The following is a 72,089-nucleotide window of genomic DNA, read 5'->3' as shown; positions in this document are numbered from 1 at the left end:
GGAGGAGCGATGCTCTACCAATTTGTTATGGCGAGAGATGCACTCGGTTACACTGATAGGTTTTGCACCAAAGACCAAATAGGTTAGTGTAGATAATCTGAATCACAAGTTTGAGACTTACAAACCTGAGCCAAGTGGCGTGATGTCTGGTGAGCATTCGATTTCAATAGTTCTCAAGCAAGGTTTGAGGCGTTTAGGTGAGGCTCGAGGGCTACATGGTCCTTTAGTCTCCTAAGGAGAGCTTTGATGTTGTTCGGAAGAGCAATGTTTCTCGGGAAGGTAAGGAATTGAGGTGCCCATGTGGTGTTTGAGGGTGAGCCTACCGCTAATGCTCCAAGCTATGTGGATGGCTTCCAAGCTTTTTGCCTAGTGGGGGTTCATCATTATTGTGCACCTCTTTGTTATTTATTCACCATTGGGCTCTTGTTTAGGATGTGGATTGTTTGAACTTGCTTCTGGTTAAGATCAGCAAGTAAAGTACATTCTCGCTTATTCACCGATTGGGATTCGTATGCAATCTTGAAGAGTTTCGTGGGAAAGACCTTCACATATTAAATCGATTAGTACAAATAAATTTAGGTAGTAAGTAAAGAGGCTACCCCAAGCCATTTGGATTTCTGCTGCATTAGGTAGAGAATGGTTGCCGATGAGAGTGTTTGGCGAAGAGCATTGTTCACGTATCTTCTTGACTCAATTGTTCATCGTTATGTTTTGTTTGAGTTACTGTGTGTAGTCTTGCTGCTTGCTTTTTGTTGCCTGTAACAATCTTCTTTTTCTCACATCGCCCGACATATGATTCCTACTAGCCTTGCTCTGAGTATGTGCTGATCATAAATCATGGTGGGCCTGTTGTCCGCGCAGCGTCCTATACATTGCCCTCAGTTTCCTGTCTATTGTTTTCTTGTTTCTGTCTGTTGCCTCGTTTTTTGCCCGCCATGATGTTTTGCTTTGACCATGTTGGTGCTAAATCCACTCTTCATTTCCTCGATAAATCACTTTGATGCTATGCTCTTATGCAAAACCATCCACAAGTTAAGCTATTTGGCTACAAGTGATACAGTGTGCATGGCGTCCAAAGAGCCATGCATGTGGCAACGAAGCCGTTAATCCAAAGATGGTGGCTGTTTATGTTGAACATGCACAATCATGCACATGGGAAAAGTAGGTTATGTGTGCGAGGTAGACAAAGTGAGGGCTTGATGGTAGGAAATGGTGGTGCCACCACGAGGGCGAGCTTAAAGCATTTGTATGAGCAAAGTCAATGCGACGAGCAAAGGTGTTGTGTCGAGGTGCTTCCATACTGTAACCCTTTTGGGTTGCATTGGTTTGACGATCAACCATCTCAAGTATAAAGTCTGTCACTTTGTGTAGGATAGGGCTTGGAGTGTGACGCCACGGGGGCGAGCTTAAAGCTTCTATGTCGTTTGGCGAGCAAAGGGGCGAATGTTAGTGTCGAGCAAGCATTGGTGAGGAGCTTCCATGGTGTGAAACGTTGGTAAGGTTGTCAAGAAGCTTTTGTGACATCAAATGTTGGTGAGGGTGGTGAGGAGCTTCCATAGTGTGAAACGTTGGTAAGGTTGTCAAGGAGCTTTTGTGACATCAAATGTTGGTGAGGGTGGTGAGGAGCTTCCGTAGCCTAAAACATTGGTGGCAAGCAGCTCGTTGCCCTCCACAAGGTTGGCGAGCAGCTCGTTGCCCTCCATAAGGGTGGCGGGCTACAAAGAATGCTGATGAGCATGGTGATGGCCGTTAGTGGCTCCTCGAGGTCATGGTTGGTCTGAGCTTTGCAACAAGAGGGGACTTGCAACGGTGGAGAGGTGTTGTTGTAGGGGCTCATCATGGTGCCATGTAACGAAGGACTCCACAGTGGCCGCCAAAAATGCCAATGGTCCAAATGTCGTGCCTACCATCCACCTTGCGATGCCATGGGGGTGTGTACTGCCGGGCTGAGCTTCATGGGCATGTTGTGGCGTTGGTTTCAAGCAGCTTATGTGCAAGCTTTGGTGATGGTGGCTAGGGATGGTAGCGAGTAAAGCCTCTGTGGTTAAGGACCACCTTCCCGACAATAGAAAGATGTCGCCAATTCAGGTGGTAGCTAGTGACGGCCACGAGTGCCTGACTTGTGGGTCTCTAGGGTGCACGATAATGTGCACCTTCCGCATGCACTATGCACGACTTGCACAACACACCAAGGTGATGAGGAACTTGCGGAAGGCACCGTCGTACCCATCTGGACGTCCAGTAAGGTAATCGGCCTTTACTTGTGCCGTGCAAACAAAGGAGGTGGCAGGCCCTCATGCCCGCCAATGTGAGCAACTAGGTGCACAGAGATGTGCACCCATCACGCCCATTGTGCATGGCATGCACAGTGCGTGCCTTACGTGCATGGGTCTTCACCTCATGTATATAGTGCACGTCCCACATGCACACCATGTATCCCTTTTTTTTATTGTAACAATGTTATAAAAAATAATGATAAATGAAAATTTTGGAGGAATTTTATCTACTCCCTCGAAGATGACTTCAGAAGTTGGGGGAATCATCATTCTCCCACTTTCGATGTAGAGAATAAATCGATCCCACAGAGGTGATTCAGGCCACGATGATGTAATCGAAAAGCCCGCAATGGTGGTTTGGATGTCAATACGGTGCTCGAATGTTCATCCTTGGGAATAAATAATAAATATATATAATATAAATAAAGAGGGAGACATCCGGATTTACGTAATTCAGTTTAAAAGCCTATGTCCATGGGTCATTTGGGGGCAAAATCTGGTATGATGGTGATTTTACAGTCTCCCATGGTCTCATATATCTCTCAATACAATTAAGGAAATTAGAAAATATGGAGGTTGATTGAGATACCCTCCCTTGAGGAAAAGGAATTTTTCGAGTCATTGTGCATGGTGGAGCACTCCTTAAATCTGAGGAGATCTCTTCTCTTTATAGAGATCTCTTTCATTCCTTGGAGTAATTGAGTCGTACTCGTCTTATGAAGTCCTTTTATTGTACGTGTCTAAGTTAATTTGCATTGTCTCTTCTTGGTCTTATCTCTAGACTTAATTCTTGGTCTTATCTCTGGGATTGGTTCTCAGTTGTTGATTTTATACCTAACAATTAAACTATGTGGGCTAGATCCTAAAACCCTAACACGATTCATATAAATAGCGGGTGACTCGACACGATCTACTTAACTCGTTTAATAATTGGCTTAACCTAATCGCAACCTATTTAATCCATTTCAATCTGTTTTGTATAAATCGGCTTAGCTAACCCATATGATTTCATCTATAATTCATGAATAACTATACAAATCATTCACAATTATAACTGGACTTGTGATAAAATATTTTATGATCAATATCTAAACCAATATTATATAAGAAAATTAATATATCCATAAAATATAATTAAATATTAATTAAAAAAATTTAATAGTTTGAGATATTAAATAGTCAAATACTAATATTTATATTACATCCAAATAACAATAAAGGAATATAAAAATAAATATTTAAAAATTTTAAAAATTATAATTTATTGGTTGCAGTTTTCGCATTGACTTGCAATTGATCAATTTATTAATCGTGTCTCATCGAATCAACCAATTTTAGCCAAACCCATTTATATCAAATTCAAAGCCCGCTTATTTCGTGTTATATTTGTGTTGAGTTTAGAACCGTGTCATATATTGTTATCCTCTAATTGCTTGTGTAAAACATGAGCTGAGCTTTCTTTCAAGTTGTCACAAGTAATGTTTGGAAGGTTGAGTTATTTCCATAAGGCTATTAATGAAACGAAATCATAACTCATAAGTGGTGTTTTGAAATTATAGGAGCAGGGATATTATTTCTGATTATTATTTTCTTATCATATCAAATCCCAAATCAATTTATTTTTCTGGTATACAGCCTGTAGAAATTGAGTGGCTTTTATTTTGGTAGTCTTTCCTTCTCACCTGTATGAGAGTGAAAATGGGCCGTTTCCACGATAGTTTGGGCCAATTCTTTATGCTGGCTTGGAAACGTAAATCCAATTCACAAGTTGAGATGTTCATGGAAGATTTTCTTGCAGCGGTGAGAGAATCTTAAACGAAAACGAGATGGAAAATGTTAGTCTGCCTCTTTAGTGTGTCCTTTGGGTTTGACTTTTAGTGTATTTTATTGTATTTGATTTTTAAAATATTTTAAAAAGTTACTACTACTAAATTTGTATATTTTAACAAAAATTAAAAATATTTAAAAAAAATACATAATGAATTAGCAGTTACGCCCAACAGTAAGAACTTGAAGATATGGTAGCACGACCCAAATGAGATATAAGTGTCTCGTCCAACCTATATATATTATTTGTTATAACAACATATACATATATATATATAAATTATAATATATAACATAAACATATAATTCAATGGCAATTGAAAAATATAAAAATTATACATTATAAATTATATAATATACAGCTAACATGTAATTCATATAAAACTATCTTACATATATAATGCAGATACTATGAGCCCTAGAATTAGCTCAAACAAAACAAACTTATACGAATTTTATTCACCAACCTAAATCAAGTAGTCGTACTTATATGAATTTGGCTATTCTATATTCGAACCATGTTAGTGCTCGTGTGTGTGTATATATATATATATATATATATATATATATATATATATATATATATATGTCGGTCCAAGTTGTTCATAAACAATTCTCATTAAGATATAATTATGATACACGGATCTAATCATAAGATCCATTTTCCTTTAATTACCATATAATGACCGACTTTGATCCAAGTAATAATTCAGCAGCTGAAAGGAAAGTGCACCTAACAAAGACTGAATAGAATACAGCTGCTAATTCTCTATTGTACAGCTAATATGAATTGGTCAGAACTACAGCTATATGGCTATAATATTATATATATATATATATATATATATATATCTATATATCTTTTAACTTAAAATGGCTATAAACGTGAACAGTAATAAACAGTGCTACAATAATAAACAATACTAAACAGTGCTACAGTGATGAACATGCTACAGTATGAACAGTGCTGAATGAACAGTGTGAACAGTGCTACTTGTATCCATGTCCCTCTCTATATTCTTCTAGTAAAATCACTACACAAATCACCACATAAATCACAAAATCACTACGCACAGAGAGAAACTCATGCGTGTAGAGGAAGAGAGGGCTACGGGCTTCGGCCTGTTGTGCGGGGAGAGAGAGAGGTTTGTCGGGACGAGATCGACGTGGGGAAGGTCGCCGATGACTGCGCTTGGTGGTGGCGCGGTAGCGGCGGCCTGTGGCGTTGGGAGGAGCCGAGGAGAAGAGAGATCGAGAGGGAGAGGGGTGTGCGGCTGGAGGGAGGCAGGAGAGAGAGGGAGGAGGGGAAAATAAGGAGAAAAGTTAGGATTTGGGATTTTAAATCTCAACCCTTCATCTTCAATTTCCAAATTTGATCCTACAATAGAAGTTAAACTAACTTAAAATAGATAATTAAAATATAAATTCAACTTTAATTTATAAAATACTAATCTTTTATCATTAAATAAATGATAGATTTTTGTTAAATATTTTTAAGAGAATAAAATCATATAAATAATTAGAGTTTTTAATATAATTTAAATCTCATAATATTCTTAATTAATTAAAATCATTTAGATAAAATGATTTTCTATCATTATAATATTTTTGGAATTTCCAAAATAGAAGAGACTTACTTTAATGATGCAAAAATGTGAGAGCAATATAGAAATAAAAGATTCTGTATTTTTTCTGTGCTCCGTTGGTCATTGAGTATTGTGGTTGAATTCTACACAATTCATATATTTTGCTAAGAAAATTATAGTTAAAATATCTAAAATCTTTTAATTTTCATATTACTGTAACGTTTTGTTATCATTATGATGCTTGTTAAAATTTATTTTCCTGCTCTATATATTAAATTATTAACTAATTAATTTTCTTTAAAAAAACATATTATTTTTATACATCAAATTATTTTTTTAGACACATCATTTTCAATTAGATAAATGGACAAACGTGCAAAGCACGTTATATAACTGCAAGTTATATATATATATATATATATATATATGTCAGCTAATTCAAGCTGAAAGCACTTTGCTTAGGTTGGCCTAATATTCAAAAGCAGACAAAAAATATTGAATGGAACAAATCCAAAGTTTTTTAGATGTGGATGTTTCACCAATACATGTATTGAATAAGTCTAAGCATAATTAACCATCATATCTCATTTTATTTCATCTAATTATTACAATTTTTTTAAACTCTCAAATAAAATATAATAAATAATTTAATTTTTTTAAATCATAAAACAAAAATAATATTAAAAAAAATTATTCTAATAAAATTTTATTCAACTCTCATCTCATCGCATCTGTATAACCAAACGAGGCGTAAGCCACAGCTTTAGATAACTCCTAATTGCCCATTTCACTGAATAAAGCAATCACTTTTAACAACTTATCTTGTAAGCTAATTATAATCTTCTCTTTATGTTTCTTAAATTACTTACCACTTATTTGTGATCTCTCAACTTAGATCATGTTTTGTATACAGAGAGAGACATATTTTGTCCTCTTGGTTGAAATTTGAATTTTTACAAAAGAGAGATACCTGCTCTCACATGGACTTTTGATTATGAATAAAAGAAGATAATTTAGAGTTTTTTCTCTAAATTTGGTTGGAGGAAACTTCTTCTAACCCATTTAAAATAGAAAAAAGATATTTACAACCTTAAATTGTACAACCACCACATAAGCGTTTTGAAAAAAATTAATAAAATATAGGACTTACATGAAAAAAATTAATTTTTTAATAGTGGATCTCACTTTTTTTCAAATTAATTACACGACGTTTTCACACTTTACAGTTGTGTATAGAATTATTCTTTAAAATATCGACATGTACCCCTTCAACATGTGAAAATTAGATGTTTTTTTAATAAAGGAACACGCGACAATTTTTTAAGTTAACTTTGAAAAAAATATGTTCTAATCGCTTGCTTAATGGGCATTTATCATATTTATAAATAGGTTAGAAGAAAACTCATATGTTTTGAATTTGATTTGTAATATTTAAATTTTAAAATTTATTTTTTAAATTAAATTATGTAAGTAAATATTTTTAAATAAAATTATTATTATTTTTTTACATACCTCTAATCAATCAAGAGTATTTTCCACGTGTGCGACAGGTGAGACCAATAAGCGCAACAACTTCAAAACTGCTACGGCCTAACCCCAACCATCTTCACTCTTAAAACAGTACGTAATGTCTAATACCAAAAAACAAATGCTAATTAAAAACCGCCCCTAGGCTTAGCTTCTTGAGATTTCCAAAAAATAATCCGTATTGCTAAGAAATGTTGACCGTAACGCGTCGTAATTGTGAGAAAGGGATAGTTTTTTTTACATTATTGATGCCACGTGTTCTGCAATACTCAATCGGTTGGTGAGACTTGGGTATCGTTTGGATTTGAAGATGAGTTGAGATGGACTGTGAATAGTAGTGAGATGAGTTATGAATAGTAGTGAGATTTATGAGTTAAAGTTGATGAATAATAATGAATAGTAGTGAGATGAGTTGAAATGAGTTGAGATAATTTACGAATACAAACCGGGCCTTAATAGTAAGAGATTGCCAGCTGCATGCTTCCTAGGGCAGTACAAAGCAATTTTTTTAAGTTTGATTGATGGCGGAGCAGTGCCACGTATGGTCAACTACTGTTTAAATGTCATGCAATTATTTAAAAAAATTAAAAAATTTATTATTAAAAAAATATTATTTTTCATATAAATTTTATATTTACTCATTTTTTATAAAAAGATTATGTAATGTTTATAAATTTTATGACTGTAAATATCATTTCTCTTGATAACGTATCAGCTACTAGCATTTTTTTAAACAAATACTTTTATTTAATATTTGAATGTGATTAGTTCAAATTCAAATTCAATTTGTGTGTTAGGTTTAAGATAAATGAGTTAGGTTGAATAAAATATTTTTTTAATATTATTATTGTTTTAGTATTTAAAAAAGTTGAATTGTTTATTATATTTTGTGTGTAAATTTAAAAAAATTATAATGATGAGATAAGATGAAATGAAACATTTTCACTATCCAAATAGACTTTAACGTAATTTTGTATTACAATGTTTCATGGTAAGTATGTAATTTCAAAAATGATACAGACATAATTATTAATATATTTGATACAATTTTTTAATAAAATAGAATTTAAAAATTGTATAAAAATTAAAAAAATAATTATGAGTTTATGATTTTTCCAATCTAATTTTACATGGACAAAGATATTTGCGAAGGAAAAATAATTTATACATAATATTTTTTATAATATTTTATATAACTATATTTTAAATGAGTGATGTTTTTATAAAATATCTTATAAAAATTATATTATTTTATAAAAATATATTTATTTTATAATATTATTATATAATATATTATGTATATATCATTATTTTTTGTGAAGATCCTTCCCAAAAGGATAGTTTCAATATTTCACGTGAACCCGATGAAGTGTAGTCGAATTTAGAAAGATGATCCAATCTTCAAGACACTCTGCAAGCATGCTCCTCGTCTTATACAAAAGCAATCAACATTTTCACATGATATGCGTTGTGGTCGATCATCTCTGACACAAAAATCTTACTAAATTCGGAAACTGGAGATTAAGATCTTTGCAAACCTGACAAAGTTTATTTTTTTTATACACGTGTCATGCAACTTTACATGACAATTGTGTTTTCTTTATCACATGACTGGAATGAATCTATTGGCTTTTAAGTCATTAGGACTTGGACCACATCTTAAAAAAATATAAATACATATTATATAAAAATAAATTCGTGAATTAATGAAATTCGTTATATATAATTTATAATAAAAATAATTTTACAGTCTAGTATATCATGTTAAGTCATATCAATTTATAAATTTATTTTTATAATTAAAATATTTTCTTGAAATAAAAAGCGATTATATTAGCAACTATGAGGTTTAAGAACTTGTGGCGGATAGAATATGCAATTGATAAATTGAGGAGTTAATTAGTAAATTGAGGAGTTAGTTGTAAAATCAATTTCTATATTTTAATGTATTTGTAAAAGTTACTTGGGTTTTAAGAGTTTGCAAACTATATGTAATTTTTAAAATCTCTCAATTATATGATATTATTTTTTTATGGGAGAATTCTCATGTGTCAGATAATCAATAGTTGACACATATATCTATACCGCATCAAACGTCTCATTTAATATATATATATATATATATTGAAATAATGTTAAAAAATAAAATTGAAGAAAGGTTTATTTTTAAAAAAGCTATTTTATATTTTTATTCTTTTATAAATGGGAGGCAAAAATAAATAAGACTTTGCGGAGATAGAACATATTCATTACAAGATTGTTTGGAAGTCTCTCGACTCATTTTATTTTATTTAATTATTATAATTTTTTTAAATTTTTACACAAAATATAATAAATAATTTAATTTTTTCAAAATTTAAAATAAAAATAATACTAAAAAATAATATTTTTATAATATTTTATTTAATTTTTAACTTTTATCTTATTTCATCTCATCTCACTATTCAAACTATCCTAAAGTTATGGTGGTATTACCGAGACCACTTTTGATAAAAATGTGAAACTTTAGATTTGAAACGTGGCCACGCTAGTTACTTATACGTGCAAAAATAAACCACATTTCACAATGACCATCCAAACACTCTTTCAAGAAAAATGGAAAATTTTACTCTGTTTGAAACGTGGCTCACTTACACTTTGTTTGTTTTCACAATTCCTCTCATCTCATCTAATTATTATAACTTTTTTAAAGATAAGATGAGATGAGAATATGTAAATAATAATAATAAAAAGAAACGAACCATAGACTTGAGCCCCTTTTTCGAGGTGACTAGCCATAAAGACGATTTGTGATGATTCAACAAGTGGGTTTGGAAGGGGCTTAATCCTCTTTTAAGGGCTTGCTGGGTATTATCATGTGCTTGGGCTATGGCATGGTCCAGTAAGCTAGTGAATACAAGGTCTAACCCCTTACGAGCCAAATCTGAATGGAGTTAGACCACTAACTAAATGTTTGAGTATTTCGGGATGAAATGGTGATCGACTCATTTGGAGATAAGATAAGCCCTAATATCCCTAATACTTGAATTTCAAATAACAGGCGGGACGGTTATCGAATATTATCCAAAGAAGTCACAAAGCTCTATTTATAGGATTCAGGTACAATTACGATTTCATATGAATATTTGGTTGGAGAAATCATATTATTCTTTACTGATTTAGGCATCGAAGGTGTCCCATCGAACCCTCAAGCCCCTTTACTCTTTGGTTGCAGGTGATCGTGTGTGAGAAGTTGTGAAACACATCCTTAATGGGGGAGAAATACTATGTATCAACTACTATTCACTCCTCCACCTATAACTTTTTTATAAGGTGTGAGAGTCATAGGATGTAAAGTGGTGAATAGTGACGGACGAGAATAATTTTTCTTTATAGAATAACTTCACTTTTATTATTTACATATTCTCATTTAAGGTAAGTGAATGAAGCTATTAAAACGGTGTTTGGAAAGAGTACCAAGAGAAGGAAGAAGAAATCGAAAGAATATATTGAAATAGCTAGAGATAAAAATCCTTAATAGTTGGAAGCGTCCAATGAGCACCACCTACTATACCAATGTGTGGAGCCCATGCATTAGTGAAAATGTATTGGGGTTTGACACATGCATGGGCTAGTCGTCAAAGCTGTTGAATAGTGGTGGCATGTGAGGCTCACACGCAATTTGGGCAATGTGTGAGCCAAACGTGCGAGGTCAGATGATAGTATTTCTTGGTCGGAAAAATCTAATTGTAAGCGATTTTGCGTACTAATACGCGCACACATTCAATATGATTGGTTATAAAGTAGATTTTATTGAACACAGTGCTAATTTGAATTTAGAATACGAAGACAACAAAATTAATACGCAGATTGGTACGCAAATTTGCTTGTACATAATAAAACTCTTCTTAATCTATATTATAGATCAATGTCGAGAAAGTGTGGTCGTATGGCACCTATATAGATTTGATAATTGAAAAGCATTAGATTGGATATTTTCAACTCAGTACACAGAAAGGAAAAAAACACTAGAAAGAAAAATCTATATAAGATGGTGGGAGAAGGAGAGAAGATGGAGAATAATAGGAGGGAGGAGCAACTCCGCTCCTTCTTTGACCAGAAAAAAGAAAAAAGGCGAGGATCTCTTGGAGTTTAGAGAGAAGGAAGAAATAGTAATGCTACATACAGTTGTAGAGTGCGTAAGCACTATATAATCATTTTGAAAAAAAAGTGGTCTCTACTGTTAAAAAATTAATTTTTTTTTATATAGATCTTATATTTACTCATTTTTTTTAAAGAAATTGTACAATACTTGTGCATCCATGATTGCAAATATCGTTTCTCAAAAAAAAAAAAAAAATCTTATTCATGCATTTACATATTGATCGTAGTAGCCTATTTATATATGAAAATATCTTATCTCTTAGAAGTAATGTTATAGGCTATATCCAATAATTTATACATAGAGTTCACAATTGTCAATTTCTAAATGCTTTGTCGTGATGTTTGAATTTTTGCTAAAATTTTCTTCTTCATGTGTTCTAATTTTTTTTCTAACGTTATAGATCACCTAGTTTGTGATATGTATTACATTTAGTCATTTATTTGTTTGACATTAATCTCGAAAATCCCGTTGATTTTCGATCGAACCAGAACCTTGAAGGTTGCCATTGCGTGGCTTGTTTGAGTGTATCTTCCCATGTTAATGTATATTTCTTTTTGTATGCATGAAGCCTCCTCAAGCTGGTTGATATTACGTGCACCATGTTCCTTCCACGACCTTTATTAATAGGTTGTTTTGTCCTCTAATATTATTTTGTGTATGCAGAGGATGCTCTCGTACATAGTACTACTACTACATCAAACGTGAGTGAGACGTGATCTTTGCCTTGTCAAGATAAGCAGGCTTGTCTTAGGTTGCTCTACTGTTTTATTCCTTCACCTCGTTTCATCGAGTTAAGTCTAGATCTTGCTAGATAACTATTATTGGGTGTCACTTCTTAAATTATTTTAATCTTCTTTCATCATAACTAAAAAAAAAAAAAAAAATGAAATATTAATGCCAATGATTCCGTCATATTTGTTGGATATAAAATTAATTAGCATCCAGCCGATTGCCAAGAATAAAAGATAAAGATAAAATTAAAAAAGTTTGACTAACATATGAAAGTGATATAAAGTAAATAGGATCTACCCACTTAAAGATTAGGTTCAGTTTGGATTGAGAGTTGAAATGAGATGAGATGAGATGAGTTGAGATAAAAGTCGAAAATTGAATAAAATATTGTTAAAATATTATTTTTTAATATTATTATTATTATTTTAAGATTTAAAAAAAATTGAATTATTTATTATATTTTATGTGAAAATTAAAAAAAATTATAATAATAAGATGAGTTGAGATCACCACTAAATCTAAACGGGGCTAATTGAGGAAACCTCTATAAAATGAAATAATTTCTACAATAGTGGCAATTCTACTCTCTCTCTCTCTCTCTAAATCTTTACAAGGAAAACATTTCCTTTAACCACTTTAACTCGCATTTTCTCTAATGTCTTTAGAGGTTATGAGCAACTCTATCACCTCCCCACAACTTTTTCTAGGATTATGGATCAATTGGTTTTACGTTTTTGGTTAAAATACTATTTAATATGGAGTAATGCTATATATTATAGTTTCATTCTATTATGTAAGATGTGATATATTTATTATTATTAGATGATAAAAAATAATCGAAGAAAAGATTAATAAATTATGATAAATATGTCACATCTTATACATCTATGTACTAATGTCTTTGAGGAATTTTTTTTTAAATAAAAATATCGAAAAAGTTGAAAATAATATATTTTATGCTTATATATATTTTTGGAAAGAATATTTTATATTTATACTTGAATTAAGTCTTAAAAAACAATGATTCTAATTTAAAAAAGAGACGTGCTGCCGGGGTGTAGCACCATAATGGCTACCGACAAGACCATTTGACTTTTTTTATTTTTTAAAATTTCTTTTGATTTATTTATTTTCATATTTTAAAACATTTTTCTTTTAAATTCACAATATTATTAAAAAAAATTTCTTAATTACTAATTAAAAAAAATGTTAAAAACCTAACCATTGATTCAAAAGTCCTGGAGCTGTTAGATACTAATTTGGTTAAACTTTTAACCCTTAGTATCATAAAATTTTACCATACTTTCAAATCCGACGTTCACAATGACTCACTCTATCGACACTAATTCAGTAGTAGTCCTTTCTCTTTTCGTAGTTTTACTCAATTATCAATATTCAATGACTTAACACTATATCCATACATAATACCAAATTATTTTAATCCAACCAAAACGGCATCCCTCTGTGACTTAAATTCGTGACGTGATTTCTGTTTTGATACCAATTATTAAAGACCTAACTATTGATCCAAAAATTTTAAGACTGTTAGATACTAATTTAGTTAAACCTTTAATCCTCAAGATTATAACAAAAAATTAAAAAAAAAAACTCTTTAAATTCTATACTTCTATTGTAATTCGCATCCTCTACGTATATAAAATAATAAAAAATTAACTTTATACATAAAAAAAAAGTGTTGATAGACTGCCACTCAGTAGTGATCTTACCGCCTAGATAAAATTTATCTTTTTTATTTTTAACATTTTTTAATATCTTTTAATATTTTTTTACTAATAATTAGAGGTATAAATCTAAACTGAAAAATCGGTCTGAACCGAAACCGATCTCAGATCAGTTTCTAGAATGTGAAAACTGGCCGGTTCCAATTTTAGAATTTTCCAAACCGGACTGGACTGGACCAGTTGATAAAAAATATATATATATATAAAATTATTTGTATTATTGTATATATAAGTTTTATTCAAAATATTATATATATATATATTAATATATATAAGTTTTATATATTATGTATAATTATAAATTTTTATGTTAAATTTTTATATATAGTATATATAATTATATATATTCATATATGAAATAATTTTTTATTATAATTTATAAATTATTATATAAAATGTTAATACTAAATCACTAAAAATTTATAACTAATACTAATAGTCTAATATTGACTAATGACTATAGTTATACGTATAATTAATACTACAAGTTTTTACTAAAAGTTTATAACTAATACTAATTAAATATATAGTTTATAACTAATACTGATATATAATTTATTTATACCAATAGTCTAATATTAATACTATTATATAGTTTAATATATTAATAAAAGTATAAACAGATTTTTTTAAATTAGTTTTTTTTATAAACAAATTTTTAATGATAAATTGTGAAACTTACATTTTAAAAAAATAAGAAAATCGGACCGAACTAGAAGCCAGTAAAGCTGAAAGTAACGGTTTAGGAGGGTAACCGGTACGTAATCAGTTTTAAAAAATACAAAACTAACACATATCAGTTTGATCTTAAATTTTATCTAAAACCAAACAAGACCGAATCAATTACGCCCTTAGTAATAATCAATAGTCATTTTCTTAAACAGGAAAAAATAAAAAATAACTAAAAAGAGAAGCGTTCAAAATATGAGGTGATACAAACATTATTACAAAAAAAAAAAAAAAAAAAAAAACTGGCCATGAAAAAAACATAAAAAAACAGACAAAATAAACGACGCGCACGAAGTGATGTGTCCGAGACGCCAGATCAAATGTCGTTTAACGAAGACGTGTGCGCACTGCCATGTAGGACACATAATCAACGGAGACGCGCCTGAACATTTTGACCCATTTTGTTTTGTTTTTTCTACACAGAACAGCTACAAACATGCACGGCACTTAGCGCGTGTGGTTGTGTGTGAAACAGATGACGTTGCACTGTTACACTCGAAGCCAAAATGGACAATCGTCACATGCAGAACTCCCTCCCCTTTACCTCCCCACCTTAAAACGCGGCGTTTTACTCTCCGTTTCCTTCGTCTGTCGAGTCTCTCTCTCTCTCTCGGGGTGTTGGTGATTCAGCTCATGATCGCTCGTCTGGAATTCAAGGTTTGTCCGAGTCATTTTCAATCTGTGTTTTTGTAAAGGAACGAGAACCAGAGCAAGGTCCTAGTTATGAGATTTAATTTTCCTTTTTTGGTAAAAAAGTGTGTGATATTTGGAGGGGTTAAAATGCTAAGCATTCAATCTACATGCTAAGCATTCTTATTAGCATACCATTATTTCGAGGGTTAGTTTCTATATTAAACTTGTTTTTTCTGTGTAATAAATCAGGATCAAGAAAAGTGTCACTCATTAGATCTAATGGAAATGGTCAAAAACTCCTTTTTTTCTACTGTCTCTGGTAGTAAGGCAGAACTCCATTTTCCAGGGTGATTTTCTCCATGTTTGATGTATTTTGCATTTTTCCGGTGAAGAAATTGCTGAAAAATCCTGATCCAGGGGGGCTATACGTCATTTTGTATGCCGGATTGGTTTTCTTGGATGATATTTGTATCGGGAATGTTTTGAAGTGGATTCTTTGTAGTTACCTTCTTTTGGTTTCGTTGGATAGTCGATGCAATCGTGAAGCTTTGATTTGGATTGCGGGTGCGATGTCTCAAGCGTATCTCTGTTATCCTTTAGAGGGTTCTGCGTAGGTTATGCATTTTTCAGTTGTCAGATTAACAGAGAAGCTCTCATCTACATTCACATGTGCGCTCGCGCGCACACACACATTCATTTTACGCATGTATAATATAAGAGGTTAACATGTGAGGAATAATTCGACAAGTTTTTGTTTTCCTGTTACGGTAGAGTTTGCAGGGTCGCGTGTGGCTTCTGAGAGAACCTAAGCTAGAGACGTAATATTTTGAACATAAGTTCTTGTTTTTTGTTATTAACCAGAAATACTTTTTGATACATGTGAAATATGGGAATTTACTTGGGTAATTATTGTTTATTATGATCACTTCTGATATTAGTCTCTGCTCTATAGGTTTTGATTACAGTCTGTTATGAGAACTAAATAGAGGCCTTCGTAGTCTATGAAACCATTAAAATCATGGAGATGGCTGATGAGGAAACGGAATGTCTTTTCTGATGGGGTATGGTCTCTCTCTCTCTCTCTCTGTTCACACCTTATAATTATAGTTGATAATAGTTTCGGAGATATTAACATAGTACCTGTATCATATTCTAGAATTGATATTTTTAGAGCTTAAATTATATGATGCTGGTGTAGGGAAAATGTGGATTAAAGATGAGACAGCTTCCGTTTATGGGAGTCGTGTGTACAGTTGCATTCTTCTTTGTGTATAGGATCACAAATTATCAGCATCGGCAGACAGAGGTACAATCACCCTATCAATTCTTCAAATCTTGTTTGTCATCTTTTAAGAGGACCAATCCGGTAAACAGAATGTCTTTTTGCTGTCCTTCTGCTCAAATTCAAATTCAACTTGTTTGATACTTTTCCACCTCAGGAATTTCCATAATGACATTCCTGCAATGTGTTGGTTGATTAGAAGAATGCTTAATGGTTCTGAGGAACATAAATAAATCAAACTTATGTAGTTATTCATTTGGGTTCACGATTAGTCAGTCCAGAATCTCCAGTTTTCAATTCATGGTAGTGTTTAGATATCTTCAGTTGCTAGTTTGCCATCTGTAATATCTTCTCAGTGAATCACCTCAAGGCTTTATACACAGCTTATACTTATATTTGATGTGTGTCCAGCTCTTTTTACTCTTATGTTTCTTTAGCTAACCTTTTATTATTGTTGTGGTAATTTTTCCCATTACCAGATGGATGGAGAATTGCATCGCTTCAACACCGTAAAGGTAAGTACTGTAGTCTCCATTTATCTTGTCAAGGTTAGCACGTCATTGCTTCGCTTTATTTGCTCATAAACCTTGTAAATAGCTACCTTGTAGAGTGGTAGTTGTTGTTAACTCCATTTAATCTATGGCTTATAAATTATTGAAACTCAGGCTGATTCAGTCACATGGTTTGGATGATTCATGTGGAATATGTATGTTCTATATCTTCATTATCAGTCTAAGGATTCTATATTCTCTTAATAGGAGTATCATTTGGAATCTAGATATTTGCATGGTTTGCCTCATGGTATAATACAAGCCAGTTCAGATTTGGAGCTAAGGCCTTTATGGTCAAGAAGTAGTTCACGGTCAAAGGTTAGATTCTGATTCTATAGTATTTGGTTTCTAAACTTATCTTTAAAACTTGCTCTTACTTTTCTGGCCGTGAAAAACTGTTCGATGATTTTTAAAAATGTTGGTAGACTTGGCCTTTCGAAACTTTCTGTTGCAGGATTTTTGTTATGTAAAGAATTGTATCATTATTTCTTGTGACATGTGGTGGCTACTGAATTACAGGTCAATGGTTTTAGCAATCATAATTTGCTGGCAATGCCAGTTGGTATTAAGCAAAAGCATAATGTGGATGTTGTTGTGCAAAAGGTAATACATTTTTTCTTTTTTCTTTTTAATACATTTTTTCTTATTGGTAATACATTTTTTCTTTTTAATACTTTTTTTCTTATTGGTAATACATTTATCTAATTTCATTGAATTCAGTTTCTTCCAGAGAATTTTACAATTATTCTATTCCATTACGATGGCAATATGGATGGGTGGTGGGATCTTGACTGGAGTAACAAGGCCATACACATAGTTGCTCAGAACCAAACAAAGTGGTAAGATTAACCACCAGTAATTGGAGTTTTTTTTATAGGTACTTGGAATTTTAACGTATAGGGTAGATTGATGGTGATAGTTGGGGATTGATATGTTTTGTTGGAGGTGCTTTCGTAGCATATGAATTTAATTGTATATCTTCTGATGAGCTTAATATTTTTTTAAAATTATAGTACCTGGGACTTGAAACAATGAGCCTCTTAGGTTATGGGAGTAATGCAGGAGTTTAACAAAAGGTTTTGTACTGTTGTCTTTCTACATAATGCCACCCTCAGTCTCCAAATCTGGGGTCAGCTCTGAAAAAAAGGCATTAGGCAACCAAATTGGTTTTGTTTTTAATTTTTTCAAATTATATTCTTTATTCCATACCTTAGTTAATGGGTGTCTAAGTTCTGGGGGTCAGACTATGACTTAAATCGTCATATGGTATGAAATGAATTCGGTTCCTTCATGAAGTTTTTAAACTGCAAATCCTACCCTCACTGTTGCACAAATACATGTTAACCTTATTCATGCTGTATTTGTTGGTTTTTCTTATTTGTCCTCTTCTCAGGTGGTTTGCAAAGCGCTTTCTACATCCAGATGTGGTGTCCATTTATGATTACATATTTATTTGGGATGAAGATTTAGGTGTTGAGCATTTTAACCCAGGAAGGTACACTTGACATGCTCTTGGGAGATCTTTTGACTGTGATATTTGTAATTCTGTTGAGTGTCAAGGTTATAGTCATGTTAGTTCTGGACCTTAATACAAATTCTTCAAGACTGAAGTAAAGATCTTGGTGGTATAGAGCTTTCTAGTTCTTTCCATGAAAATTAGAAGAGTTTGGGAAATCTGGATCACATTGTTCCTGTATCTTGACTATTTGCAACAGTAGTTGATCAGATGGATTTATATAGTTAAAGTAATTGCTCAGTATTGTCTTGGCTATATTTTGATCTATTAACTTCCAATTTCTTGTCATATTTATGTTACCTGTGATATATATATATATATATATTTTAAATCCTGTTTCAATCGCTGTCCAGCTCATTTTCTTTAACTCTGTAGACTCCTAGGAAGGAAATCAACTGTCTTGCTCAGTGCAGCTACTCCTGAAACCATTCAACCTTGAACAGTATATTGGGACAGTTTATTTGTTTCAGGATGTTGGTCAGTATTTGGATAGTGGCAGGGGGGGTTATTTGTGCAATCATGGTTTCGTATCGTGGTCTTGGGGCTTTATCTATTACTTATTGGGAGGCTCATATTCTCTCCATAGAGAACAAGTTAATTTCAGATTTTGTTTTTCCAGGTACCTGGATATTGTGAAATCAGAAGGACTTGAGATATCTCAACCAGCTTTGGACCCAAATTCAACTGATATACATCATAGAATTACTATTCGTGCTAGAACGAAGAAGTTTCATAGGTGAATAATGATGTGGTCTTATGAGAACCATCTGTGGGAATAAATCTGTATTGCTTATATATAGAATTCTCCTCTCTGTACAGGAGAGTCTATGACCGCAGAGGTAGCGTGAAGTGTTCAGATTCCAGTGAGGGGCCACCATGCACTGGGTAAGTTATCATACCGTTCACTTGGAATTGGACATTATCTTTTCTTTGATTTGCTTATCTGGAACCTTTTGAGTTTTCTTTCACTTTTCCTTTCCGTAACCAAAGAAGAATGAACGGTTACATAAGTATACCTATAAAGTTCCATAAAATTGGGCTGTAAACGAAATGAAATAATTAATTGATTTGACTACTTGTTAAACGAATAGGACCTGTTCAGATCTGAACTCCTTAACCCATAAAACCTAATTTATGATTGCTCTATTGCATGAAAAATTAGAGGCTATGAAGACAGTATCAAGGTTTTTGCAACAGACCAGCGGTTCCTACATGTAAGGTTCTCAGTGTTGACAAACACACCCAACATCTGCATGATGACTGAGACCAGTGTCATTGTTGTCAATATGTTACTCTCAATGTACTATCCATATAAGAAAATAAAGATAGAGGGGGTGACAGGCGCGTGTGAGGGGGTTTGTTGTTGGGGGGGGGGGGGGGGGGGGGGGGGGGGGGGGGGGGGGTGGGGGGGCACTTTTGTTTTTGGCTTCTCTGACTTTGAATTTAAGAAGAATATGTACAGGCACGTTGTTCGTGTTTTGAGTTGAGAGATACAGTGCTCTGCTATTCGCTTTTCCAGATCCCTTGAAAGTTAGGAGAATATAGAGTGCCAAATGACATCCCCTGAAACCTCATTTCCTTAATGTTGTTTAACAGAAGTATTCTGCCATGTCAATCTCATCTTTGTAGTTCCCAGGTCTTTTGAAATGAATAAATTTTTGGTAATGTCTTTTAAGTTTTAACTACTTAAATAGTTAAAGTTCATCTCCCAAAAATATCAAGAAAGAGCAGTTTTAATCTTTTGAGCTAACCTATTTTTGGGTAAACCTCTTTTAATAATATTGATCCAACTTATGGTTATCTTCTGTTCAATTTAATAGGGGAGTAATTTTATTTTGACTTTTTTATAAGTAAGATTTTATTTTGATTGCCTGTATTTACTTGTAGATTTGTTGAAGGCATGGCTCCGGTGTTTTCAAGATCTGCTTGGCATTGCACATGGCATCTTATACAGGTAAGGATATACATGTGATTTATCCATAAATACTATAACTTATGCTACCATCTTTGAAAAATCATTCAAGCAAATACGGCTCGTGTTTCTGCATTGTTGTCATGTACTGATAATGACCCTCTTCATTTTACATTTAAACTAAAATCTTAGTCCTGAGTTAAAACTCCACCAAGAACTTTTACCAGCAAAACCAGCTAGCATCTTTCAGTATGTACAAACAGTTTTACTTGTATAAAGGAAAAGTATGTATACGCAGTTTAGTCTGATAATGACATGATAACAAAATTTATTTGGGGATTGGAATTTTTATTTGGGGGATATATCATTTTGCCATTCATAAAGATTTTGCCGCAATATTTAAATGCCTACCTTTAGCGCATGTTACTTGGTGGATCCAAGATGTTAGAGATTCAAAGCTTCAGATTAAATTGCAAGTTTTTTGTGCCATGTGCTATATCAGGTTGATTTTCCTTACTGTTGTATGCCATATACTTGTATCACAAGTCCATGAAACCAGATACTTGTTTAATATATCTTTTGTTTGATGAGTAATAAATTCCATTGAAAAGCACCAGAAAGGTGCAACCCTAGCACACAAGATGTATAGAAGGGAAACACCCATCTAGAAGTAGAAAAAAAGATGCAAGAAAAGCATGCAAGTTAAGCCTATTAAAGTTTACAGCAGTTCCCCAGGGGAAGATAGTATTTAAAAAGAAAATGTTGAGCTCCTCTGACATCCATTCTCTGTTTTTAAGATTCCTGTCATTCCATTCCCTCCAAATACTCCATGTAAGGCAAGTAGGGATTATCTTCCATACTGCTGCAATTTGTGGACTGCCATTTAACCCCAAGCACCTAAGACAAACCCACCCAACTGAAGAATTCATTCCATAGATCCCTAGCAATCTCACAATAGAGTAAAAGGTGATCAATATACTCTCCACTCTTCTTGCACATGCAACACCAACCAATCACAACGATGTTTCTTTTCCTTGGGTGTTATCTGTTATGAAAATCTTATAAAAAAAAAAAAACTGTTGCGAGAATCTTTCCTATAGGCTATGCAAGCAAAAATGCAGCTCTCGTAGCCAAATCGTCTTCCAAAGAAAGGGGTTATTATCATGAGGAAAGCACAGATGGATCAATCCTCTCTTGGAAGGGTTTGAAAGAAGCTTGCCTTCCTCTCCACTTCTCAACCTGAAGGCATATAACAGATTAAAGAATGCAGCAAAAGTTTCTTCTTCCCAATCATGAGCAGCTCTGATGAAACTTACATTCCAGTAAGGGAAGCCACTAGATATCTCCAAATGGTCTGCCACATAAGCATCCTTAAAGACCAACCCTAAAAACATTTGGGAAAGCTTCCTTGAGAGCCCTGTCTCCACACACAAATCATGCTAGTTTCTAATCCTAGAGTAATATCTCACCTCAAAATCTAAGATATTTGGAAAATGCCCCCCACTTTGTTTTATGTTTTTCCATAAACCTACTCCCTGGGATCCTGGAATCTCATTAGAACACTATCCACCCATTGGCATCCATATTTAGAATATACTGCATCCCTCCACAATGCCTCTTTGTCATTCTGATAGCACCAAATCCACTTCTTTAAGAGCGCTTGATTAAACAAGAGAAAGTCCCGTATTCCCAATCCCTCAGAGATTGGAAAACCTAGTTGGACCAACATATGAGGTGGAATTACTTACTTCTTCTAACTCACCCCAGGCAAGGTTCTGTTTTGTAGCTTCTCTAGACAGGTAGCCACACTACTAGGAATCGGACAAAGACACTTACCATGTGAGTAGATTACAAAGAGTGCTCTTAGTCAAGGTAATCCTGCCACATTTTAATAAATACAAAATCTTCCAACCAGCCAGCTGATGCTCAACCTTCTTGATAATCCCATACCAAATAGCCTTGGTCTTGAAAGTGTCTCCCAAAGGAAGACCCAAATACTTCATAGGAAAAGAAGACATCATACACCCTAGAATACTAGCAAGACTGTCTATATTAGTTACTTGACCTACAAGGACCAACTCAGAGTCTTAGATTTAGTGAGATTAATCTTCAACCCCCCGAAACTGCTTCAAAGCATAAGAATAATGCATGCAAACAGAACCCAAGGCAGCAGACATACTCGTTGCTTTCTTTTTGCTGAAATTAGTGATTATGCCATCTCAAATGGCGATGGAGATCAAAGGAAGATAAGCAGTTATCTTAATAGCCTTAGCGAACAGTTGACTATAATTAGTGAAAAGTTATGATTTATTAGGACAGGTGGACGTGGGCTCGGCTTTAGTGGACAAGCTTCTAAGCTTACCAAGCAGGGCAGGTTCCCGCCAATTCACAATGGGTTCTTCTCTCATCAAAGGCTTATTTTCGTGTGCAAAAATCTAAACCATTGGTCAGTTAAAAAAGATTGGCCCATTGGAAGTGGATCTGGTCTGCAACAATAAAAAGGGGAAGGAGCCAACATAATGGTCTGACTCATGGAATTTAGGTCTGGCCCATGAACAAAAGACAAAGGCTAGCAGTCCCTTATTTTAGATTGAATGAAGCCCGGTATACTGTTTTCGACCCAGCAATAAAGAGGAAGAAAAAGGAAAGGGCAAGCAGGCCATTATTATTATTTTTTTGATAAGTAAAAAGAAATTTTATTCAACAAATGCAATAGGCGAAGCCCATGTATATAGGAAGTATACAAAAGAAAACGCCTAGTTATATTCTAAGAAGGGGAAAAAGAAAACAGAAAATCGTGAGCTGAAGCTCCATCAAACCCTAAAGCAGAAAAGCATTGCAATAAAGAAAATACAGAGAATTTCCAGATTTCTTCCATAGTGCGCTCATTATTAAAGCAACGCTCATTCCTTTCCCACCAAATATACCACATGAGACACAAAGGAACCATCTACCACACTGTAGCCACTTGTTTAGAACTATGAAGCCCCATCCAGCACGCAAGCAAATCCTCTACTTACATCGGCATCACCCAAACCAGCCTAACTCTACTGAACACTCCATCCCACAATGCCTTAGCCACCTCACAGTGCAGAAGTAAATGATCCACAGATTCTCCATGTTTTTTACACATGAAGCTCCACTCCATAATAACAAAACCCCGCTTTCTTAAATTATCGATCGTCAAAATGTTTCCAAGTTATGCTGTCCATATGAAAAACGCTACTTTGGAAGGCACATGAGACCTCCAAATACGCTTCCATGGAAAAGGAGAACAATGCTGAACAGTCAATACCTTGTAATAAGACTGTACCGAGAACTTTTTACTACCTGTATGCTTCCATGTCAATTTATCCCTCTCACTACCCTAACCCGCAGGGAATATAGGAAGCTGAAAAAATCAGACACCTCATCAAGTTCCCAGTCCTGTACAGCTCTAGTAAAACCAACATCCCACTGCAACATTCCATTAGAATGGACTAACACATCAGAAACTGAAGCATACCGATGGGCTGCTATACGAAAGATAACCAGAAACACACTGAAAAGAGCCCGATCAACACACCAAGCATCAAACCAAAAACGGATCCTTAAATCCTCACCAACAACAAAGTTCGTATGTTTAACAAATTTCTCCCGCCCCTTTCTAATAAATTTCCAAAGACTCACACCATAAGACCCCTAACCTCCTTAGAACCCCCCCCCCCCCCCCCCCCCCCCCCCCAAAAAAAAAAAAAAATTCAATCCATATTTCCGATCTATAATCTCCCTCCACACGACTTCCATTCCAATTGATACCTCCACAACCATTTCCCCAAAAAGGCCTTGTTAAAAATACTCAAATTTCAGAACCCCAAACCACCATTTGAAATAGGAGAGAACAAACTCTATTTCAACTAACAAGATGTATTTTAGTCTCCTCACCCATTCCTGCCCACAAAAATATGCGAAATACTTTTTCAATTCAATTTCCCACCTCTGCAGGCATAGGAAATAAAGAAAGGTAATAAGTTGGGAGATTCGAAAGAGTACTTTTGATAAGAGTGATTCTACCCCCTTTTGATGAGTATAACCTCCTCCAACCCGCCAACCTTTTCTCAATCTTCTCAACTACCCCATCCCAAATAGACTTATCCTTGAAAGATGCCCCCAGTGGAAGGCCAAGATATTTAATATGTAGAGCAGCAACTTTACACCCCAAATTTACCTTAAGGCCTGATACAGCTTCAAAACATAGTAAAATTGCCCTCAAGGCTTGAATCTGTTCACGATCAACATCACAAAAAATAATAGTATCATCTGCAAAAAGAAGATGAGAAAGTGTGATAAAGCCGTTGTTAACATTTCCCACCGTAAATCCAAAAAGAAAACCCCCCTTACAGCAACCTCCACTCATTCGACTCAAAGCTTCCATGATAATGACTAAGAGGAGAGGTGATAATGAATCCCCCCATCTCAATCAACGAGAGCTATGGAAAAAACCACAAGGATTTTCCATTAACTAACACTAAAAATCAAGCAGTAGAGACGCAATGTCTAATCCACGCACACCACCTCTCCCCAAAACCACATCTCCCAAGCATATAGAAAAGAAAATCCCAATTCACATGATCATACGTCTTCTCCATATCCAGCTTACAAATGACACCCGGTGCACCCTCCCTCATTCGGTTATCTAAACATTCATTAGCAATCAACACAGAATCAAGTATTTGCCTACCTCGAACAAAAGCATTTTGGGGTTTAGAAATAATTTTTTCCATCACTGTACTTGTGCGATTGGCAAGCACCTTAGAAATTATCTTATAAACCCCACTTACTAGGCTATTGGAGCGAATATCCGGAAAACCCACAACACATCCCAACGAACTTGAGAAAAACCCATGGAAAAACCATCCAGACCAGGGGCTTTATCTTTGACCATTCCACAAACCACCTGATAAACCTCATTCTCCTCAAACGGTCTCTCCAACCAACTTGCAGACAAAGAATCCAATGAATCAAAAACCAAATCATCAAGATTAGGTCTCCAATCAGCCGTCTCGGTTAGTAGAACTTCATAAAACTGCACAATATGATCTTGAATCTCGGAAGGGGATGAAAGCACATTATTATCAGAATAAAGCATCTCAATGGCATTACTACGCCTATGTGAATTAGCTGTTTTGTATTTTTTATTTTTTGCAAGCAGGCCATTATTTCAAATGGCTTGAGCCAGCCCGTTAAGGAATATGTTGCTAAATGGGTTCCTTCAAGTATTAGGGCATCTAGATCCTTTGTGTTTGTTGCCGAAGCAAGTTTGATGATTCTTGGAGCATTGATAATGAAGATGATTGCCGGAGCAGGGGGGAAGACAAAATTAAGCTATGGTGGATTTCTCGGACTTCATTTTAGAGTTAGATTTGATGGATATACCTCTAATGGGAAGTGATTATACTTGGTCTAATTATCAAGCTTGGTCAAGACTAGACAAATTCCTCATTTCTCCCTCGTGGGAGCTACAATATCCTGACTTAAGCCAGAAAAGGCTCCCGAGGATATGTTCGGATCATTTCCTTGCCTTGTTAGATTGTGGTGGCATTCAAGGGGGTAGAAGGCCGTTCAAGTTTGAGAATATGTGGTTAAAAACGGAGGGGTTTGTGGATTTGATTAGACTATGGTGGAATTCATACTGCTTTGAGGGTAATCCGAGCATTGTATTGGCTGGAAAGTTGGAATAAGGATTTGAAGACATGGAATGAACAGGTATTTGGTGATGTAACTATACAGAAGAAGAGCTTATTTCAAGAATTACAAAGCTTGGAGGGTGTATGAGATGAGAACTACCGAAAGATTAAGTAGTTTCTGAACTTGAACGTCTAACTCTAATGGAGGAGATCTCGTGGAGGCAAAAGTCAAGGGCATTGTGGCTTCGGGAGGGGGATAAATGCACAAAGTTTTTTCATCGAGTTGCTAATGCACAAAGGAGGTTCGATTCCATTGAGTCCCTGAACATAGATGGTGGTGCATCCTCAGATCAGGTTGTGATAAAGGAGCATGTGGCTGGCCATTTCGAACATCTGTTGTCAGAACCTCAGACCTGGAGGCCTATTGTAGATGGTTTAGCCTTTGAGGTCATTGATCAAAATAGTTTGGCCTGGTTGAAAAGACCTTTTGAAGAGGAAGAGGTACAACAAGTAATCAAGAAAATGAATAAAGATAAAGCTCCAGGTCTGGATGGTTTCACTATGGCTTTTTTCCAATCTTGTTGGGAAGTGGTGAAGGAGGATGTAATGTTGGTTTTTCAGGAATTCTTCACTTATGGTAAATTTGAGAAAAGCTTAAATGCTACTTTTATTGCTCTAGTTTCTAAGAAGGTTGGTGCAATAGAGGTACAAGATTATAGGCCGATTAGTCTTGTGGGTAGTGTCTATAAGATACTTTCAAAAGTCCTTGCTAATAGGATGAGTTCGGTCATGACGAAGATCATTTCTAAGTCACAAAATGCCTTTATGAAAGGGAGACAAATTTTGGACTCGGTCCTTATAGCTAATGAATGTTTGGACATTAGGATCAAGTTGGGAGTTCCAGGTATTATGTGCAAATTAGATATGGAAAAGGCCTGTGATCATGTTAATTGGGATTTCCTGATTTATATGTTGGGGAGATGTGGTTTTGGGAAAAGATGGAGGAAATGGATGAGGCATTGTGTGTCAACGGCTTGCTTCTCAGTCTTGGTAAATGGGGACCCCGTGGGGTTTTTCATAGTTCGTGAGGACTATGTCAAGGTGATCCATTGTCACCCCTCTTGTTTGTTCTAGTTATGGAGGCGCTAAGTAGAATGGTGTCGGCTGTAGTAGAGGGAGGTTTTTTCTCTGGCTTCTCAGTAGGAGATATCCACGGCTCTACCATTATTTCTCACCTTTTGTTTGCAGATGACACCTTGCTATTTTGTGAGGCAAATGTAGGGTATATTCAATCTTTGAAGGCCATTCTACTTTGTTTCGAAGCGGTATCCGGGTTGAAGATTAATCTTGCTAAGACGGAGATGGTTGCGGTTGGTGATGTAAATAATATTAGAGGGTTGGCTGACATATTAGGTTGTGTGGTTTCTTTGTTGCCAATGAAGTACCTTGGACTTCCGTTGGAGGCTTCCTTCAAAGCTAAGACAATTTGGGAGGTGGTGCTGGAAAAATTTGAGCGGAGGCTGGCCGGGTGGAAAAGATTGTATTTATCTAAAGGGGGGCGTATCACTCTTATCAAAAGTACTTTATCCAACCTTCCCACATACTACTTATCTTTATTTCCTCTTCCTGTAAGCATTGCAACTAGAATGGAGAAAATTCAACGGAACTTTTTATGGAGTGGAATAGGAGATGAATTTAAATTCCACTTGGTGGGGTGGGACAAGGTATGTTCTCCTTTGAGGGATGGTGGCTTGGGAGTTAGGAATGTGAGGGATTTTAATAAGGCTTTGTTAGGTAAATGGTTGTGGCGTTATAACAATGAGGGGGGAGCCTTATGGAAAGGGGTGATTGACATGAAGTATGGTTGTGAACGGGGGGATTGGGTTTCTAAAGAAGGTAGGGGGTCTTATGGAGTGGGGCTATGGAAGTATATACGGAAAGGTTGGTGCTCCTTTGCTAGTAATACTCGGTTGTGTTTGGGGGATGGGAGGAGGATCAGCTTTTGGAAGGATGTGTGGGTGGGAGACACGGCCTTGAAGGATGCTTATCCCACGATTTTCAGTATTGCAAGGGAGAAGGAAGCTATGGTGGCTGATTTGCAGGTAATTAACCAAGGTTCACAGGAGTGGAATATTAGCCTTACTCGGGATGCGCATGATTGGGAAGTGACTAGTTTGGTGGAGTTTCTGAACTTGCTGTACAGCACTCCTATTGTGGCCACAACTGAAGATTCGCTGGAATGGAGACCCTTTAGGAAAGGGAAGTTCTCGGTACGCTCCTTCTATGACTCTATTACTATGCAACAAAGGTATAATTTTCCATAGAAGACCATATGGAGGTGTAAAGCACCAACCAAGGCCGCATTCTTTGTTTGGACAGCAGCTCTAGGGAAGATTATGATCATAGATAATCTTAGACGTCGTGGCCTTATCATCACGGACTGGTGCTGTTTGTGCAGAAATAGTGGTGAAACGACGGACCATCTACTCTTACATTGTGATTTTACTTGAGATATTTGGAGTTATTTCTTCAGCAAAATGGGAATAGCTTGGGTAATGCCGGGTAGGGTGGTGGAACTGTTAGCAAGCTGGAGAGGGATCATTGGAACACCACAGATCAAGGCTGTATGGAAGATGACTCCCATTTGTATGTTTTGGTGTGAAAGAAACGAGAAGCGTTTTGAGGATTGGAAGAGTTTAGGAATTTTTTCTGGAAGACTTTGTTTTTGTGGGCCATTGCTTTAGATTTGAATGGCCTCAGCTTCCATAATTTCCTTGTAACTGTTTCTAGTTCTTAAATAGGTGTATTCACATGTATACTTCCAGTATACCTGGGCTATGCCTATTTTCTTTATCAATGAAATAATTTATTACTTATAAAAAAAAAAAATATTATTCACTGATAAACGTAATATAAAAAAATGAAGGGCCTAAGCAAAAGTCAGTAACTGTCTCGGGCAAGTCTCAGCTCTCGGAGTGGTCACAGTTGACTAGAGAGGGGAAATGTATTCCTTTGGGAACTGATAAGTGATTGGGCAGTGGAGCTGGGCAATGTTGGAGTGGTGAGGAATCAGTTCATGAGGAAGCTATTTGTTTGCACTCCATTGGAAATTTGTCTGCCGCGTGGGTTTGGGAATTTTAGTGATAGTGCGTCATGCCTGTTTTGTGTCCCATTGAATTTGTTAATGTTGATACCTACAGCACAGTGCAATGACTTTGAGCTGAGGAGAATGTGAATTATCCCATTGCTTTCATCCACTTGAGAGAAGATGGTCTTTTATATAATTGGTGGTTTTGGTTAATACTAAATTGTCTGACATTTTGTGCTTCCGTGGTTTGTTTTGTTTTGTTGGTTTTTAGTTTTGTTTGAATTTAGGTTTCAGCTAATATTAGATAAGATAAATCTTTGTTTTTTTTTTTTTTTTACCAATTTTTTGCATTTATTTTCTGTTTTTGTAGTAGTTATCTTTCTATAATGCGTGAGTGGAACAATTACAGTAAGTGCCAGTTTTTAATTATAACTTAATTAATTTACTAAGTTTCTTTCCTTTTGTTCAGAATGATCTTGTCCATGGATGGGGAATGGATATGAAACTTGGGTATTGTGCACAGGTGAGATTGATATTTTCTGGGCATAGTTTAAGACCTCTGATGTTAAGAGATTTTCTCAACTTTCTTCCTTGATTTCTAACTATAATCAATTACTTGTGTTATGCAAACCAAATATTAAAGCTCGACCTGTCAGTGGAGCTTATTTTGGGGTCATTGTGTTTCATTGCTAGCAAGGAACAAATTCACCCTTCCTGCCACTTCTCAACAATCTCCATCAGCCCTTCCTAAATCTCTTGTATTAATCTGCTATGAAGTCTGATAATGATAATTATATAGTTTACTGTTGTAAGTACTTTCTTCTTTTTCGAAGCATGTGAACAAACTAATGGCAATAAAATTGTGGTCAATGCTGAAAGTTGGAGTCAAAACTTTAGAACAACAACATCCCCCCCCCCCCCCCCCCCCCCCCCCCCCCCCCCCCCCCACAACAACAAAACCCCAAAGGAAAAAGAAATAGAAGAAAAGAAACTAGTTTAAAGAGATGGTTTGAATGGAAGCGAGCTTTTTGTTTACTCAATATATAATGGACAAGTGTACCCTTTTTTTTAAGTTATTGAACAAGCATGCCTACCAACGCAACTTTACTGTGTGTACCCAATAGCAGTAGTATTATTCCCAATTATTGCTTAGCGTGATCAAGAGCATACTTATGTGTGCTATCTTGTTAAGTTTCTAAAGTACTAATTTTGCTTGGTAGTGAGCTTGCTTCTTCACTATTAATCTGTGTTGACAATTTAAAGTGAGCATGTAGTTAGTTTTCTTGCTTTAGAGGTACCAGTCTCACCCCTCTCCTTTTCTCTTGCATGTTTGGGTTGATAGTTATATTGCTGTTTTCTGATGTCATCTAAATGATAAATATGAAGGGATTTACTTTTTTGATGCCATCTAGATGATCAATCTGAATACATTTGCGTATATCCCACATTAAATCAATGAAGAACCTGGATTTGGATAAAAAAGAGTTGTCATATGTTTCAATCTTCCTACCTACTTATCAAAACCTTTTATGCCTTTCTTTTGGGCATGTAAGACTGGTTGCCCGAAGGTATTTCAAGTGGTTATTTATTATCTTATCATTTATGAGATATTACAAACAATTGGTGTGAGGCCTATTTTACATATGTGCTCACTGCTTAATGACTTCCTTTTTTCTTTCTTCCTCTCCCTTTCTAGTACATTAAAATAATCCTCACTACACAACATGTAACATTAGAAATACTTGCTGGATAAATATGGCATTTTACAGGGGGACCGCACTAGGAATGTGGGAATCATTGATAGTGAATACATTGTTCATAAGGGTATACAAACTTTAGGTGGGAGTGGACTGCCTGCAAAAAAGGTTATTTGCTTTGCCTTTTCTCTCATTGTTTAAACTGAGGTTGGATTTAATACTTTACCTACTTTTTTTGTTTGGAACCACTGAATTGACAAAGTTTTGTGGATCTGAATCATTAGTATGTTATGTAGCCAATACCAGGTTCTATTGAGAAGATTTAACATTTAGGAAATGTAATTAATTACATTTATGCCTCTTAACTTTTTTATATGTTCTGTGGGTTATCTATTCAATATGGTACTTGTTTTCCTACCTTTTATCCAGACAATTTGCTTGGCATGAAGTCAAACTTATCTTGTTTGTTGATCTTATTGCCTAAACTTGGTAACCAAGATTAATTGTTTGGTTTGGCTTCTCCGTTTTCTCTGGATTTCCTATCTTTTTCTCTTGAATGCCAACTTTTCGTTGCTTTCATTTATGTTGTCAAAATTAGGCTGTAAAATATCCTTATAGATGTCCAAATGAAAGCATTCAACTGAACTCAACTTATCCTTATACCTATTGAATTGGCACCAGCTTTATGTATCCTTGTCAAGTAATGGGGATAGACTACATGTTTTCTTTTTTAGCCATTTTATCTGATCCAAAATCATACTCTTTGATCTCAGTAATGCTCTAAAGTGGCACTTGGTCAAAATCTGGCTAACTATTTGTAACTTAGTTTCACAAAGTCTGGAATTCATAAGGACCTTGCAATGAAGGGTCAATTGTCCAAACTGTGCATGGAACATAATTCTTGAGGTTCATTCCTTTCTTTAGTTTGCCCGAGAAGGTGAGGTCTCCAGAAATGGAAAGTGTTCTCAAAAGATTTTTCTGTTCAAGAGGCTTTCATTTTGCAATTGACTTGAAAAATGCTGTTGATTTTCTTGATAAAAGATTGAAATACTATGCATTGTCTACAATCAGCTCGCAATGGGACTGTATTGGTTAATTAACTTCCATGCGAGCACGGTTTCCATGTCTTGTGGGTTTTGATCTTGTGATTGGCTATTGCTGTCAAATAAGTTAGTGGCATGTGATAGTTGACGACCAAGGATACCATTTCCTTGCCTTGAGAACTAACTTTATTTGCTTCACTTGTAAGAATCATCCTAAATGTGTTAAAATCACTTGTAAAAAAACTGTATGAAAATCAGACAGATCTTTTCTTTTTCTTTTTTTATTGGCACTTTGGAACAAAGTCCTGAGTAATCTCTGGGGTGCAAAATCAAACAGATTTATAATACCATTCCACTTAAATTTTTTAAGCAAAATAAATAGACTAAAAAATACTACCTGCAGCTGGACTGGAAATATTTACATATGTATATGGACATGTGCAGGTAATCAGGTGCCTGTAGGTATGCATCCACTCATATATTCATGAATATAAACACATAAACATACACATGCATATATTAATAGATGTACATCTCTCTTGTAACAAGAGTAGCTTCGCTTGCCATTATTTTTACTTATAAAAAAAAACAACTTCAATTTTGTAGGGTGGCACTATATACACTACACTCAATGCAACTTCTTTTTCACTTCATATTGAGATTATGTGGACCATTATAAATGCATGGGAAGTGCATTTGGAGTGTACTGGTTTATCTTCATCTCATACAGAACAATTTGATTTCTACAAAGAAAATAATTAAAGTTACATTTTATCAGAGATTCGAATATGTTAGGCATGTGCCTACACACACACATGTATACGGTGGTGTAAATATTTGATCCATACTAGTTTACATACTAGTTTACATATATCCTCCATTTTTAGCTCTGCCCTTTCTATCTGTATAGACTTGCATGTAAGTATAATGTGTTAATCCAAATAGAGAGATGTACTATTTATTAGCTAGGTGGTGCTATTGATGCTCCACTTCTAGCTTCTTAAGAAACATTTTAAATGAAATATTTTATAAATACAAAGGGGAGTGAGAAGCTTAAAGTGGAGTGCCAATAGGGTTATTTCTTAACTGTGCCCCATTCTTTAATTGTTTCTCCTCGTAGAATCTACTTGAATTTGATTGCTCTAAATTTGTGTTCGCCAGAAATTATGAGGATAATAATGTATTCACTGAGATAACTAAAGGGGAAACAATAGCGCACAGGTGTTAGTTAACCTCCTTTCTCATTATGATGTTAATAAGACAGCATGTATGTTCATTATCCAAATAAAAAAAAATAAAAAATAAAAAAGGAAGAAGAGACAGCATCTATGTTGAGTCAGATCACTTGGCTAGGCTCAATAGCCTTGTTGGTTGGTGATAAGCACTTTTCCAGGTAAGTACAAGGAGCATTGATTTTGGCAACTTCTATGAGGTTTGTTCGTATTGACACTATGGCGATGTGATCCCTCAAAAACTGTCTAGTACAAGTGTTTTTTCTACGCTTGATAAGTGGTAGATTAATCTGTTAGGTCCACTGCTTATTACTTGAAGGTTTTAACAATAAATGAAAGTTCAAGGTGGTATGATCTTTCAATTAATTTTTCATATCAATCTATTTCCAATAATTGAGTAGGTTTGATGGTTGAGAATATGTCTTATTTCCCTTTGTAATTATTGTGCTCACTAAATTTTTGTTGCAGGTCTCAAACCCTGAAGACTTGGCTAAGGTAAGCTTCATTTCCTTTCAAACACTAGATTATGGTTCCCTTCATGCATAGATTAGGCATTTTTTGTTGGCCTGACCATATGCTTAGGCTTAAAATTAACCATTTGTTTGCTAATTTTTCTTCTCAATTTTCAGAAACATGGTGCTTCAGCATTTGATGTGCGAACCGAGGTGAGAGTTTTAAGAAAAAAAAATTTGTAGCTAGAACAATGACTGTGAGGCATATGGTTTCAATATAATGCACTCGAACAATGATTTAGAAGGTATTACGACCGAGTAATATTTGCCCTAGACATGACTAGAATTATGCAAAGATTGTTTTAAACTTTTTATGTCACTAGTTTGCTTATTATGTTTTCAATGAGATATCTAATTCTGAACAAACCTGAAGCCTGGAAAGTCTCTTATTGTTCAGAAAGCATAGGGATGGTGGCATATAGATTTTATTGACTATATGGCATTAAGCAGTGTTTTTTTTTCCACGATGAACTTGTTGGTTTTTACAATCATGATGGATTAAACAGATTAGGAGGCAATCGACATGGGAGCTTCAGACATTCAAAGAGCGTTGGAATCAAGCGGTCGAGGAGGACAAGAACTGGGTTGATCCATTTAAAAGAGGGAAAACATACAGAAAAAGAAAACAACAAAACCGTTTTGTCTAGCTTGTAATTTTACCAACATGTTTGGATATGGTAGTTTAACCTCAACCACAGACACCAATTCTCATCTATATACTTCAGAATTTAGTTGATGTAGCTGTTATTATTGGGTTCTTATATTTATTTCATTATTTGATTGACCACAATATTTGTTCTTAGAATCCAAATTTTGGCCTTTGTATTCTTTTTGTTTCCTCATTTTAGTGGGACTTTTAACCTTTTTGGTGTAATTGAAGACATACCATTCCCCTCTTCGTGGATGGACAACGAGTCATTTTGGGGATGGTGGCTCAGATATGTTTGATTTTTGTTCGGCCTGATGTCCCCCATCCAATATGTGAGTCCGGTTCAGGTCGGAATTTATTATGAGTAATTTTATATACAACTGTGAAGTGCATAAATCACGCGTAATCGTTATAAAAAAAAGTGGATTCACTATTTAAAAATTAATTTTTTTTTACGTGGATTTCATATTTTATTCATTTTTTTTAAAATAATTACGCTGCGATTGCACAAGTCACGGTTGTAAATATATTTTTTCATGTAAAATATATGTATAATAAAATCTGACCTAAACCGGACTGATGTTGGCGCATTTGTTAACTAATATGACTCAAGTACGTATGGGGCAGGCCGTTTGGAGCTATTTGTCTTTTTATAAAAGAAAAATGATATTTATTGTGCACTCTTTTTGAAAAAAATGAGTAAATATGAGATTTATATAAAAAATTAATTTTTTAACGATGGATCTTATTCTTTTTTAATAGTGTGGTAATTGTTGCATAACAATGACTGTATCTAGTATTAACTATGTTACTTGTTACAAAATTTCATTGATTATTTTTTCTTTTTTGAAAAAAATAAACAATGTTCCAAACTTCCAAGTGATAATCTATTTTTCTCTCTCTCTCTATCTCTCTAAAGTTCCAAGTGATAATCTTATTAGTTCTCGACACATATTGACACATATTCAGATCACAAAATAATTAGCTTATAAAAATTTAATAAAAAAATACTATTTGCAAATTGATATATGTATATATATATATATATATATATATACAAATTTTATATTATTGACGGGACATTGATTGATTTGCAATAAAAATTTAAAAATTTAAATTTTATAGATAAAACGACTCTCAAACAAAACCGACCATTATCTGTTCGGTTGGTCGGGTTGAAAAAAAAACGCTTTTAACATAAAGAATTATAGGAATTATATATTTTGGAGGGTATTTTGGAGTTTTTCTTTGTTCTTTTATATATATTTTTATACATGACCTCATAAGTAATATTGTTTGTATCTTAAATTATATTTATAAGGTTTTTGAGTATTATATTTTGCATAATATATATTATGAAAAAAATAATATAATTATTATAATTAAGAGTGACATATATGACATGACCTATGAATCTGACACTAAATAAATGGATTTGGATATGATATAAATGAGTTTCGGTTAAAATGAGTTGACACGATAGAACACGATTAATAAACATGTCAATTATAGATTAAGTTACAGTCAACCCATATAAGTTTATAACTTGAACAAATTCTATTTTCAAGTTTTATAAATACTTAGTTTTATATGACTTTATTTTTGTTGGGATGTAATATTAATATTAGTATTTGACTACTTAATATCTCAAATTGTTAAATTTTTTTTGTTAATATGTAATTATTTTGTGAAAATATTAATTTTATTATATATTACTGGTTTGGGTATTGATAATAAAATATGAAAAAAGCTATACAGCTTCCTCCACACATCGCCTACGTGGCCCTTTCACCCCCCCTGCACGTTGTTGCATCCTTCTCCCCCCCCCCCCCCCCCCCCCATTCAACATTCGGCGTCATTTTCCCCCATCGCCCAGCTCATCGTTACAATAGGCCACCACCCATTTCTGTTCTTCCACCTAGCATTTTTCTGCTTTTCAACATACAAGGGTAAGAAATAAAAGAAAGCATTTTTAATTTTTTCTTCTCGTTTTGTTTCTCCATTTCTAGCATATTGTGTATTTTTGTGTTTAATGGATCTGTGAGTTTGTATTTTTTTTAACTATGTTTTGTGAGGTTTTTGGTTGTTGCAATTTTTTCTGAATTTTTGTGGGGCTTTTGGTTGATTTGTGATTTGTGTTCATCATGTGTCACCTGTTATATATACGAGTCATGTTAGGATTTTAAGGTCTAACTCGTTTAAGTAAACGGATTACGTTTGAGTTAACTGATATAGTTTAATACTCATGACATGATCTAACATGAACACGACCCGTAAACATGAATTACCACCCTAATTATTTCATAAGTTTGACCAAAACTGAATATAAAAAGCTTTGGAAATTTCTATACAACATATGATACAAATTTCTGTTGGCTTCTCTTTTTTTTAATCTTAACATATTTATTTTCACAATTGGAAGAGATATACATTGAATTCTCAAATTGCTAGGAGTTTTTTACCCAGCATTTAAAATTATCAAAACTAATACGCTGCCCTTGAAATTATAGAAAAAAAAAATTCAAATTTCTCATCTTCCATTAAAATAGGATCATCAAGGTTATTGACAGTTGTCATATATTGACCGTTGCCATATTTTCCAAATTCACCATCTCCAGAAAATCAGTCACCTTAATTTTAGAAATCTGTTTAATTTGTATAATTAGTCTACTTACCTTTTATACATGTTTCCATACTTAGTCTTTTGTACATCAATATATTTGTAAAGTGATATACAAATGAATATATAGTTTTGCATAAAAATAATTCTCCCTCTTAGTTTTAACATGGTATCAGCCTAAACCAATCCCTATCCCAGCCACAAGTGGCTAACTCCTCCAACCCTCTCCACCCTCCACCATCGGCGAACCAGGCCCATCTCAACTCTTCTCTGCTGAGTCCCATACCTAGCCTGTTGCTGGAGCTGTACCAGAAGCTGCTCACCTTGCTCGCGCCGTCGTCCTCCATCACTTCCTCGCCTTCTTTTGCCCACTTCGTTGGCAATACCCTAGCCCCTTCTTCATCTGTTTTTTTCCTTTGATCGACTCCGCGAACGTCCCGCGCCCCCTTTACAAAGGAAAGAAAGCCTCAACCAGAACCACATTCCTTTTGCGTGCGGATGTAGCTAAGTGTCTGACTCTATTGGTCATAGTTCCCTGCTGTTGCGGCCGGTGCTCGTTTGCGCGCGCGTGAACCAACCCAACAAACAAGGAAAGGATGCCTCTCGGGGCATCTGAGAATGATTCGAGCCGTATGAAGGGAAACTCTCACGTACAGTTTACCATCACTGGGTGGTGGACAGTGGTGCAAGCCACCATATGTGTCATCGGCGTGCTACCTTTACCAATCTACAGCGCCCTTCTTCTGAGCACACTGTACAACTCCCGAATGGCCAAGCTGTTCCCATCGAAGGCCTCGGCACATGCATTCTCTCCCCTTCCCTTACTTTATCCGATGTTTACTTTGTTCCCCAGTTTTCGTTTAATCTTTTATCAGTTTTCTAAATTACCTTTCATACTTCCTGTGTCATTTTATTCTCTTATCACATTTGTTTATTTCAGGACCCATGATCAATGAGGCCAATTGGAGCTGGTGATCCTTGCAATGGGCTCTAAGTGTACCGGCCTGAATCTTCTCTTGCTTTAGTTACTCAATCTACTGTCAATAAGATCTTATGACATTAATGTCTAGGTCATCCTTCTCGTTTTATTATTCTTAATCTTTTTAATTCTCCATGAATTCTCTCTGATTGAGATGTTTGTGCTCGATCTAAGTACACTCAATTACCTTTTTCTATTAATGCAAATAAAAATGTTTCTTCTTTTAATCGCATTTTTTGTGATATTTGAGGTGTCTATCATACTTCTTCTCTAAGTGGGACTCACTATTTCCTCACCATTGTTGATGTTTTTTTACACACCACTTGGATCTACCTAATACGTTTTAAATCTGAAGCTTTTACTCATTTAACGCATTTTTTGCTCTTGTCCAAAACCAATTTAATACTACTGTTAAAATTATTCGCACTGATAATGGACAAGAATTTCTTTCTCATCAATTTCAAACTTATCTTCAAAATCATGGCGTCATTCATAAACGTACCTGTGTTGAAACTCCACAACAAAATGACGTTGTAGAGTGTAAACATAGACACATTCTAAATGTTGCCCGTAGTCTCCGTTTCCAAGCACATCTCCCATTAAAATTTTGGGGAGATTGTGTCCTTATCGCTGCATATCTCATTAATCATACCCCCAGTCGCATTCTCATGAATAAGTCACATTTTGAAATTCTTTTCAATAAAACACCCAGTAATGATCATCTCTACGTATTCGGGTGTCTTTGTTATGCACAAACCCTTAGTGCTTACTGTGACAAATTTCCTCCCTGTGCTATTAAATGTGTTTTTCTTGGCTATCCCAGTACTCATAAAGCTTACAAACTCTACAATCTTAACACTCATTCCATTTTTTATTCTCGTGATGTCACCTTCCATGAACACCACTTTCCTTTCCAACATATTCCTGCTTCCTCTCCTTCTCATCTTGTCCTTCCACTACCTATCCTTGAAACTCTTATACTATCTCCTCCATCTCCAGAAACTTCTTCTCCCGACTCACCCAAGCCTCCTCTCTCCTCACCTCCGTCTCCTCCCATCTCTCATCCCCACCGCACCATCACTCGTCTCGCCTATCTTCTTGACTACGTTTGTCCTACACGCCACACAGAGCCCACAACATCTTCATTTGCTACACAGGCCTTAGGTACTGCTCACTCTCTGTCAGCTTTTTTTTCATATTCTTGTTTTTCTCCATCTCATCTCACTTTTTAAACTGGTTTTAACCACTTGTGTTGATCCCTCCTGTTATTCTGATGCTATCCGCCACTCCCATTGGCATGAAGCAATGTCTGTTGAAATTTGTGCTTTGGAGGACAACTCCCTTGGACTCTTGAGACACTTCCCCCCAGTAAAAAAGATCATTGGTTGTAAATGGATTTTCAAAACTAAGTTCAAGGCCGATGACTCCATTGAAATGTACAAAACTCGATTGGTTGCCAATGGTTACACTCAGGTTGAAGGCCTTGACTATCATAAGACATTTGCACTAGTTGCCAAAATGACCACTATTCGATGCTTATTGGCAGTTGCTAATGCCAAACATTGGGTCATTCATCAACTCGACGTCAACAATGCCTTCTTACATGACGACCTTGATGAAGAAGTGTACATGACACTACCTCCTGGATACTGCATAAATGGGGAGATCCGTGTCTGTCGGCTTCGAAAATCTCTCTATGGCCTCAAACAAGCCTCCTGTAACTGGTATTTTAAACTAACCTCTGTGCTTTTTGATGCAGGTTTCCATCAGTTTCAGGCCGATCTTTATTTACTCTTGTCACCTCCACCAGCATTGCTCTTGTTCTTGTTTATGTTGATAATATATTGGTTGTTGGTAACGATATCTCTCATATCGAGGTTTTCAAAAGACTCATCTCCACCCATTTCAAAACCAAAGATCTTGGTTGTTTGAAATATTTTCTTGGACTTGAAGTTGCTCGCTCTCACAAATGTATCTTTCTCAATCAATGCAAATATGCTCTTGATATTCTTTTCGATAGTGGACAACTCGGTGCTCGAACTGCCCCCTTTCCTAAGGAACAACACTTGAAACTCAGCACCGAAGACGACAATCTCCTCCCTGATCCTTGCACTTACAAATGCCTAGTTGGCCGACTCATCTATTTGACCATCACCCGATCTGACATTGTTTATGCAGTCAATATTCTCAGTCAGTTCATGCATGCTCTTTGAATTCTCACATGACTACCGCTACTTGTGTTATTTGTTACATCAAAAGCAGTCCAAGCCAAGGCATTTTCTTCTCTTCCTCTAGCAGTATGCATGTCACAGTATACACTAATTCTAATTGGGCCAGTTGTTCCACCACCCGCTGTTCTACCATCGGATATTTCATTCAGTTAGGTACCAGTCCAATCTCATGGCGTACAGAGAAACAGACTACAGTAGCAAGGTCTTCTGCTGAAGTTGAATATCGAGTTATGGTCATCACCACTTGTGAACTCACCTGGTTGAAGCAACTTCTCACTGATCTTGGAATTTCTCATCCCAAGTCCTTCACCTTACATTATGACAACCAATCCGCTCTATACATTGCGCACAACCCCATGTTCTATGAGCGTACCAAACACATTGAGATTGATTGTCACATTGTTCATGATAAAATTTGCTCGGACCTCCTAACAGTCGTTCACACTTCTTCTACTGAACAAGTTGCCGATATCTTCACCAAAGCCTTAGGACAGAAACTTTTTCATCATTTTGCATGGAAGTTGGGAATTACAGATCTCCATGCGCCAACTTGATGGGGAGTATTGACAGTTGCCATATATTGACTGTTTCCATATTGATGGACACCAAGGTGGACCAAGTCTTAAAGATACTTTGCAAGTTTCAGATAGGGTAATCACAAGATCGAGAGTTGAGAAGTGCAAGAAAGCAATGCAAGGATTGGTGCAATCTACTTGGGACTAGTCTAGCAAGAGCCGAGTATTCAAGATGGGCTTGAGAGAAGGAGATCCAGTGATCATCCACGTGATACATGCTATAGAAGAGTGCAACATAAATTAGGGCCTATTATTATATTTATGTGATTGAAGGCATTGAACTTATTTATTTCATTAAAGGAGCTTATTTTATTAGTTATAAGAATTAGTATAGAATAATCGAGCTTGAGGATGTTTGGCCCACATATATTTTATTTTATTGAATTAGGGTTTCAAGAAGTTACTGTACCTACGATGCTATTCATTCAGGGTATTTTTGAAAGAAATGGCTTTATTTTGGCTAAGGTTTTAATTAGGTTTTTATTTAAATACTCTTTGTAGCCTCATTTTAATCAGTTTATGAAATTTGATGAATTTATTCATTGTGAGTTGAGTTTATCTCCTCTTGTTCTTGAATGAACTTTTGAACTTATCAAATATAAATCACAATCTTTGTGGCGTTCTTCTTTATAATTTAGGTTTTTGAGACATGTTCTTCAACGGGTCTAGATTTTCATATAATCTAGGTTCTTGAAATGAGTTTCTCAACGGGTCTACATTTTTCATTGGCTTGATTTTGGCTTTCTTGGGTGAGTTTTCAAATTGATTGTGAGTTCAAGAGATTCCATTTCCACGAGTTCATATCACATATTTTTCAGATTCACCATCTCCAGAAAATCAGTCACCTTAATTATAGGCATCTTTCTAATTCGTATAATTAGTCTACTTACATTTTATACATGTTTCCATACTTAGGGTACGTTTGGAAACTAAACCAAACTCAACTCATCTCAACTCATTATTACAACTTTTTTAAATTTCAACACAAAATATAATAAACAATTCAACGTTTTCAAATCCTAAAATAATAATAATATTAAAAAATAATATTCTAATAATATTTTATCATCTCAACTCAACTCAACTCAACATCTAAATACAACCTTAGTCTTCTGTACATCTATATATTTGTAAAGTAATACACAAATGAATATACGGTTTTGCAAAAAAATAATTCTCCCTATTAGTTTTAACATCCCTCTTAGTTTTAACAAAGGTCATCATGTCATGCAATCTATTTTTCATTCATCTCAATTTTAAAACTCAATTTTTTATAATTAAAATGAAAATTATTAATAAATTAGTGAGTGATATAAATTAGTGAGACAATATCATTACTCTAATTTTTTATCTTTTAAAATTACATTCAAAACCATTGCAACCAACAAGCCTCCCTCCCAACTAGTTATCGTAAATGGGCAAAGGCAAGAGACACGATGTTAATGGTTGTTGAAAAAGCAGCCGACTGATGAAGACACCGATGTGTTTAGGAGCAAGACAATATATACTTATTTGTTGACAACTTCTAGAAGCCAACTGTTTTACTTTTTTGTTCCAATGCTTCGAAAATTCAAATACAACGTCGTCGGACGCCATCCATCCATCCTAGAAATCTCCGTACGCTTCTTTCTCTTCTTGGAATAGAAATGAAAACTTGCAAACTTTTTTTTCATATTATTGGTCCAAAAGCCTTGTATTCTCTCTCTACTTCAATTTTCATTTGAATAAGAATAATGTTAGTATGTTATCTCATTTTGATTGCTTATATATTTATTTTTTATTTTTTATTTTTTTATTTACTGATTAAGGAATTGACTATTAGTATATTGATATATATTTTTATTTTTTAAAAATGTTTAAATATGTTACAAAAATGTGAAAAAGAAAAAAAAAATAAATTTTACCTAGGCGGCACGCCCAAATTGTCACTACTGGGTGACAGCCTAGCATCACTATTTTCATTTAATTATTTTTCAATACCATATTAACATTTTCTTAATATTAGCTTTTATTTGTGATGAAAGGTTAGAGTCCAAATACATTATCTTTAAAGAATGTTTGGAAATAATTTCCATCTCATTTCATTTCATTCATCTCATCTCATTTCGTTTCCAAACATCATTCAAACACATATACTTTTAAACTAATCATTACAACCTTTTAAAATTAATCATTACAATTTTTCTAAAATTTCAAACAAAAAACAAAAAATAATTTAATTTTTTCAAATCTCAAAACAAAAATAATATTAAAAAATAATATTATAACATTATTTTAATTTTATAATATTTTTTTATTCAACTTTCTCTCTCTTATTTTTCAAAGCCAATAAATACTTAATTTAAACAATCTCATTATTATTTACTAACCCTCTTATTTCTATTTATAAAATTCTCATTTTATTTTATTCCTCAAATATCCATTTAAATTTTGAGAAAAAGATAATTATTATTGTTTATCGTAAATTTTATTATTATTTTTTACGCCGACGGTGGTGATGTGATATTTTGAATTTTTAATAGCTATTCATTTATGTAAGAAATGAGTACCCATAGTGGACACCCTTTCATGTTCTCTTAGAGGTTATGAACTGAGCCACTTCATGAGATTTGATGGCTGACTCTTAATGGCCAGCCAGAGGGTTACACTAGAGAGATATAGTCTCTCCCCCTCTTTGGAGAAAACACTTGGATAAACAAGTTTTCTCTCTTAAATGGTTCTCTCTAGTTACGGCATCTAGACTATGGAACGTGTGAGTATTGCTCTGGTATTACAACGTAGTATACTCCACCATCGATGTGAAGATCATAGACGAACAACAATGCTGGAGAATCCGTAAAACAACCGTACTAGATTCGAGATATTTCTTATGAGGTAATATCGCTCCTGCTGTACATTCTGATCTAGTATTTCAAACAATTTAAGAAACATTAAATTAATTAACATTCAAATATATTTTGAATAAAATGACATTATCGTTACTCTGAATAAAATGACATCCGCCGGTGCAGAAATGTTCAAAAATACTTGTAGGCCTACACTGGCACTCTTCAACTTATGCTCTAGAAGAATGCTATGCATCAACTACTATTCACTCTCACATCTCATACTTATAGTTTTTTTTATAAGATGTGAGAGTATTTTTTATAAGGTGTAAAAATATTTTTAATAAGGTATGATATATAGAATGATAAATAGTGATTGATGAAAATAATTTTTTTTTTATGTTGTAATGTGCTAACAAAATCTCTAAAAAATTGTTTAAAGAGAGATTGATAATTTTTTTTGAACATTTAGAAATATAAAGAAATTGAACTGCTGATAATTCAAAAAGAGTGCCATGACTTTTTAGAAACTTCTAAAAAATATTATTTAAAAACCTCAAACGGTCAAACCACTGAACTATTAGCTAAGGTGTCCATATCAGACACGGTTTCATGAACTCGTGAAATAATGGTCCAAATTTCATTTTTTCTTTTGCTACGTTTTGAGGTAAAATATATATCAATTTATCTCAAATTAATTATTAATAAATTAATTATTTTTTTAATTTTTTAAAATTACACATCTCTCATTTCACTTTATACATTTAAACAAATCTTAATAAGATATAGAAAATATTACTATTTATAGATTTATTTAGAATATCTGAAATCATTTCACATCTAAACTCAGACATAAGTGCCGTTTAGAGAATGAGTTGAGATTAGATAAAAATTAAAAATTAAATAAAATATTGTTAAAATATTATTTTTTAATATTATTATTATTTTAAAATTTGAAAAAATTAAATTATTTATTATATTTTATATAAAAATTTAAAAAAGTTATAATAATAAGATAAGATAAAATAAAATGAGGTAAAACAATTTGATTATTCAAACGGTGGTTAGACTCCATGCCATTTTCATATTTTTACATGCATATGTCTATCATTTTCCATTTTTATTTCCTCTAATTTCCTTACCAAACCTTGTAAACAGGCGTTAAGCTGACCGAAGACAAGTCCCTTCAGGCCTCCACCCTCTACTTTTCTCCTCTCCAGAATTTCTTCCTCCTCTTCTCCTCCTCCTCCTCCTCAGTGTCCTCATTCTTCTTCTCCATTGCTTTCGCTTTCCCTTCTCTGTAAGATTTTTTGTTCATTCCCATACAGTTTCCAAAGACTCGTATTTGTGAGCTTTTTCTCTGTGAAGACTGCTCTCTCCTCCTGCTATTTCCATGGCCGGCCGTTACGATAAAAACCGTTACGATAAAAACCCTTTCGACGAAGAAGAAGTCAATCCCTTTTCTGTGAGTATTTATCTGCTTAATATGTTATCTCTGTAGTCTTACTTGTTGTCTTCGAAAATTCAACTTTGATTTTCCTTTTGAGTGATTTGCTTGTTTTCGCGGTGTTGAACGTAGAAACTGATTATGAACACTTTATGGTGGGAGAATTATTGAAATTAATAGTTTTTTCATGGGAGCTTTGGTTAGTTGTTAATTTGGTTGACTTTATGGTTGATGTAGGAAGTGAAGTTAATTTGTTTAATTTTTATTATTGCTGGTTCATATTGTTAGATTGAAGTTTGTCCTGAATTGCTTTATATTCTCCTCCCTTAGCTACCTTTGCTTGTTTGACCTTAAGTCGTGATGTTTTGGTATTGTTTCGTTGGAAACAAGCAATATACTCAATCTATGCGGGATCCCATTCACCACCCCTATATACTCAATCTGGAGTATTTTTTTTTTTTTTTTATAAGTAAACTCAATCTGGAGTATTTATATCAGATGTATTAATAATTGGTTTCTTGGTTTGATTCTAAGATGAATGATCCCTTTTCGTCTGAACACAATGTTATGTCATCAGTTGGAATATCCAATTTGAATTGATTTATGTTTCATCTAAAACATGATTTGTAGTATTATTCAATTTTAATTTTCCTTTAGGTGAATAACTATAAAATTTGAATGTTTATTCTGCTCTCATTCTCTGCAAAGTCCTAAGTATCTGATTAGATGATTTGGACATGTTATGTAGTGTCCGAAGTAAAGGTTTATATTGTCCTTATTAATTTAAAGAGAAAAATGTTTTTAATTGTCATAAATGTTTACATCCTGCCTCCATGGAATTTTAATTGCATAACTTCTTTGTTTTTGGAAAATATTGTTGATATATGTTTTCAACATAGTCTTATTGCAACTTCTTATCACCACAATTTTTACAACAGGATCCAGCAGTTAGGGGAAAGGCTGGACAGCCAAACTATGGTGGAGGTGCATTTTACACAACAGTAAGCGGTTTTTCTTATTTTTAACTGTCACGAAAGCTTTTTTCACCCTCTTTCAAGTTGACAATTTATTGACACTGTTATATACATATATATGTGTGTGTGTGTCTAGATAATTGATTTAGCATATGGAATCTGTACTTTTTCGTTTTGTACTAATATTAGTATGATGCTCAATTGAAGATTGACTCTGGATGAAGTTTTCTCTTTTACTGTTTATCATTCTCTTGTTAGCACAATCTTTTGCTCTGTTTGGTGAAAGTTTTTGTTTGAATATCAATAAAAACTAATAAGATTGAAATATCAAAGCATTCATGCTGCGGTAAGTCTACACAAATGGATTCTTGTAACTTGCTTTTCCACAATTCTAATAATCACAGGCATGGTACTTGAATACATGTATCTCCACCTCCAATGATTCAAAGCCATGGCCATAGGTGATATTGTTCTACAATAGCATCCTTTTCCTTCAGTATGAGCATCCTTTTCCATAACTTTCAGGTGGCAACATCCAAGAATGAAAATGAGCAAGAGGATTACTGATGGTTTTACACTACTGTGTCATTTTTGCAAGTTAAAGTGATGAGTTTACCCCCAACCACTTCTTTGTTATGTAACAGTTTCTCCAAAACTTTTATAGTGACTGGAATGTGCATTGTTGTATTGTTTTCTATATTACATCATTATATGTCATGAACTGTGGGGAAATTTCATCCGAGTGCTGCTTGATTTTTTCTTTACTTTATGTTTTTGTTATTCTCTTTCAAAGGTATTATCTTTTCAAAATGGTGGTGCTGCCTAGTGTAGATGGTTAGCTTATTTGTTTGTAGACACTAGGCTTGAGTTTGAACCCTCTTTAATTGGAGGGGGAGACAAAGGCTGGGTACAATTTATAGGAGGAGATATCCAAAGGCACTGCTGTGTAGAGGATTGTATTTTGTTTGTATTATGTGGTGATTTTGGTTTATCTATCTTTCTTCCAAATTTTAGGGTTGTGCTCCCCATATCCCCCCCCCAAAAGGCAGAAAAAGAAAAACAAAAAAGGAATAATGGAATCAATAGAAAGGAAAAAAAGGACCTAAAAAAAAGCTTTCTTCCTTCTTGAACTCTTACATATCGTTGTACTTGCTACATTTTCAGAATCCTGCAACAAACTCTAGGCTTTCACCTCTGCCGCCTGAACCTGCTGGTTTCAACTATGGGCATGATGCGACAATTGATATACCCATTGACACAGCTACAGGGGGACGAAATTTTAAGGTCATTGAATACCTGAGTCCATGTTTTTCCTTTTTTACTTTTTAGGGTTAAAGAATTGATATTGACTTTTCTTACTATAATCTGTTTCAAATTTAGGATTTGCAAAAGAAAGAGAAGGAGCTCCAAGCTAAGGAGGCTGAATTGAGAAGGCGTGAGCAGGTCTAGATTTGATGGAATCCAAATTCTGAATTCTCCTATTACTGAAAAACTGTAGACCTAACTAGTGTCATTCTTAATTTTTAACATGGTAGCTGGCAAGGCTTGTCTGTTGATTTTAAATTTGATGCACTTATGCTTTGCTCATTTGGTCATATTTGGCATTACATTTTATGACGCCATACTGAGATTAAGTCAACTAAGCAGTAATACACTAGCATTCAAGAGTCACTGAAGGCAATCCAGTTACGCATTGATAGGGTTAAAAACCATGGTTGGCTGTTTTATATGGATCAACAGATATTTTCTCTCAAAGTGTTAGCTCTTATTTAAATAACAGTAAAGTATGCTTTGCACCCTCCACTGCTAGATTTCTTATACTTTGCACTCCAAACTACCAAAATTGATATATTGCACTATTGAACTACCAAAAAGCCGCAATGTGCACCCTCCATTAAATTTCAACTGTCAAGATTGTACCACCTCATCTATTTCCTGTCCGACTGCTAAAATTGGACAATGGTGCTTTTTGTAAGCTTTTGGTAGTTAGAAGATGCAATGTGTCGCTTGGTAGTTTGATGTGCAAAGTGTAAAATGCTTGGTAGTTGAAAAGTGCAACGTGAGTTTTCTCCTTTAAATAATATATAATGACTAAATTTATGTGACTAACATGTGAAAATTGTTTGGTGTCCATCTCTAACATGATCACTTCCTAACAAATTATAACTTAGCATGGATATTAGAGCTTGAAGATTTTTCGAACCAACCAAAAATAAGATTGCCTCTGTTGGTCTAATTTTTTCCTCTTACATCTTCTGTAAAGGTCTGAAGGTATCGTTTTCTGTTATTTTCATTGCACAATTATGGCCATTTTGCTTCTTGATTCAATGTTTTTTAGTTGATTTGAGTCATCTCCATGATTCATGAATTTCACCAATCAGCTTTTTCAATGCAGGAGGTAAAACGGAAAGAAGATGCTGCCGCACGAGGTAATTTACTCTGCCTGTTTATATTTAAATTTTGTACTTTTGGCCCTGGCAGTGGGCCCTTGCTTTCTGATTTGCCTATTTATTAGTTTTCTCTTGTTTAAGAGGAATATGCACTATCAAAGCCAGTTTGCATCTAAATGCAATATGCCATATTGAGTGTACCATCTCACTTTATTGATATATCTATATTATCAAGTTGGCTGTTTAATTGTCCAATATACTTTGCGCCAGTTCTTTTCATTGCGAAGTTGTTTTTTCTGATAGTTGTCTCATAAAATTCATAGTTTCATTTTTCTGTTTTGACTGCAGCTGGAATTGTTCTTGAAGAGAAGAATTGGCCTTCTTTTTTTCCAATTATCCATCATGATGTTGCAAATGAAATACCAATCCATCTGCAAAAACTGCAGTATACTGCATTTTCAACATTCTTAGGTCTGTCAGACTTTTCCTGGTTTTATGTTTATATCTTTGACATAATAGGATCTCACTCAGGATGCTACAGTCTATGATCAGTGGTCTTATGTATTAATCACTGTTAACATCAATCCTTTTATGCTAGACGAGGGAAAAGTTTTGTTCATAAAAAAGAAAAAGGACGGGGGAAACTTCTTTGTTTTAGGAAGAAAATGTGAAGGGTGGGAAGTTTTTTTTTTTTTTTTTTTTTGGGGGGGGGGGGGGGGGGGGGGGGGGGGGTGGGTTGTTCACCCTAAAAATATTGTTAGTTCAATGGGTTTATTCTGCAACCACTGGTATCTTTTGTTTTATTTGGGATTACTTGTGTTTTTTTCCATCCTGAGGTAATTTGAATCATATAGTTTGGGATTTTTATGCCAATTATCTGTTGGAATAAAATTGGAAGGGGTGAAGAAGATTTGAGATATAATAAAATATGACTAGCCTCGTTTGTTTTCTCAAACCATCTCATCTTGTCTCATTTTATTTCATCTAATTATTACAACTTTCCCAAACTCCTACACAAGATACAATAAACAATTCAACTTTTTCAAATAAAAAAAAATATTAAAATTTTTTATTGTAACAATATTTTATTCAACTTTCAACTTTCATCTTATCTCATCTCATCTGTATAACCAAACAAGGCCTTACCTTGGAACACCCTGAATTGAATATAGGAAGGTAGTGAATGAGATTCCACATTATTCGTGAGGGAGATGTTCCTGCTCTTTATAATGATTCCAAGGGGCTTTGATTCCACAGTTTTGATTTAAAATTGAGCTTTTATGACAGAATCCAGTTCTGGTTTCTATGTGAGATGAAGTAATTTTTAGTGGGTGCTATGATAAACAATGCATTTTGATCTAAGCCACTGAAGGTGATTGACACTAGTGATGGATGGTTATACTATGCAGGATTGGTTCTATGCCTTACTTGGAATGTCATTGCTGTTACTGTAGCATGGATTCAGGGAGAAGGTGAGAGATCAGAAATATGCTCCGTGTCCTGGATATGGGGGACACTTGATATTGATTTAAGTCCTTAAATGCAGTGAATCTTCATCTTACTTTGTGTTTGGTTGTAGGTGTGAAAATTTGGTTCCTAGCCATTATCTATTTCATAGCTGGGGTACCAGGAGCCTATGTGTTGTGGTATCGGCCTCTTTATCGTGCTTTTAGGTACTTATTACACATGTTGCCCTAATTTTGTCTCCATATGTTTATAAGGATGAGAAATCTTTCCATGAAGCCTGGACATGTGAGACTTCGACAAAGGAGCCTTAACAATAGTCTGTGATTATCTTCATAAACAACTCTTCTAATTAGATAGGTAGAAATTTGAGATTCTTATGGACGTCTGGAATAATCAACAGAAGTGTATATATGTGACTGTAATGTGTATATCTTCTCTTGGATCAACTTGGACATGTGTTGTTCTGACAGAGAATGTTTATGCTGTGCATTTGCCCATTTACCAATGCTAACCAGAACAAATAATTGGAGTGAAAATACACATGTAATTTCAAGCTGTATAACTGTTGGTTTACTGAGTATGCTTGAAGTCTCTCTTTTATTTCTCTTGCAGGACTGAAAGCGGCATCAGCTTTGGATGGTTTTTCATTTTTTATGCAGTAAAATTCTTACATTTCTTCCTTAGTTTTTCTACACAATTTGAGGATTGAAAGATACCGAATTTCACTTGTTCTGTTTTCATCTGCTCACAGGTCCACATTGGCTTCTGCATTGTAGCTGCGATTGCTCCTCCTATATTTTTCAAAGGAAAATCTTTCACGTATGTTCCTTTCAAAATTCGAAGTTCTCTCTTTAGAATGTTGCTGGGTTTTTTTTGTTTGAAGTGGGAATACTGCAAGATATCGGGTGTTTAATCACATTTCCCATGGGCTTATTCACTTGTTTTTTCCCTATATTATCTTTCGAATTAAAAAAGTTAAAAAAAAAATGGTTGGTTGTTGCATTTGCTAATTTTGATGGAGACATGCAGTGAAAAGTCCTTGGGGTTGGCTAAGGCCTTGGTCTTGGGGGTATGCTCCCCTTAGGTCAAGGGTTCAAGCCCTTGGGTGCCAACAATTTATAGGGTCCACGTTCCATTAGTGAAACCTGATGATTTACTTGATCTGTATCATGCCGGTGCGTTACACGGTTCTAAGGTTTAACCGGGTAAAAGGCATGTTGTAGTTGTATGGTCTCCGGGGTTCCTCATCATCAAAAAGTTAATGGTGATGGAGACATGCGTATGCAGTGAAAGATTATGTATCTAAAACAATGAATATATGCCCTCTTGTGCTGCTAATGGTTGGTTGTTGGGTGCATTGGAACAGGGGCATTCTGTCTGCGATTGATGTTGTGGACAAGCATGCTGTGGCTGGGGTAAGGATGCTTGTACCGTACTTTATTATTATGGAATATAAGTTAATTCGAAAGTGTCTCATTGGTTATTAAATTGTGGTCATCTATTATGTTACTAATTCTGAACCTTGATCGTGCTGTCTTTTTTATTTGTAGATCATGTACTTCATTGGATTTGGATTATTCTGTCTTGAAACAGTAATCAGCATCTGGGTTCTTCAGGTCAAAGATTCTCCTCACCTAAAATCAGGAAAACAAATGCACACTTTCCGTGCATCCCTTACTTCAGTTCTTTGTTTTGATCTGATGTGTTCTTTTTCTCTTATTTTGTTTTCAGCAAGTTTACATGTATTTCCGAGGTAGTGGAAAAGCCGCTGAGATGAGGCGAGAGGCTGCAAGGGGAGCTGCAAGGGCAGCACTATGAAGTGGCAAAAGGCGAGACAACAACCGCACGTATGGACCTAGATTGTATATGGACTTAGCCTCATAAAATGTAGATAGAGAGACGAATCGCTCGAGTTTGCTGTTTCTTACACCTTTTTACTCTTTTTTTCTATAGCTTTGATCTGAGTGCTACCATTTGTTCATGTGGTTTACTGGAGTTTGGTTAAGAGGACTATGATAAACAAGCTACAATCACTTCTGTATTTAAGTTGATCCTATGTACTTCTACCTCACCTGTCATTCTCAATCCATCCAGTTTATAGATGGGCATGCAGAAATTAGTTCAGTCCTAAGTGGGTGTTTAAACTGGAGTGTAGCACTGATGGTCAAACTGGTTAAACAGGGTGATCCCCTGCCCATGCCTTCACCCTGCTGATGTAAATTCAACTTGATAATCGAAACCACTTTGATAAGCAACTTGAAAGAACTCTCTCTAAATAACATTTTGGGAAGCCATTGCCAACAATTCCCCCGTGTGGCCAAAGGAATGCATGCGCATGCTGTGTTGATAGTTTTAACTTTCAAGAACAATTAATCAATTAATTTTGCTCAGTAGTGAGTTGCTTCTTCATCACTACTAACCAGCAGTGTAGTCAGCATGCATACAGTCGCTTCTCTTGCTTTATGATTACCCCTTCCATTTTTTCTCTCATATATGTAATTTAAGTTGAAATTCATATCTATCTGCCCATAAAAAAGAACAAGAAATTCATATATATGTGTTTAGAGCTATTTTGCGTGGGCTGGATAATATCTTCTCAAAGGCCCCATTCAACAGTAGAGGTTTGGCCATTTGAAGTGCTTTCGGGCTGCGCCATTTTTAGGCGTTAACAACATACTTCCACAGAAATAACATCAATGACATCCTCAAACATATTTAATAATATTATAGGCTCCACAAAGTCTAATAAAATCAGCAAGCTCTAACAACACCAACATAAGAAAAATGAAAAAGTTCTCAAAATAAGACTCTCAAATACTCCTATTGTACTTATCCCACCGCACACAACTAGTCTTGCCCACACATTCTATTCTTTATCTCGAGTTGAACCATCAAGATCATATAAAAATATTAAAGGTGACTCAGTGAGTTATCAACAATTCATTAAACAGTGAACATATAATAGTATATAAACATGAGCCAATACAGAATGCAGAACAAAACAGATCATCAAATTATCAGAGCGAACCTTATAAATATTTATTTACAACAATAAAATATGCAGAATCCTTTGGCATAAGCATAACTGAACAAAATCATAACAGAACATATTTCACGTTTAGCACCCGTGGTTGGGTTGTCCAAACCCTGACGGCTAATTGAGCAGAAATAGAATGTGAAATCTTTCCCTTATTATTCTCGGAGCCCTGAGTGTGCACATAGAAAAGACTACGCGGAAAACCACTTTGTTTCCAAAGTAGGTGTACCAGAAATAGAGATGTTGGTACCAACACAAACAGAGGCCATAGTTTTACACCCATGGTAAGGTTGAGATGGAAGCAAAAGCATAATGTCATGCTAGAGGTTTTCAGATGCAACATTTCACATCATAACATAATACTGAACAAATATAGATCATATTCATATCATTTTGTATAAAATTTTCAGTTTTCATATTCGCTCTTTTTATACAGTTGATAAACAGAGTGCCAAAAATACTCATGTCAATACTAGTCATGACAAAATATTTTTTTTCTTATTCAGATATAGCGAGTTATGAAGAAAAATGACTGAAGTTGATTCCAATGTTCCATAACAAAATAGAGTTCCGCTTTTGAGCGGTCCATTCGTTGTTGAGGCATAAACAACCAACAATAAATGTGCGTCATATCAGCAATTCCAGAGAAACTACAATAAGCTCATTACACTGAATTTCCTCTTAAATCTTTTCCTCACCCCTTCATAAATTGTTTTCGAGCCCAAATAAAAGCTTTCGAACAACATCTTCTCCTCATTGCCGCAATGAACCCAACGCTAGTTTGGACAAAGTGAACCCATCTCCCCGTCGTTCCCGTCGCCCATCTCCTCGTGGTTTTTTTTTTTTCCTGTTGCCCATCTCCCATCTGGAGTCACCATGGGTGTCTTGCATGATGGTAATTTGCAAGCCACACTAGTTTGATCTAGATACGCAAACAGAAGTCAACCTAAAACTCACTTCTTTCTGTTGATAAACTTGATTTGTTCATTCAATTTTAATACTTTAGGTAATCTCACTTGTAGCATTCAGGAAAATCCCGTCTGTATGCATGAGATTTTTCATACTATGAAAAATCAAACCCACATTTTAAGAAACCCCATGGTACGAAATAAGGCCAACTCCTCCAACTTAGAAAATTTAACTGGAAAAATAAGAAAGAAAAACTGGACAAATGAAAGAAGGCAAAGACGCACCCGAGAAGAACCCCAATCAAAATAGTTGTGGCAATTCGAGATCTGCAAAATGATTGGGGGTGGGTTTCATGTGAGAGGAGAGGAGAGGGAGGAGGGGCGAGAGGAATTTGGCAGATTCCGTGGGTTTTGACGTAGGGTTGGCGGCCGGTGGCGGCTTTCATGCAAAAGGATGAGACGGCGGAGAGGGGGTTTTGCTACAAGAGGATGAGACAAGGGAGAGGGGGGAGGGGGGGAGAGGGTAGAGGATGGTTATGTGGGTGCAAGTTTTCACGTGGGGTGCAAGCACATCAAAATTAAAATGGAGAGTCTACTTGTCAATAGCCCATTGGAGGGTTGTTATTTGAGGATTATTAGACTGACTGGTCTAAAGTTATTCTCAACAAAATATGCAAGTTTTTTTTAAAAAAAATCAATCACAGTCCATTTGGGCAAAGTCTAGCATAGGAGCACCGCTTACCCGACTCCTGCATAGAATTACTTAAGCCTTGAACTCAAGTTCTAGCAATATCACAATCTAACCAAGAAAGAAATATTCACTATCATGTTAATAATCTACTCAAGTGCAAGTTCAATCCAACTAACAAAATCCCATAATTTCCAAAATATTTTAGCACACACAATTCCATTGTAATGTTTTAGTTCCTAATCATGGCAGAACACAACTTCCAACAAACCATATACCAGTAGTTTACCCCATCATCCTCAGATTCACTTCACCATTCATAATACGTACATCAACCAAACAATCACACATTCAAAAACACCTATCCTTCACTTTTAATAGCCAATCTACATTTGTCCGACGGATCCAACAATCAAACAACAACACGTCAACCCCACACAGCCACACATTAACCCCAAATAGCTACACATAAACCCAAACAGCCACATGAATCAATCCACACAGCCACACATATCAAGTCTCCTCCGCCCACAACACCATAAATCAAAGACTATCCACACTTCGACTCGACCAAGAAATCACAACTCTATAATTTCCAACACGCAAATAGAGATAGTGCAACCTTCCAATAGGTACCAACGTTCGAATCACGTAATTAACAGTTCAAATACGATACTAATGCTCGGATTACCTTACTCAAATTTTGTGTGGTTGATATGATGAATCTGATAATGAGGAGGCTGTCTACGACTAATTTCAATGCCCTGTGATTCAAAATAGTGAGGTTAACGCAGATTATTAACAATGGCTAATACACGATAGAAAAGGCAGCTATCGAACAAGGTGAATCAACCGAGACATACCTTGATAGTGAGAGGATGTCTCTGGTGACCCTTGGTCCATCATAGTTCGAAATAAAAAGAGAGAATGTGTTTGCGTGAGTGAGGACCTGAGGGTTAGAGAGAGGGCAATGTGTGTCCGAGAGTAATTCACTAAGAGAAAAGTCAGATATAAACCGGTGCAGCTAGCAGAAACTCACCAGCGTCAGCGGTGTGGAACTGGGATGGAGTCATCAGCAACGGAAACCCATGAATGGGTTGGGTTTTCTCCGTGGGCCTAGGCCTGGGCCTGGGTGTTACACATACAGAGGTGAAAGTGCTCTATGATTACAAATCAAGAGCGACATTTCAGCCTTTAAGACGAAATGTGTCTGAGCCCAATATCTTAGTTGAGTCTAATTAGAAGGCTCAATAAGAACCTTTGTTAGCTCAAACTAGAAATGAGAATACTCAGGCTATATTTGGTTCTTAAACTCAGCTGAACTTAGTTGAGTTCAATCTAATTTTAAGATGAGTCTAACATTCAAACATCCAACTTTCAAATTACTAAACTCATCCCAACTGAAAACCTTCTCACACATGAGACCCACAAACTTTTTCAACTTAAAACATCTTTATAAGTGGGACCTACAACTTTTTTTAATTTTTCATAAAAAGTACTAAACTGATCTTAACATCCAAACATACTTTAAACTTAGTTTAGATGGGCTCCACATAATTCCCTCTACTACTCAACTCACTACTATTCATAAAGAATTCAACTCAACTGAGCTCAGTTCAACATTCAAACGCAGCGTCAGTAGAAGGCCCACTAAGAGCCCATGCAAGCAAGACCTCTAAAAAAAAAATTCCTTGATATTAAAACGATGAGATGCAACATAAGAAAAGTAACATTTTTCTTAACAGAGTAAAATAAAATCATAAAAATGAAGCATGGAAATTAAAGGTGCTACCTACTTTATACAGAAGGTAGCGCACTCTAGGACCTTGGCCCCACCTAGGTGGGGTGGCCATTTTCTACCCTGGCCCTAGCCCCACTTGCTCTAGATCATTTACCTTCGCCATATGAGCATATGGATTTTCCAGCCCATAGTCCGGCCTTCGCCCTTCATATTTCCAAATCCCAAATCCCAAATCAAAATATCAATAACCCAAACCTTTAAATCCAAATCTCAAATATATTGATCCAAAACAATATACACTAATCCAACCAAAACAATACGAAGACCTAAAAAAATTAGAAGGAAAATATAAGAAAGAAATCATTTGACCCATGACTAGCCCTAAGTCTCTTCGTAGAGACCCATAACTAGTCGTGGATGTGGGTATGGGCATTATGTGTAGAAAAGGAGGAAAAACAAAAGGAGGAGGAGAAGGGAAGGAGAGAAAAAAGGGTATGGACATTGTTCCTCTAGCTATGTCATTCTCGATGGTGGGCATACTATGTGTTGATGTATATTACTTTGAGTAGAATACTACCTAGATTATGTTGATGTACATTATTTTTATTAGAATACTTTCTTGTTTCACTTGGCATTTTTTTTCTATAAATAGGCCCTCTCACTATACATAAAACTGATTAAAAAATAATAGGAATCTCTTTCAAATTCTATTTTTACTTATTTTCTTTATGGCATTAGAGCCCCATATTCCTTGTTGACTCTTTGAGTAATTTTTTTTGGCTTTTTCTTTGGCAAGCCTATCACCACTCGGTGCTTTTCAATCTTCATCACTACTCGTTTTGAAACCAAATTTCATAATCAAGTTTGCAAGGTACAGATAATCTGATATGTGAAAGAACTGATCTAATCTGACATCACACGCGCTGCCATGGCCCACCACAACATTCGGCCCTCAACACCACGATTAGCCACCAATATTTGCTTTTTCCAAATTTTTAACAACATATTTTGATAAAACATTTGTCGAAGAGTTCAGCGAGGCCAAAATCAACTCCAAGAAGCCCATACATGTCGAGCAAAGTTTTTGGACGCCATCCACACACCGGCACTCCACACACAACAGTCATAACATGATACGTGTCACCACGTTAGCCCTAACGCCACGTAAGTAGAGATGCGTTAGTCTATTTTTGCATTAGACTACTCTTAATATGTGACACCCCAGACCTTCGCTTGGGATGGAACGGAGTCTTAGAGCGTCATGACATGCAACACAAAGTTAAATACCCCCATTCATGACAGTTAATAACGAAATGCATCCTAAAATGCAACTAGGAGTATGCAATATTCGCAGCGGTCACACAAACACTATGGAATGTGAAGTTCAGTAGCCTGAGGAGTGTCTTTGAATCTTTTTTAGCCAAGAGCTTAACCGGCTAAGCCAGCAACCAAAGAACCCAACCAAGAGATTCTCCTTAATCCGCCAAAGAAAGAAAGGAACGAACGGGATTCCATCACCAAGTCCATTCCATTGTGGGATCAGCCATAGTTGTGAGGCTTAACAAACAAAGAAAACGATGGATAGACAAAGTATTCAATTATTTTCTTTGGAAGAATTTTTGAGACAATTTTACTGAGGACTTTTGTTCAAGATATATTCATTATTGTTGATTTTGGTTAAGGCTTGGTTTGGATAGAGAGATACTTCCGTCTTGTCTCGTCTTGTTTTATCTTATCTTAATATCTAGACACCACAAACACTAATATTTTTTAATTTCAAATTTTTAACTTTTTCATCTAATCATTACCTAATTATTACAACTTTTCCAAACGTCTAAACAAAACACAAAAAATAATTCAACATTTTCAAATTCTAAAATAAAAATAATATTAAAAAATAATATTAAAAAATAATATTCTAACAATATTTTAACTTTATAAATATTTTTATTTAATTTTTTTCTCTCATTTTCCAAATTTCCATAAAATATTTTAACTCAAATAATTTCTAACTGATCATCTCATCTCAATTCAAATATCTTATTAATATTCATAAACCATTTCAATTCATATGGCCTCAACTCTGTCTAAAGCAGGCCTGTTCAACCCCGGCTACTGGCTTGACATTGTATGATAAAATGAGGATAGAGATTCGGATGACTTAGAGCATTGGCATTGGCTTCATCAAAGTTATGTTTAAAATTTGATGAAAAGTACATGATTTCTATAAATCCAAAACCTCCCTAGCCATAATCCCACATTGAATTAGCCATTGAATTCATTAAAATAATAATATAATATTATTTTTTTAATAAAAATATTTTTATTTTTTTTCATATTTTACAATTACACTAATCATATGTTAATTAATAATTTAATTTGATTCTTACATTATTATTATAAGACGGTTAGAGATTAAACGTGAATAAAAAAGACATTTGAAGATTAAAAGTGAATAAAAAATAGATTTGATGAATAAATAATAGCCCTTCAAATTTGAAAAAACTCATCTATTTACTGTAGGTCAAAGTTTCACACTTATCTATTTGGCTAATCCAATGCAACTTTATTTTGATGAAATTCATCATATTTTACATTTGACTAGACTTTTGATGAAGCTAATGCCAATGCTCTTATATAAATTCGGATGACTCAAGTGTACTTTTGCATTCAACTGTTCTATAGCTTTGATTTTAACGGCACCATTTGTTCACGCGGCTTCTGCATATCAACAACTAATACCATGTAGTGTACTTCATGGTCATTCTCAATTACTATGCAAATACAGGTTTGGGGTGGGATAAGACACAAAATTCTATCTCATTATTACATATTTTTTAAATCTCTATATAAAATATAATAAATAATTCAACTTTTTCAAATTTCAATTCATCTTTTTCAAATTTTAAAATAATAATAATATTAAAATACAATATTTCAAACCAGCGTCATTCCTAAGAAGCCATTTGAACTTTAAACTAGAGTTGCACATATACTCAAATTGGTTAAACATGGTGATGAATATTTTGTTTATTTACATCACGTGTTTGGTAAATGCGTCCCTACTAATTTCGGGAATGTAGAGGTTCTCGACAAAAAATTTCCTGCAAATGATGATGAATATATAAGACTATAAATGGTTTTAAATGCTCCTTTTTAAATCTTGTTATGTTTTTATGTTTAGAGAAATTGATCCAAAAATACAAGTTTTGCCCATCACCAAATTTGGACCTTATATTTCTTTGTGAATAAGAAAGAAAAAAACAAATATTATAAATATCAATAATTCTTTAGATTTATATTGCGTTTGGATGTTAAATTGAGTTGAATTAAGATGATAAAATATTATTAAAATATATTTTTTTAATATTATTATTATTTTAAAATTTAAAAAAATTAAATTATTTATTATATTTTATATTAAAATTTAAAAAAATTATAATGATGAATTAAAATGAATTTAAAAATCAAATGAAGAGCCTCAAGTTTTTTGTTTTTAATTTTTCTTTGACAAACGTCAACAATGATGACTAGCTATTGGTGTGACACGTAAAGTTGGATATCTGGCAGACATTCACATGAATTTCAATAACTCATGTATTGGTATGCCTAGAATAATGAATTACCTTTCAATGATAAATAGCCAGAACTGTAGATAGTTTCAACTCACTACTGATGTGGGTCCACAATGATGGAAAAATGTTGGTATTTTCATTTTTAAATAATTATGGCTGGTTGGTGTTGACACGTCAGTAGTTTTTAGATAATATGGGATATTAGTCATATTGCAATTGGAATTTTGGAACCACATAAATAAAGTAAAGTGGTTCTAGTGTAACTCTCTTGTCATCTTTGACAATTTGTACTTTGCTCAAAAAACTGAGTCACTATTGCAATTAGAAACACTTAAACACTCTTCAAAAATATGAAATTTTCCATCCACATTTTCAAGATTACATTTTAAGCAAATTAGCATCAACCAACCTGTAACTAAGCCACTCCATATTCTCCACTTTTTTATTTGTTATCATATATATATATATAAATCCTACAGCCCCAAGAGGGGGGGATTAGGATATTCATATTGGAGAAAACAACCAAAAAAACTCCTTTTTTTTTTCTTTTTTGCTGAGTAAGTATAGAAACTGATCTTACACCAAAAGCATAGAGATATATATATATATATATATATATATCTATATATATAGCTATATATAATACATAGGCATATCTCAAAATATATCTCATACTGATCTATAGCTACTATTACTGATCATAGGAACTATTACCGGTGGTACCCGGCTGCTTGTTCATAATAACGTCCATCTAGCAATAGCCAATACATTTCTTCTTGCAATCAATGGTGCAGCCACCGCCACCGCCACCGCCTCCATAACCCTTCCCTGACCGGCTATAGGAGGTGAAGCACTTGGCTGGACACGTCAGCTTCTTGTTGTAACACGGGCCCTTTTCTTTGCACACCACCGTAGGCCTTATTACACCACCCTTGGAGTGCCCTCCACTAGGACCTCCGTACCCGCCTCCGTACCCACCTCCGACACCATTTCCTCCCCACCCTTTTCCGAAACCGGGTATGTTAAACCCGCCTCCGGGGCCAAAGAACCCGCCCATGCCACCATCGTTTCCACCACCACCACCACCACCACCTTTGTTGTTGTCTTTGCCCTTGGAGTGGCTGAGCTGGGCTGAGAAGGATCCATCGGATCCGAGACGGAAAGCTAGGGAGACAGAAGCTGTAATGAGCAGAAAGGTCAAGAAAAAACCAGTAATGGATTTCATCTCGGCAGAGATTCAGAGTGTGTATGATTTGAGATGGGAAATGGGAAACTTTAGTGTCAACTGTCGAGGAATATTTAAGCCCGGTTGGGAAAAAAAAAAAAAAAAAGAGCATTTATGTGGAGGGTGCTGGACAGTTGAGGGAGCCTCCATGAATGTGATTAGGTGGGGTTGCCATTACTATGCAGTATGCACTCCTTTTTTTTTATTATAATTTTCCTCTCATAATGGGAATTTACTAATTTGACTTTTAAGCCAAAGCTATACGGCCTTAGGTTTGGTCTGCGACTCAGCAGTAGTGGAGCTGGAGCCCTGCACATGGTAAAGGCAGACTGGTCCAGTTGGTAGATGTTTTTCAAGGGGGTGGAAGTGGGTTGTGTCTGTATGCAACCTACAAAGGTCTATATATGTGTGTCTCTATAATATATATATATACTCGGAGTGCAGGGTATAAAGCGTTTCATTGCTTTCATTTTATATATATATATGTAGTCCACAATTACTTGTGATCATGATGAGCATGGTCAGGTAGTTAGGAGATTAGCTTGGAGACTAGGATCCGTCTCTAACATAGTAATTATAGTAGCAGCCTGCACATGCGTGCAATGATAATATGACGGGATTACAGTTGCAGCTCTAATTCTATTTGACAGTCATTTTGATTTCGACTGTGGCTGAACTTAACTAACACTTTAGGGGCCGAACCAGTAATTTTGTTTTTAGAAAGGATCGTTGTAGTCCTGAGTATAAGTGCTCAAGTGGTGTGTAATCACTTAAAAAAAAAGTTAATAAATATAAAATTTATATGAAAAAAATTAATTTTTTAATAGTGAACTCTATTCTTTTTTAAAGTGATTGCACAGTACTTATACATTCTACGATTACATGTAACATTATTTTTTTTGCATGGCCAAACTTTCTAACTTTATGTCCAATACATGTGCCTTCGATTCGAATTAAAGTTGAAAGTTAGGGAGAGTTAATTCAAGCTTGGTTCAAGAGGTTCTATTTCATTTTTTAACTTTTCCTTTACCTTATGGTCTACTTGTTCGATCTTAATTAGTAGATCTTCTGAAAGCACCACTTCTTCCAATACGTGTGAGTCATATTTTCTTTCGATAAATGGATTCAACACTTGCAATATTTAACATCGAAAAATGTTTTAACTACAAATTTTTTTTATAAAAATAAATTTATAAATTGATATGGTACGTCAAATTATAAAGTTATTTTTACTATAAAGTAAATCTAATGAATCACATAAAATCATATTAATTTATGTGTTTACTTTTATAAAATTTCAACTTCACTTGTAATATTTACAAATTCGGAACCTATTATGTGATGGATGGTATTAATTGAACTTACCATACACGTTTATATTGTAAAAATGATTTTTTAACAGCAAAATTTGCTTTTTGACCAGATCAAAGTGCTTAAAAAAGGAAATTTACATGTAGTTTAAAAGGGGTAAGAAATGTTTTATGTCTCTTAAATTAGATATGAGTAAAGCTCATGATAAAATTGAGTAAGATCTTTTGGAAAAGATTATGTCTTCTCTTGGTTTTGCTCCCAATCTAATAAGACTCATTATGAAGTGTGTGAAAACTGTGACTTTCTCAGTGCTTGTGAATGGGATTCCAAAAGGTCATATCATCCCTAGTAAAGGCTTGAGATAAGGAGATCGTTTATCTCCTTATTTGTTTCTGTTGTGCATTGAGGGTTTGATTAGTTTATTGAAGAATAGTGTTGGTAATGAAGCTGTGGAAGGCATAAGAATTTGTAGAGGTGCTCCTTGAGTGAATCATCTCTTGTTTGTTGGTGATAGTGTCATTTTTTGTAAAGTTGATGTGGCTACTAATGTTAAAACTCAATTACTTCTGAATAAGTATGAGAAGACTTTAGGGCAAAGAGTTAATCGTGAGAAAACTTCCATGCTTTTTAGTAGAAATGTGAAGGAGGATTTGAAAGCAGAGATCATGTCTCTATGGGGGTGGGAGTTATACTCAACAATATGAAATGTATTTGGGCCTACCCCCCTATGGTGGGTAGGTCTAAACATCGAGCTTTTTCAAGTATTAAGCAGAAACTTTGGCAGAAACTTCGGCAGAAACTTCAAGCTTGGAAGGGTAATCTATTGTCTCAAGGTGATAGGGCAGTTCTTATCAAAGCAATAGCTATGTCTATTCCAACATATGCAATAAATTGCTTCAAGTTATCTGCTTCTTTATGTCATGAGTTGGAGATGATAATGGTTCAGTTTTGGTGGGAGAAGATATCAGAGGAGAACAAAATACACTGGTCAATTGGGATAAATTGTGTGTATCGAAGCATAGAGGGAGTTTAGGATTTAAAAACTTAAAGCTCTTCAATATGGCCCTTTTAGCTAAACAGGGCTGGAGAATTTAGCAGAATGAAGAGTCCTGATTGCATAAAGTGTATTTTCCTAATATAACTTTATTTGAGGTTAAAGTGGGTTACAATTCCTCTTATGCTTGGAAAGGTATCTAAAAAGCTTTAAATTTCTTGAAGAAAGGTTGTATATGGAGAGTAGGTAATGGGAAGTCAATAAAAGTGCTTAAAAACTTGTGGATCCTTGGTTTGAATGTAAAGCAACTTCTTGAGCAGACACATGTGGAAGAATGAGTTTTAACAGTGGATTCCTTGATTGATGATTCTACTCAGTGGTGGATTGTGGAAAGGGTAAGAGCTCTATTCAATCCAAACATAGCAGTAGAGATTTTGAATATTAGAGTTTGCCCCAACTCAAATGATAAATGGTATTGCTCTTTAGAAAATAATGGTATTTATACAGTTAGAAGTGTTTACAACTCTTTCTAGAATTTATCAACTCAGCAGGTGAGTGAAAGTTCTATGGAAAGTATAAATAAATCCTTTTAAAAAAGTTTGTGGGAGCTGAAATTACCTAATAAAATGAAGACATTTGCCTGGAGGGCCTTAGGGATAGTTTGCCAACTTTTCATAATTTAAAAAAGAAACATGTTATGGTGGAAGATATATGTGTTTTCTGTTTACAACAAGTAGAGGACCCTGCACATGCTTTGTTTTATTGTACTGAAATAAGACAACATTGGGCAGTTTATCTCCCTCAGCTGCAAAATACTGGACATGGTTTATCTTTATGGGATTGGGCAAATGTTGTGAAGGATACAGAATTTGAGGAAGCTTTTTCCACTTTTGTCTCAATAGCTTGGGATTTATGGTTTCGAATGAATAAATTTATTTATGAGCATGTCTCTCGTGATCCTAGATATGTGATTGAGTATGCTTTGTCTTTGCAGAAAGAATAAAAAGAGATGTAGATTTTTGATGTTGAGAGTAAGGAGGCAAGACATGTATGCTTCTAGACCCCTCCTCCAAATGCGGATGAGTCAATGTTCTTTGATCAACATAAAGTTGGTGTGAGGGTGATTCTTAGAGATGATAAAGGGGAGGTGCTTGTAGCTTGCAGTAAAGTGGAGACGGATATGATATCTCCAGAATTTATTGAAGCTATAGCAATGTTAAGAGGGTTGCAGTTTTGTGCTCAATGGAGTGTACCGAAGTTGATTTTGAAAAATGATTGCTTAGTGTTGGTTAATGAATTACTCTATTCGTCTGAAAATTTCTCTGCTCTAGGATTTATAATGCAAGACATTTGGAGATTATTGAATGGTTTTCAAGAGGCTAAAGTATCCAACGTTAACAGATTGAGGAATGAAGCTATTCACAAATTGACTAGGCATGCTTGGAATGTGTTAAGATTTAGGTATGAAATTAATTTATTTATTAGGTCATATGGGAGACAAATAAATATTTATAGAAAAGGAAAGGAGCGAAAAGACACCGTTTATGGCAACAAGTACCAAGTACCACAAACCTAATGCTTTAATTAATAAGGAAGAGAGATTTGTGGTGGCCGGCTGTGTGTGTCTGTACGTGCTTTGACGACCCAAACCTCGCATCAATGCCTCCAACTGCCAGTCTGCAATTCATTAAAATTGGCGGTCGCACAGCGTCCTCGTGTAGTTCGTATATGGTATACACGCAGGTCTGCATCAAGTTCGGCCATCCAGGTAACTACGCGCACACTCAAAATTATAGGATAAGTTAAAAAGAGTAGCGCCAGATACGGTTACTGATCGTGTAAATATTGTATTTTATTTTAAAAAAGATAAAAATTTATTATTAAAATATTAATTTTTTATATAAATTTCATATTCATTTTTTTTAAATAAATATGTAATGTTTACATATTCTATAACTGTAAATATCATTCATCTATATTAAATAAATGAAAAATGACGGATATACAGTCAATTTTACAATCTTTTTATATAATTATATTTTAAATGAGCGACATTTTTATAAAGTAACTTATAAAAATAGCATCACGTTACATAAATACCTTTATTTTAAAACATAGATATATAAAAGATTGTAAAAAAGATTGCACATGAATTCTTACTCTAAAAGAATACCATTTAAGTAGTCAAACTCAAATTACGTATGATAAATGATTTAATATAATATCATAAGACATATTTTAATCATAAAGAGATTTCATAAAAGTAAATTTATAAAATGACGTGATTTAATGTGGTATATTAAATTGTAAAACTATTTTTATTATAAAATAGATCTAAAATATCATATGAAGTCATATAAGTTTGTAGATTTACTTTTGTAGTATCTCTTTGTGGTTGTAACACTTTTCATATCATAATAGTAATTTTAAATTGGAAAGTTTGAATTTAGAAAAATGCTACTCTCATCGATAGTTGAGTCCTGACAATTTTTTCTTTTAGTGATTAAGAAAATATTTTTTAATAATATTGTGAATTTTTTTAAAGAATGTTTAAGGGTATTAAAAAATAATGGAAAAAAAACTTTTTTTCCCTTATTGGGATCGTCTTGTGCTACACTACTACTCTTGATTTTACTCTAAGAGGTGGAATATTAGAATAACCCAGTTGAAACGTAATGATCATATGTTTGTAGAGAAATGATTTTACAGTCATAAAATGTATAAACGTCGTGCAACTCATAACTGTATTTAGCATTAATCTATTCTTTTACCCTTTTTCGGGAGTCAATGACTATTCATAACTATTACCTTGACACTAAAGAAGAGTTCGACCTAATGCTTTATTTCTATCCTAGTTGATCCCAATTTGACATTAGAAGTATATTAATTTTTACCCACTAATAGAATACTTTTGTATACAAGTAATGTTAAAAACAATTATGGATTGTGTAAGCACCACGAACTCCTTTTGAAAAAGAATGAAGTCTATTGTTAAAAAAATTATTTTTTCATGTGGTTACTATATTTATTTATTTTTTTAGTTTTTTTCAATAGGAGTGCATGATACTTGCACACTCTATGACTGCAAATATCATTTCTGTAATTTAAAATGGACACTCAAAAGTCAAGAGACACATGACTTGGAGGAAGACGATTTGTCATTTAGAAAAAGAAAAGTAAATAATTAAATCCACTCTTTCTCATCCATTATACTTTTGGGCATAATAGAGATTTACCACGAGTAATGATGCATACAATATATTTTCATAACACATTATGTAATAATATTGTAAAATAAAGATATTTTTATAAAATGATGTTATACTTTTATAAGTATTTTAAGTATTTTACAAAAATATCAATCATTTAAAATATGATTGTGTAAAGTATTGTAAAAAAATATTGTGTGTAAATCATTTTCATAAACACATTTCAATGAAATAAATTTTTTCCCGAGAAACTGATCAATATTTAGGTTTCGTTTACTTCTTAAACTCATATCAACTCATCATTACAATTTTTTCAAATTTTAATACAAAATATAATAAACAATTCAACTTTTTCAAATCTCAAAACAATAATAATATTAAAAAATAATGTTCTAACAATATTTTATCTTCTCAACTCAATTCAACTCAACTCAATATCCAAACGCAGCCTTATTATCAAGGCCCAAATCATTATTAAAAATATAAAATATAATATAAAAAATGTCACGCAGCGACACCCCAAGGAGTGGGAGAGGGTGGCCATCCTTTTCGGCAATATAGATCAAGTCCCTGAAGCCTTGGGCTTGACGATTAAGGCCACCCAAAGGGGTGTCCTTAGGTGGCCACCGGCCTGTTGACGCCTATTTTTATAATAAATTTAATTTTTTGAATTTTTAATATTTATTCTATTAATGTATCATATTGACTGTGTATTTTTTAATGTTTTATAAGCTGACTGTGTATAAAAATGAAACGTGTCCTCTTTTAATTAATTATGGTAGCATTTTTCATTATTAAACTAATTAACAGAGTTTGGAAAAATTAAGAATCGGTTGTTTGGAAAACATAATTTATCTCAACTCAACTCATCTCATATTATCTCAAAATTTTTCATAATTTTATTTCCAAACATAATTCAAATGTAAACATTTTTTAATTTTAAATCTTTAAGTTTTCCAACTAAACTTTACATAATCATTATAACTTTATCATACTTCCAAATAAAACACAAAAAATAATTCCACTTTTTGAAATTCTAAAATAAAAATTATATTAAAAAATTATATATATTCTAACAATATTTTAATTTTATTATATTTTTTATTCAACTTTTTTCTCTCTCATTACCGTACCATGATATAATATTATATGCAACCTTCTCTTCAAACTAACAATATAATTTACTTTTGAACACATGATATAATTTCTGCTCAAACAGAAGCTGTCATGCACATAATATATACTGGGAGAGATATTTCCCCCCTAGACCAAAATGACGCTACATCTAAGGTTCACTTAACCCACAGTCAGGCTGCCTATCTGTGCACGTAAGGTGCACATCATAAGGGAAATGGGTCGTCACATGACTGACACAATCCAACCCACACAGATGACAGGGGATCACGCCACATTAAATAACCAAAGATGACATCAATGAACCAATCTCAGCAGGAGACTCACTTTTTATAGGGACTCAAGTAGTGGGCACACTTTCCCACCTGCCTCAGGGGTAGGACGCACAGAGGAGTGTACTGCATTTAATGTGGCGGCATGGCATTCAGAGTAGTTGGTAATCACCTTACTGTAGGCCTAGCACCCAATACGACACGTGGACCTCCCATGGGCAGAGTGTGGGGGCCACACCAGCTAAGGTATAAAAGCCCACCCCTAGGTGAGAACCGGGATCTTTTTTTTTTTTTTTTTTTTTTCCTTTTTCTTAATTGGGAATTTCCACCATCTTTTTAGGAAGAAGCTGACTTAGATATCAGAGGTGTTTCGCACCATCCTAAGCCCTTACCCTTACGTGTTTTGTAGGAGTATCGGAGCTGGCCAAAGATTTGTACGGGAGTGAAACATGCTATTAACAGTGGCATCGTCTGTGGGATAGATCGTTTTAGATTAATGTGACATTCGCATACCAGAAACAATACGCTCCTAAACCACTCGTGGACAAGAGAATCCTAGAAATGGAAGCGAGGTTCACTAAAATGGAAGACGTTGTGAGGAAGTTGACAACATAAGTAGTCAAGCTTCGAGATGAGAATGAGGATTTGAGAAAGGGGAACAACAAGCCAACTGAAGATGTTGAACCGAGTCAAAACGAGTATGCTGAGCACAAAGCCTAGCAAGAATGGACACGATTGAGGAAGAAAGGAGGCACGAGTTGCGTGGCCTTATGGATAAGTATGAAGAGATGTTAAAAAAAATGGGCGCATATTCCTCAGTCGACCAACTACTCACTAGCATCGACTTACCATATAGTGCGGAGGTAATGGCAGCACCTCTCTGACCCAAATTCAAAGTCCCTCAAATGGAGATGTATGATGGGTCCAAGGACTCCCTCGAGCACTTAAAGACTTTTAATGCTCACATGAACCTCCACTGGTTCCCAGGGGAGATAGCCTGCCAACCCTTTCCTCTAACACTAAAGGGGGCCACGAAGGGATGGTTTGGAGCACTATCGTCAGACTCGATCGACGGCTTTAGGGAACTAGCCCTTTTATTTTTAATGCATTTTATGGTAAGTAGGAAGAGGAGACTAGATGACGGTCAAACAATAGGAAGATGAAAGTTTGAAGGCATATCTGTCTCGATTAAACAATGAGCAGATGACGACGGACGACCAAGAAGAGAAAATCACTCTGGTGACCCTCTTATGAGGGATCTACAGCATAACCCATTCATGATGGAACTGACAAGGAAATTGCACAAGAAATGGTAGAAGGTACTGTTCTAACTATTGCCAAACTTATTGGCAACACCTGGATATATAGTATTGAATAAAGTCAGGATGATAAGGACCAATCAATAATCATGCCATAAAAGGCCTTACCAACTTACCTCTAACATGCACGCCATACCATGATATATATGCAACTAGGCCTGCAACCCGACCTGGAACAGTCAGGTTTATACTCGACTCGACCCGACCTGAAACACTCACATGTAAGGCACCAACTTGATCCATCCGACTACATCAAAATAAAATTGGGTCGGACCCGTATGACCCGACTAGGTCTTGCACCATGGAATAGGAGCCAAATGATGCCTAGTGTTTGGTCATGGGAAAATACATCTCTCTCTTCTTTTGTTGTTCAGTCTTCAATGATGCCTAGTGTTTGGTGAGCCTTCTAGTAATGGCCCTGGTCTTCTTGGGACGTAGGTTGAGGGGAAGGTATTTCTTCTTCTTGTAAACTTCTCTCAGAGCCTCCTTCTACTTCTGGGAAATCATTGTCAGCACCTATGCAATCGAAAACCTCACCACCTTTATCTTGGAGAGCTTGTTGGATGCATCGCCGGTGACCTTGGCGACGCACAGGAGGGCAAGCAAGGCCTTAAGTTCCTTGAGCTGGCTCAGCAAATCCGCCTTAGTTTCTGACGCAGTTCATGGACCTTGATTCTCGCCATTGCTATAAGTCTCGGAGCTTCCCTACGGCAGATCTGTTTCTCTTCGAATGGAACCCTATGGAAGATAAGAATGGTTCTATATACGGACGGGTTGAAATCAACATATAAACCCGTTAACAAGTCGGGTTGCAGATCCGATCATATAATAACCCGCCAAATCCAAGTCGAGTCGGGCCACTTTAAGCGGGTCCATCGGGTTTACGGGTCATTTGCAAAGCCCTATATGCAACCATCTCTTCAAACTAACAATATAATTTACTAATTCCGAACACATAGAGTTCTAGTCGAACGGAAGGTGTCATATATATAATATATACCTTGTTATTTAAGCTAATACAATAATCATTATTGACTGGACATGACCATTTGGACTTGGGGATATATATACCTTACAAAATATCCCTAGTCTAAATGGTTGGTGTCAAAAGTCTTACCTTGCGCTGAACAACTTGTCATTTTTTTCCAACACGACATGAAACGGTGATTCAACATGATTCCATTCGAATGTAGCAGTTTAAGATCCAGACAGTGATCGATCACTACGGCCTGACATTATCAATTTTTTCACCATATCATGCATCTCGCCGTGTTTTATTTAATTAATACGGCCTGTAAAAAGAATGCCAACCTACATCCAGACGGAATTAATTGATTGTTCTAAATTCGTTTTAACTTGGGTAGCTTTTTTTTTTAACTCGATCGATCGATCGATCGAGATAATTTGTAATGTCAAATCGTGAGAAATGTTTCATGCTTTTAATTTAATCCTGAAATTTTTCCTAATCTTTGTTGTATAATCGAGGTATTACAACCGAGCTAGTAATTTTGCAAGTCAAATGTTTGGCTGTGCATGATGTCTGCCAGACTGCCACCTTGCAATATTAATGCAACAAACGTTTCCTGATCGCCTTAGACCAACTCAACTGGCAAGCATCATATATAAACATCTAGTGGGCATGGCTTGTGTTCCTCATTGCTATCTTTCTCACCTTCTTCATAGCTGAAATATTCTGAACCCTGGATGAGAAACAATATTGTCTTATATTTGCATTTATGAGCTGTGACCTGCGACTCAACGCTCAAGAAATAATAGAGTTTTTGTCGCCAACGTGTCTGCAACTTCAGTTGGAGTAAGGTGTCTGATGAGTGGAAGATGATCATGAAATATCTAAAGGTCAATCGGTGGAATTAGCGGTGGTTGCTGCTGAGTACTGCATGGAGTGGGGGCCAAGTAGGGTATCTGCTAGTACTGCTAGCTAGCTGCTTTGTTTTTCTTCCTGGAATCGTACCAACCGGCCATGCAAATTGCAATGGTAAACACGCGACAGTTGTACGCCGTACGTAGGCCCAAGCAAAGAATTTAAACAAGATTGATATGGATATCCTTGATCTAAAACTTAGGAGAAATGATATATTAAGGGCCTGTGACTGGGTTAATGGCCAATCATTTGAAATCTATACGAATGATTTTTTCTTTTTACAACTTTTTTATTTAAATAAGTACGTACTCTCTATGATTATGATTTGAAGAGAGATAAATACAATATAAACCCTTTAATATTACAACGCTTATAAGGTCAACACATCGTATAGATCATAGTATTAATACTATGTAGTCCATATGTTAATGTATTTGTTTCTCTCCGAATTGTATAAAGTATTTAGAGCAAAAAGTGTAAGCTGGAATCTCCTCCGTTTTATTTATAGCCATCTGTTAAGTACTTATGGTAGAGGCTAGAGTTATTAAGGCTGGTGCACAGTTATGGTACTAGAAAAAACTGCACATCATTACACAAACGATATATTTTAGATGGCTAAGAAATGTAGGAGAATTTGGTGGAATAAACGTACGTACTGTTGCTGAAATTACAGGAATTTCGCGTGATGATCAGATGCTGAAATGGAAGTCCTTTGTGAAACAGAGCTTGGCTTGTATGGCAGTTGAGTGGATTGGATATCCCATAGCGTCTCAGTCATATTTCATTTTCAAAGCATGCACGCTAGCTCTTTTGCACTTGCGAGGAAATCCAAGTCAAAGATCCTCTCTCTCTCTCTCTCTCTCTCTCTCTCGCTTTTTGCTATATTTCTTTATAATTAATAATAAGCTTTGGGATGATTTTTCTATAGGGTATAGATCAGTA

At 34.9% G+C, this 72,089-nt stretch overlaps 3 protein-coding genes, 1 long non-coding RNA gene and 1 pseudogene across 7 annotated transcripts; 3 read left to right on the top strand and 2 right to left on the bottom strand.

The window, feature by feature from the left end:
* The first annotated feature begins 15,086 nt into the window (after nucleotides 1–15,086).
* On the top strand, nucleotides 15,087–34,485 carry LOC121264575. 4 transcript variants are annotated; one of them, XM_041167833.1, is made up of 16 exons: nucleotides 15,087–15,220; nucleotides 16,149–16,257; nucleotides 16,395–16,502; nucleotides 16,958–16,993; nucleotides 17,237–17,347; nucleotides 17,549–17,632; nucleotides 17,750–17,868; nucleotides 18,423–18,524; nucleotides 19,165–19,281; nucleotides 19,365–19,430; nucleotides 20,433–20,499; nucleotides 29,681–29,734; nucleotides 30,981–31,076; nucleotides 33,652–33,678; nucleotides 33,813–33,848; nucleotides 34,202–34,485. In XM_041167833.1, exons 2-16 carry the CDS (start codon nucleotides 16,198–16,200, stop codon nucleotides 34,340–34,342), a joined length of 1,224 nt encoding a protein of 407 aa, XP_041023767.1. In that variant the 5' UTR covers nucleotides 15,087–15,220; nucleotides 16,149–16,197; the 3' UTR covers nucleotides 34,343–34,485. The 4 variants fall into 4 exon arrangements, with proteins under 4 accessions (XP_041023767.1, XP_041023769.1, XP_041023770.1 ...); XM_041167835.1 differs by lacking the exon at nucleotides 15,087–15,220 and adding an exon at nucleotides 15,231–15,277; XM_041167836.1 differs by lacking the exon at nucleotides 15,087–15,220 and adding an exon at nucleotides 15,284–15,401.
* Nucleotides 31,083–33,645, top strand: LOC121264578. Its single transcript, XR_005940529.1, has 3 exons — nucleotides 31,083–32,260; nucleotides 32,654–32,660; nucleotides 33,356–33,645. It is a non-coding gene; the product is annotated as an uncharacterized LOC121264578 (long non-coding RNA).
* A 10,210-nt stretch (nucleotides 34,486–44,695) lies between the features above and the next one.
* LOC121264577 (secretory carrier-associated membrane protein 3-like) lies at nucleotides 44,696–51,976 on the top strand. Its single transcript, XM_041167837.1, has 13 exons — nucleotides 44,696–45,039; nucleotides 45,960–46,022; nucleotides 47,160–47,279; nucleotides 47,376–47,438; nucleotides 48,391–48,424; nucleotides 48,734–48,856; nucleotides 49,795–49,857; nucleotides 49,965–50,058; nucleotides 50,465–50,510; nucleotides 50,604–50,671; nucleotides 51,219–51,267; nucleotides 51,403–51,468; nucleotides 51,584–51,976. Exons 1-13 carry the CDS (start codon nucleotides 44,968–44,970, stop codon nucleotides 51,668–51,670), a joined length of 948 nt encoding a protein of 315 aa, XP_041023771.1. The 5' UTR covers nucleotides 44,696–44,967; the 3' UTR covers nucleotides 51,671–51,976.
* Nucleotides 51,977–60,454: 8,478 nt separating this feature from the next.
* LOC121266496 (putative glycine-rich cell wall structural protein 1) lies at nucleotides 60,455–61,168 on the bottom strand. Its single transcript, XM_041170337.1, has one exon. The coding sequence runs from the start codon at nucleotides 61,024–61,026 to the stop codon at nucleotides 60,553–60,555; it is 474 nt and encodes a 157-aa protein (XP_041026271.1). The 5' UTR covers nucleotides 61,027–61,168; the 3' UTR covers nucleotides 60,455–60,552.
* An 8,438-nt stretch (nucleotides 61,169–69,606) lies between these two features.
* On the bottom strand, nucleotides 69,607–70,000 carry LOC121265968 (annotated as a pseudogene).
* Between the last annotated feature and the right edge of the window lie 2,089 nt (nucleotides 70,001–72,089).

This window comes from Juglans microcarpa x Juglans regia, chromosome 5D, assembly GCF_004785595.1.
Source record: "Juglans microcarpa x Juglans regia isolate MS1-56 chromosome 5D, Jm3101_v1.0, whole genome shotgun sequence".
Lineage (NCBI taxonomy): Eukaryota > Viridiplantae > Streptophyta > Magnoliopsida > Fagales > Juglandaceae > Juglans > Juglans microcarpa x Juglans regia.
The sequence above is the reverse complement of the archived record's forward strand: the minus strand, read 5'-3'. Positions and strand labels throughout refer to the sequence as shown.

What these genes read in the sequence shown, in the direction of transcription:
- LOC121264575 (XM_041167833.1), top strand. Translation starts at nt 16,198, where the DNA reads ATGAAACCATTAAAATCATGGAGATGGCTGATGAGGAAACGGAATGTC. An exon ending in ATCAGCATCGGCAGACAGAG is followed by an intron (nt 16,503 to 16,957) that starts GTACAATCACCC and finishes TCCCATTACCAG; the next exon opens with ATGGATGGAGAATTGCATCG. An exon ending in GCACATGGCATCTTATACAG is followed by an intron (nt 20,500 to 29,680) that starts GTAAGGATATAC and finishes CCTTTTGTTCAG; the next exon opens with AATGATCTTGTCCATGGATG.
- LOC121264577 (XM_041167837.1), top strand. Translation starts at nt 44,968, where the DNA reads ATGGCCGGCCGTTACGATAAAAACCGTTACGATAAAAACCCTTTCGAC. An exon ending in AGCATGGATTCAGGGAGAAG is followed by an intron (nt 49,858 to 49,964) that starts GTGAGAGATCAG and finishes GTTTGGTTGTAG; the next exon opens with GTGTGAAAATTTGGTTCCTA. An exon ending in TCAGCATCTGGGTTCTTCAG is followed by an intron (nt 51,469 to 51,583) that starts GTCAAAGATTCT and finishes TTTTGTTTTCAG; the next exon opens with CAAGTTTACATGTATTTCCG.
- LOC121266496 (XM_041170337.1), bottom strand. Translation starts at nt 61,026, where the DNA reads ATGAAATCCATTACTGGTTTTTTCTTGACCTTTCTGCTCATTACAGCT.